The 64,933-nt window shown below is 33.4% G+C and overlaps 4 protein-coding genes across 6 annotated transcripts in view; 3 read left to right on the top strand and 1 right to left on the bottom strand.

Moving 5' to 3' along the window:
* The window catches only part of LOC114724381 (transcription factor VOZ1), a 5,059-nt gene extending 1,026 nt beyond the window's left edge, over positions 1–4,033 (top strand). For both annotated transcript variants that reach the window (XM_028910716.1, XM_028910717.1), the window contains exons 3-5: positions 83–232; positions 2,284–2,782; positions 2,923–4,033. In XM_028910716.1, the coding sequence (XP_028766549.1) occupies positions 83–232; positions 2,284–2,782; positions 2,923–3,476 (1,203 nt within the window). In that variant the 3' untranslated portion in view covers positions 3,477–4,033. The remainder of the gene's footprint in view (positions 1–82; positions 233–2,283; positions 2,783–2,922) is intronic.
* Positions 4,034–6,154: 2,121 nt separating this feature from the next.
* Positions 6,155–10,236, bottom strand: LOC114724335 (transcription elongation factor 1 homolog). The gene is made up of 5 exons (XM_028910675.1): positions 10,153–10,236; positions 7,599–7,721; positions 7,382–7,452; positions 6,609–6,630; positions 6,155–6,500 (listed from the first exon to the last, which is right to left on the bottom strand). The coding sequence occupies exons 2-5, from the start codon at positions 7,709–7,711 to the stop codon at positions 6,440–6,442; spliced, it is 267 nt and encodes an 88-aa protein (XP_028766508.1). The 5' UTR covers positions 7,712–7,721; positions 10,153–10,236; the 3' UTR covers positions 6,155–6,439.
* A 5,096-nt stretch (positions 10,237–15,332) lies between these two features.
* On the top strand, positions 15,333–17,037 carry LOC114724308 (anthocyanidin 3-O-glucoside 2''-O-glucosyltransferase). The gene has a single exon (XM_028910640.1). It carries the CDS (start codon positions 15,333–15,335, stop codon positions 16,716–16,718), a length of 1,386 nt encoding a protein of 461 aa, XP_028766473.1. The 3' UTR covers positions 16,719–17,037.
* A 21,298-nt stretch (positions 17,038–38,335) lies between these two features.
* Positions 38,336–49,223, top strand: LOC114724317 (28 kDa heat- and acid-stable phosphoprotein). 2 transcript variants are annotated; one of them, XM_028910648.1, is made up of 8 exons: positions 38,336–38,554; positions 47,599–47,636; positions 47,859–47,933; positions 48,042–48,128; positions 48,220–48,254; positions 48,458–48,543; positions 48,744–48,809; positions 48,898–49,223. In XM_028910648.1, the coding sequence occupies exons 1-8, from the start codon at positions 38,488–38,490 to the stop codon at positions 48,930–48,932; spliced, it is 489 nt and encodes a 162-aa protein (XP_028766481.1). In that variant the 5' UTR covers positions 38,336–38,487; the 3' UTR covers positions 48,933–49,223. The 2 variants fall into 2 exon arrangements, with proteins under 2 accessions (XP_028766481.1, XP_028766480.1); XM_028910647.1 differs by lacking the exon at positions 38,336–38,554 and adding an exon at positions 46,192–46,363.
* The last annotated feature ends 15,710 nt before the right edge of the window (positions 49,224–64,933 follow it).

The following is a 64,933-nucleotide window of genomic DNA, read 5'->3' as shown; positions in this document are numbered from 1 at the left end:
CTGAACTGCAATGCAAGGTGGCGATATTTTGGTAAAAAGTGGGAAACTGTGAATATGAATTGTAATTTTGATGTGACTGTAGGGTGGCAGTCTTGGATCATTCTCGACCGATATCTGTCGGTTATTGCAGCTGTGCGAGGAAGAAGATGATGCCACTAGTCCATTAGCTGCTCCGAAGGCTGAGCCTAATGATCAAAGTCTGCAAACTGGGGTTAATATGATATTCCAAGACGTAAGTGCCTTTTGTCCTTTTGATGGATTAATAATCTTCTTTTGCCATATATTTACTTTTTGTTTATGGATTGACATTAGTTTTTCCAACTCGGGATTTTGAAGGTCTCTATTTGTAATAATTTTATAACTGTAATTACATGTTTGTGCTCATTTTAGTTTAATGTGGTGGCATCATTGTTGGTGCCAAATTACTTAAGATTCTTATGTTTGCTGCAAGAATTGGAAATTCCAGAAGAAAGAACAGAATTGATATTTTATGAATTGAATCTTGGGGGAAGGGTAAATACCAGAACGTTGTTAAATGATATTGAGAATATTAGGACTCCCATTCTTAATGTAAAATGGTTATATGGATTATTATTATTATTATTATTATTATTATTATTATTATTATTATTATTAGTAGTAGTAGTAGTAGTAGTAGTAGTATTATATGCGTATATATTAGTAAGTTATGTGTCAGATATAGTTTAGGATTACATTATGATAAAGTTAGACTGAACTGTTTTTATAAATTGCTGCGTACTTTGTTTAGTTCGAGTTGAGTTGGGATATTGTTTTATGAACTTCTTGTTTTTCCTTTTCTCTCTAAGATCTTCCTTCATGCATTCTTTCACCCTGAAATCTCTCCTTTTCTTTAATTGTTGTACTCATCTTAGATGAGCTTGGTGTTAGAGACCCCGCATTTCTGCCACTTGGCTCCATTGATCCCTATTTTTACGTTTTGACTTGATGTTAAGAGCATGTCATGCTCATTTGGTTTCCTTCTATAGTTCCATCCATTTCAATCTTGCACTTCTTGTTTGTCCTGGTTTCTCTCGGAATTATGGGGAAAATTGCTGTAGCTTGTCCTGGAGCACCCAAGCCATTTCTATTATAGTTTTTAAATCATGATATGACTCATAAGTTAAATATGTAATTCTAAATTAATGATATGATTCACGAATGAGAATTTTATTTCTGAATTGTGAATTGTATCAAAGCAGAAGATATGATGGCAAATCATGAGAATCTTATGGAAAACATCTATAGAACAGGATCCAAGTTTTGTTCTTTTGTTATGGATGGCTGAAGAATCAGCAGGGGAGACTACTTCAATGGTGATGCGGCATGGCATCAACAGCAAAGGGGGTGAGGGAAAAACACAAATTTGAAGGATAGGAAGATTGAGAAACTTCTTGCCTTTTTGAATAAAAATGCGGGATATAAGAATAGCACCAAATTAAAGTGCTCCAAAAACCATGTATAAAAATAGTAATATAAATAATTTTCCGGGTCCTGCAAACTGCTATTGGTTTGCACTGTCACCGGCTTCATTACTGGTTCAGCTGTCCAATCTCGATCTTCAATGTAGGTTCTTAATTTTTGCTGATTTATCTGTATTCTTTTTTTTAGCAAGGCTTATTTATCGGTATCAAATACCCCTGCTTCCGTGTTTGGCTAAGTTGTTTCAAGTATTCATAAAATGGGTTAATACAGGTTGAAATGATTTTGTCCTGCTGCAAAATGCAGTGCATTCCACTTTGCAGATGTTTTGAAATTCTTTATTAAAAGGGCTATAAAACACGTAAAAATATAAGATATATCAAATGAATGCATCGAGCTCAATCAAATGAATGCATCAAGAATCCTGACTTTGCTGTGAAATCATCCCCTAGGGCTGGGGTTTAGAACATAGCATTTCTATGTATTTGGATAACATTTTGGGATCATTTATGGAACAAGACGTTTGAATATTTGATGTTAAAAGGTGGCTAAATGATTTATGGTTGCCCTATTTGGGAGGTACCATATATGTCAGATGACATTATTCCTCATAATTGAATAATGTCTTCTGATGTCAACATGGGTAGGCTAATGTCGTTTCTTTTCTTTCATCGTTTGAATGACATTGTCAATCCGTTTGTGTGTGCTTAGAATGTACGCTTGTTTTCTTTTCAGTAACATTTCCTATAAGTCCATTTCTGTTCATATGCACCACAGTTTAGTTCATTATTTCTACCATTAGCCTATAATTGTACTAAAATTATTGGTTTAATTGTAAACCAGGGCCAAAAGCAACATGATTTCCCATTGGTTGATGACACCAAATTCACCTCTGGAGCTCGTGATGTTGCAGCTACTGATATAGATGGAACTGCTCTAGAATACCATCAGTTTGACTTTCACCAAGACTTCAATGACAGTTTGTATACTGGTTTTTATGGGTCCACGTTTTGTGAGGAGAATGCCATTTCCCATATATCTAATTATCTCCCTAGCATCTGCCCTCCTCCTTCTGCTTTCCTAGGCCCAAAATGTGCGCTTTGGGACTGTCCAAGGCCTGCGCAAGGGCTGGACTGGTGTCAAGACTATTGCAGTAGCTTTCATGCCACTCTAGCATTGAATGAAGGGCCACCAGGAATGGCCCCGGTTCTACGACCAGGGGGCATTGGTTTGAAGGACAACTTACTCTTTGCTGCTCTTAGTGCAAAGGCACTGGGAAAAGATGTTGGCATCCCTGAATGTGAGGGAGCAGCAACTGCAAAGTCTCCATGGAATGCACCTGGTAATATAGTCATGCTTTGTTATTTCTCTGGTTTTTGCTTTATTTTGAAAAGTCACTAATAGGGAGGTTGACATTCAGGCGAAATAAAAAAGACGGACAAGATTGTTCATTTATATAATCAATGTCTTATTGAACTGCAGAGTTGTTCGATCTTTCTGTTCTCGAAGGTGAGACTATCAGGGAATGGCTTTTCTTTGATAAGCCTAGGAGAGCGTTTGAGAGTGGAAACAGAAAGCAGAGGTCTCTTCCAGATTATAGTGGGCGTGGTTGGCATGAATCTAGGAAGCAAGTGATGAATGAATTTGGAGGGCTGAAGCGGTCCTATTATATGGATCCACAACCATTGAACCATTTTGAGTGGCATCTTTATGAGTATGAGATTAGCAAGTGTGATGCATGTGCTTTGTATCGGCTGGAATTAAAGCTTGTTGATGGGAAGAAGAACTCCAAGGCAAAAGTAACTAATGACTCAGTCGCTGATTTGCAGAAGCAGATGGGGAGGCTCTCTGCTGAGTTCCCTCCTGATAACAAACAGTCTGTGAAAAGCAGGGCTAAACTGAATGCCAAGATTGGCATGGGTGGTGTCTATCCAGCATCTAACAGAGTGACTCCAGGACACGGAACATATGAATATGGTTTGGCTGCACCATACGATTATCTAATCGAGAATGCTGGTGACTATTACGTGACGTGATTAGTCATGGAAGGATGTACAACATGCTGCATTCAGCTTGGTTTAAAATTAAATAACGCGTCGCTTTGCCCCTCAACTCTCATTTGATCGTTTTGCTTTTTCTTCTTTAGCAACAAGAAGCCAAGGTCATTTTTTTGCCTTATCAGATATTGTGAATAGCTGATTCTCTCGCTGGACTGCTGCGTTATAGACTGCTGGATGGTGGATTCTAACTCTTGAAGATGATCTCATCACAGCAAAAAATTGATGTATGCCATTATTATAATTAGCAAATTGGTGAATGCTGGATGGAATTGAATCAGCACCACCAAAATGACTTGTAGTGTTAAGGCAGGGTTACTATGATACAGCAATTACTCTGTTATCCAGATTATGCTAATGTAAGTCACCTATACTGCCCTTTTGAAGCTATTAGCTTCAGGACAAACTTTCAAGGGGATGGATGGTACATATTATTGGCTATGTAATAATCGTTTCAGTCCTTTTTGAGTAATTTTTATGGCTCAAGAAGGGAATCTAACTTTGAAAGTTAGAATTTATGCATTTGATGCGGTCTACCTTGTGTTATAAGATCATCTGTCTTGGCAAGTTTCCTGTTTCATTGTTCGTCATCTGTAAAATTAGGCAGAGAAATCTATGCGTGATTTTATATTTTTTCTTACTTTTTTTTTTTTTGAAGTCATTGTTGTATAATAATAAAAGATTTTAGATTCTGGACAACTAAAATTATTTAATATAACAAACGAACTTATAGGTGTATGTTTTGTGTAAGGAAATATTTGAGAGTCGTGGTCCCAATGCTAGCGGCCTAGCGTTTTCTTCATTATAATGACCTTGTGAAGATATGCTTGTTTGGATTGATGGTCAGAAAAATAACTTATTTTTAATTTGACTTTTAATAGATTGGGTAAAAGTGAGTAATATGATTTATGTTTGGATTGATTTTTGTAAATAAGTTAATTTGTGAAAGTAAGTTGTTTGGATTATAATTGAATAAGTAATTTTAATTTATAAAATTACCAAAATGAGTATAAATTTTATTAAATAATAAAAATAAAAAATTATCAATTTCATAATATAATAATTTTAAATTATTTTTAAGCTCTAACTGATCTCATATATATTTTTTTATTTTTTATCAATTATTATAGGGGTATATTTAAAAATAAAAGTATGTTTCTAGTTTATTTATTACTTTCAACTAATTTCAACTAATTTTTTGTTTTCTGTAAATTAGTTATTTGAAATTTGTAACAAGAATCACAAGAAACAATAAATTTTTTAATTCTCTCTCTCTCTCCATGTTTCAAAAGTCATATGCCATAAGTCATAAGTAGCTAATTTTTACTTATAGTTTATTGTAGCTTTTTATGCAAAAATCAGGTTGCTCCCTCCAATCCAAACACCATAAATTTTTCAAACTTGCTTTTAGTTACAAAAAAAAAAAAAAAAAAAAAAAGTAACTTACGGACGTTTAACCTCTCAGCCAAACAAGTTAGCAACGGATACCATGATAACGATGAATGTTTCATACAATACATCATATCGACTTCTAGGCTTTTTGATTTCACACAGTTTTATTTTGGTTCTTTAGTTCTATAAAATATCTTTTTAGTCTTGTTAGAATTTTATATTGAATTAATATCATTATCTTCTTTTGGTGCAAATTAATATCATTATTTATTCTTTTAGTTTGATTGAATTTTGATTTTGATTCATTTAGTTTCAAATTGTGGTTTTCAGTTCTTATAATTTAAGAACTTGATTTGAGTTAACCACATTAGTTATTTAACGAAGGTGTTTGGATATCTTTAGAAGTGTTTTTTAAAAGTTTTTTTTTTTGTAAATTAAGACAAACTCTTTTACTTATTTACTTCATATATTATAAAATTATTTTTAAAATTATAATTTGGTTTTCATCAAAACCAAAACTCTTTCAATTCCTGTTGGTTTTGATCATGTAGTTTTGATGAGTTTTGGTTGTGGTCTTTATGCTTAATAATTTTAACTAAAAGTTAATGTCACTAAATTTAAACCAAGTCCTTATGAAAGTGCAGGGAATAAAATCAAAATCCAATTAAACACAGTTAATTAACGTTGATGATTGATGTAAATTCATGAACCCTCAAACCTTTATAATTTCACGCTACACCTAAAATGCTCTATGATGAGGCCTAAAAATCAAAAGCTTTAAATTCGGCAAGGCTTCACGTGGCGACATTCTTGTGGATCTTTTCTAATACTCTTCTGGTCCTTAATATATGATCTAATTGTTAAGTTAATTTTAATTCTAAATATAATATCTATTTCTAATATTTATCAATTTTTCTTAAATTATCTCTATAAATACTTTTTTAACTATAATAAAATAAAAAAAGAAAAAAAGATATTAAAAAAGATGATTATAGTATTTTAAAAAAAACATATCATATTTCTTATAATTAATTAACTTACCTAACTTACTTAATCTAATCAAATTAGTTAAATAAGTCTTATATTAAAAACCAGATGAGTATTTATAATAACTCGTATACTCTTGGATCTAGTGTTGATTGATTTTTATAATTTAAATAAGAGCACAAAAATATTTTCTATCTTCACTTCAACAGACATCGTCTTTTATTATACTTTCTCATTCTGTTTCATTTTAAATTCCGCGGACCCAATAACCTCTGTTTACATAAATACACTGCAATTTTATTTCAAGGCTTCAATATGAGCATGTGAAGGGGGCTTCATCTAAACAGGCAGCAAGCTGAATTATTCTCAGTCACGTTCTTGCACATTCTATTACACGAGGTATATGGCAGTCTGACACAGGAACCAAACTTGTGCCTGCACAAATGCTTAAAACAGGAACAGGCATAATTAGTAATTTACTTACATACAGGCAGAACAAAAGATAAAGATGGACAGTCCCTCCATCCACTTCCACCAAACACAGTGGTTAGTCAGCATCCAAGTTAAGCCCCATCATCTTCCAGGTTGTTGACCCGTTCGCATTCGTCAATCCATTCACTGTATCTGCATTATTGCAAATCAGACTCTTAAGTTGTAAGTTGTGGGTGTCGATGCACGTACGTGCATGTGTGCGTGAGAAAAGGAGGGTTTCCACAAATTGATGGAACTTACACGTCTATTGGCTCCGATAAAGCTGTGAATACAAAAGCAAAACTGGTTAATAACTCTATCAGCAATGCATACGATCTCAGCAGATGTAAGAGTCTAAGTATATGAAGTATTGAGTTAATCATCCCCACCGCCACAAAATTGTGTTGTGTTTCACAAAGATAGAGGAGGGAAATTTTAATATGCACCCATTTTCAAAATGTCATGTCACTAGTAGCAGCGGTTAAGTCGAGTGGCAGGCACTTGATACCCCTCAAGCAAAGTCTTGGATTTTATTTTTGCGAATGGAGAAAATCACACAACGTATTTTCCCGTTTCCACCCATTTAGAGCCTATCATAGTTCCAATTTGAATCATTCGGTAACATATTATTCTCGAAAAAATGTCGGGGGACTCATTAGGGCTAGTCTGGGGACCAAATAAACATTGTAAAACAAGGAAGGAAAGGAAATCTCTTCCTTCTCTTGGTGCCTAACACAAACAGGACTTCATGGATACAAGTACAACTTGGGAGAATAACCGATCACTTCCAAAAAGGTAAACAGATTCATAAGGAAAATCTAAGCATGTTCCAATATCAAGTGGGTTTCTTATGTATTTCTAAAGCCCTCCTTGATTCGATTTAGCCATTATTTCCTATAAACAGGGCCAGCCATGAAGGTAGAAAATCAAGGCCAGTCCTACACATACCTAGGAATTAGTTATTAAATATATCAATAAAATCAATGTCTTGGTTGCTAAAGAGTACAAATGTCAAATAAGGGCGTGAAACATACCTGTGATGGTAGTACTAAAGCTCTCTTGGCATATCCTGCAAGAAGCTTCCCCTATGAGGTTCTTCATATCTCTGTCAATGTATGCCAAACATGAGTATATAAGTGAATATTCATCCCCATCTTTAACAAGAAAAGCCAGAGAAGCTCAGAGACAAATATCTTTGGGGGGAAAATCTTGCACAGCCCGTAACAAATAGTTTAAAAAAAAAAAGCTTACATGCGGCATTCAACGCCAGAGCCATGATTGCAGAAGGGGCAGCTGAAGACAGTGTCAAGCTTATCCATTCGCTTCTTTGGAGGTGGCTTTGCTCTTGATTTCCTCTTTCCCATAGCTCAAATCCTGCATTTCATATATATGTATCAGAAGTTTAAATCAAAACCTCTTAGCAATCTACAAACTTGATGACAATAACAAAGGTTCGGTGACCGATGTAAACAATCAACATGGCCATTAAAGATATAACACACTCATCAAACTTTCATGCTTCTTTGCCAATTTTTATTTTATTTTGACAAAAAGCTACTTCTCACTCTATACATGGACGATCCTAATGATGGTCCTCTAGGATCAAAATTTCAAGATAAATGAATATGTCAAAATATAATATAAAATCCATACCGAGTTGTACAATTCAGTGTGTATTAATTTTCAAATTCCATGCAACACAGGACGCCCACATCATCATCAATATAACATTAAATACTCTTCCACCTTAGCCGATCAGTATATGCAGCTTAATATTGGCTTCTCACCTAAAATACTATTCATAAGCTGTCCAATTTACTCATCTTCCTTCCATGGGCTGCGTGCAAGCCATTCATTGAAGCTAAACAATAGCTCCTCAACAAGTACTGCCTATGCACCAACACAATATTTCCCTCTCTAAGCAGATAATTCAAAATCCTTCATTCCCTCCTTATCACACATTTCGAATTTCAAAATCCCTCGTTTCCTCCTCTTTCTCTCTCTCTTCATTTATGCTTTTGTCATCCGTTTCAAATTTCAAACCCCCCAATTCGCTCCGCTTTCACTTTTTATTTATATCTCTTCAATACCATCAATTCTCTCATTCAAAATTAGATCTTATTTTTATGCAGAATGGAACTTTGGGTATCCACCATCTCTATATCTCCTTCGTTTTTTTATCGAGATCCTTTTTATCTTCTTATTCCTTATCTCTCATGTAAAGTTGCTGTTTGTTTCTATTTTTTCTCCCAAACGTTCTCTTTTCATTTATATCTTTTCTACCCATCGGTTTCTCTCTCTCACTCAAAATTTAGAAATCAACCCCCAAGCAGTGCACTTGGGCTCTGTGTTGATATCGGTGCACTAGCATGCGGGCATATTATGAAGCTTCAGATTAAGTTAGATGAGGAGATCAGTAAGATTGTTGATACTCGCTTCAAGACCATGGCTTATCAGTAAGTAATGTCCCAAGTCTGAACCTAACATTCTTATTCATCTCTCTCTTAGATTCAAATCCTGAATGGATGAATGATTTTTTAGCCAAGTCTTCACACACGATGATAAAAAATTTGTGCACGTTTGATCAACTTCCTCTTCTTCAGCAAGAGGAGGAGGTTGATAAAAGGATTTTGGATTCTGTTTTGTTGTATTGTCTTCCTTTTCTGAATAGTTTTCTATTCAAAAAAAAAAGAAAAGAAAGTACACCATCAGAATAAGTAACCCCTATATATTAGATATCTAGGATTCAACCTGCTTCGTTATATGTAAGTAACCCCTCTATGTTTTGGAATCACGGAAACGAACATGCGCATTCTAAGAGGCAAATGGATGTGAGGTCAATCCAGGTAAGCTGATAGCCATATTAAATGAACATCAACAAATATCAAATGTTGTTTATAAGGAATTTTTTTAAAAAAATATAGATAGTGATGTAATGTAATAAACACATATCACACAATTTCTAATGTTTTGATGAGATTTAAATTTGTAACGAAAATAATTTTATATAATTGTAAGCTTCCCATGCAGCGCACAGGAGGGTAAAATCTAGTTTAGTTAATACAAGACAAAAACCTCCCAGGGCAATAGAAGCCTCATGAGCAAATACTGGCATGACCAAGGGCTCTTTTTCTTTTTACTCTTTTCAAGGCCAACTCATTGTTTCAAAACTATCCGACAGCCAAAAAAAGGGGTATTGTCTGCATATTACCCATTAATCCCGCCATAAATGTGATGAAAACATTTGAGAATCTGAGCTCAAACTAATTGGATAGATCAACCCAAGTGATTATGGAAGAGACTACATAGACTAAAGGGGCGAAGTCCAAACGTCCCCTTGCCCCCACCCTCTCTTTCCCACATAACAGCATCATTTCCCTGAATTCTTGAAGGCAAATCAGCAGATAACTAGTCTACCAAGATTTCAGAATAGCTTTGCTATGTTTTCAAACAAAGAGGGGGAAAAAAAAAAGTTCTGCAAACAAAGTTATCTCATTTTCCATTTGTTCCTCCAATTATCAAAATAGGAAACGGAAATCGAATCAAACCCTAATCAACAGGAAGTTCAAGCATCGGATGCAAAAAAGACTATGGTTAGACAAATAAATCACGGGTGATAATCCAAATGTTGAAACAAAACTCGGAAAGAGAAAATCGAAAGCAGCATTATTTCTGATTAAAGAATAATCTTTCTCCAAAACAATCACCAACTTAAAACACAATCTCACAACTCAGTGTTATAGCAGACAGATCGATTGTAAGACAATAACATTAAAAGACGAAAGGACGAGCTCAATCATCTTACCTTGTGGAATTCCCGGCCGTCTCTGCCCGAAAAAGGGGCTTCCTGTGTTGACGCTGGCTGTTCTTTGCAGGCACTAGCCCAGGGGCGTGAGAAGAATAGAGGAGCCGAAACGCCCAATGCACGCGCGTGTGAATAAATTTTTTTAATATTTGTTTGTATGCCAAATTAGAGGTGTGATTTTTTTTTTTTTTAATTCTAGTGAGTTTGTTCGATTAATTTTAATAAAAGATAACATAATTTCTTGATTATAATCTCTTCGCGCGTCGCACGGGGTAACAAAGCTAGTTGATTCATAAAATAAAGACCCAAAATTTTGAAAATATATTATAATTTGCCATAAATCATTCAATATTATATAGTACCTCCTACCCTAAATATAAAAACTCGTCAACTAGTTTGAGTAGATTAAAAAAATAAATTAAATTATTTATTTATAATAAATATATGTTATTTTTTTAAAATATTCTTGTTAATCAAATATATTGACTAGAACTACTATCATTAAAAAATTATCTTAGAAAAATATACATAAATATAAGAGATAAAGTGGATTGGATCTTATATTTAAAATCAAAATAAAAATCAAATAAAATTTTATATTAAGGATATGAAGTAATATATATAAAATTCTGCAATCAATCATAATTATAATCGAATAAGTATATAAATATATAGTAAAATTTGTGACTTGCGCTTTTTATCCTTAAATTTGCATCCTTTATTCTCGACTCAGCAATTTGTATTGTCGGTTAGTTCTTTAATCTCGCATTTCAGTTTGGTTTCTTCTTGGACCTCGCCCATATGAAATGCAGTTTGCAAATTTGAAATCAGTTTATTTATGCTCAGCTTATTTAAATAAGAGTCTCTCTCTCTGCCATCACAACCAAAAGGTCATTCTATATTACAATTGAACCAAGAGGTTGGGGACATTGCATGCTCCCTGCCCCGACCTCAGCTTCTTTAAGCTTACTAAGGGGGTGTTTGGGTTTTTTTTCCAAATCATGGTTTGGGGACTCAAACTATGGTTTGAAAAAAAATTTGCCAAACACCCCTTTTATTTGGAAAACCATGATTTTTGTATAAGCTGGCAAATTGTGGATTGTGGAGAAATATGTTTGTTGAAATAATAATTGCTCATGTCAAAGAGGCTTTAACAGTAGAAAACAAAATTCTCTCTTCTCCCATTCTGCCATTATTTGCAGTACTTTCACCTCCTCCCATTCTGAAATTTGTTGTCACCAGTGACAAATTATTTTACGAAAAACATATTTAGTTATTTTATTAATATATATACGTATTAATTTTAATTATTTTATTGCTATATATTATTTATTAATATATATACATATTTAATTACTTTATTAAATTATTTTGCAAAAAAAATATTTATTTATTTTATTAATATATATACGTAAGGTATATTTTATTAATATTATTTATTTACTTTAAATAAACATATATTATGAAATATATCTTATATGTAATTATCATTTAAACTTATGTCCTTTTTAGTAATTTCTACATATAAAAAAGCATTTCTGACAACAACTATCCAAACACTCTCACTTTATCAAAATCACTTTTTCAGAAAATCTAGTCTTTCAAAAATATATTCTCTCCAGAATCTATTCTCCAGAAGCTATTCTCCAAACAATGGTTTGGCTTCGTCCAAACATCCCCTAAATCTAGCATCACGCATTCAATTTGTGATGCTCACAAAAAGAATAAGGTGTCTATTGTAGGTAGACGTCGTGGCAAAATTATAATCAGTGCTAAGTATAAGCTGAAGGAGAGAATCCAATCTTAAAAAACTAGCCTATTAAAAAGGACAACTCCTTGAATTTATAAATCCCACAACATTTGTGAGATTTCTTAATGTGAGACTCATAACAGAACATCCCCCCTCAAGAGTCAATGTTCCCAGTGGCTCCACTCTATAGCACTTTACTAGGTTTTATTACCGATCAGAACCCTTCGTAAGTAATCCTTTTCAGTTGGTTGACTCTCGATGAAAGTACCAATGTGATGAGTATAAGTCTAAAGAGATAGTCTAATTCCAAAAGATTAGCCTATTAGGAGGAAGAACCTTTTGAATTTATAAAGAACCTTTTGAATTTATAAACTCCATAATACTTGTAAAATTTCCTAATATGGGACTCATAATGCAATCATCATATACGATTAACACTTTGAAAAATTATCTAAACCCTCTTAAGATGGGGAAAACAGCCAAACAAAAAAACAAAGTTGAAAAAAAACAAAAGCTAGAACATATATTGTTCCCAGCTATTCCTATTATTTGTAGCTCATTCCAATACTCTTGGCCGTCCTAGCTCATTCAAATTATTTGAGTCAATTAATCAACACTAATTCTTTTGTGGCTCAAGATACCACTTTAACCTAAGTGTGAACAAGATTAAGATATTTCTAAAATCATAGTCCTAGAAAAATCAAGCTCCGCGCTTCATAACAATGCTTAGTGAGCAAATGAACTTTCAATCACATATTGATATTAGTCAAACAATATAACCCAAACAAACGTCAGCTAACATGGATCATATAATTGAATTAACCAAGAAAAAAAAAAAGATAACGCATATAACATAATAAAATTAGTTAAGTTAATTGTTTATAATAAATATGTGTTGTCTTTTCTAAGATCTCCTTATTAATCAAGTGTATTAGTTAGAACTACTGTTTTTGATGAAATTTTTAATATATACAACTATTACAATAACTACGTTAAAAAATAACTAAATATAAAAAATAAAATATATTAAAATCTTATACTCCTCCGATCCTAATTATAAGACCCAATTGACTTATTTAAGGAGATTAAGGAAGTAAGTTAAGTTGGTTATTTATAATAAATAAGTGTTGTCATTCCTAAAATATCCTTGCTAATTAAGTATATTGGCTAAAACTATTATTATTAGAAGGATTATCTTGGAAAAAAATACATAAATATAAGAGACAAAATGGATTGGAGTCTTATAATTAGGACTAAATAAAAAGTCAAATGGAGTCTTATAATAAAGACCGGAGGAGTATTTAAGATTAAATTAAAAACAAATGGCCGTATATTAATAGCTTAGAGTGGTTGTACAAAAAGTCTTGCGTGACATGACAAGTGTTCTTTACACCGGACATGTAGGGGACCGGTATAGCACCAGTGATTGGCATGCTCCGACCCAAGGGGGTTTACCGGTTCCTTAATTGTTTGTGAGGCCCAATATATTTAATTCGTGTCCCCGTTTAACACGTACACTTTTAATTGTTTTGATCCAATACGATTCACGAAGAAGACACGTTTACAATTATGTCTTTTTCTCTGTGCTCGCCGATTGATTTGGTGACTTCTTTATTGCAATGAACTCATTATTTATGAGATTCACGTGAGTGTGCCTTCATAGTGGGGTCTACCAAATTTAATGAGCCAAAACTCAAAGTATAATTTATACATTTAATACACATTTTCTTCCATTTAGTTAATTAAAAATTACTACCTCGTGTCTGCCATAGAAAACCCGGTCATTTGACTAATTTGAAAATATTGAACAAATTATTAAATTATTTTAAAATATTTATCTGTATTGTTTTTCTTTAAACTAAGTTACCTTATCTATACATTAGTATATAATATAATGATATATATATAAGTATTTTAAAAAGATCATATAACATAGTCTATAATTATGTTAATTTAATAATTTTCTTAATCTTCCATAGCCAAATTAGCTAACTAGTCTTATATTAAAGACCGAAGCTAGTCTCTCATTAACAAAAAAAAGAAAAAGGGCCCGAAGCTAGTATTATTTCTGGTATTTAATATAAGAGTTTATTTAATTTTTATTTTAATCATAAATATAAGACCTCAATCTATTTTGTCTTTTATCTTTATTCATTTTTTTCCAAAGATAATCATTGTAATAATGATAGTTCAAACTAATACACTTGGTTAAAAAAAATATTTTTTTAAAAATAAAAACTATTTATTATAAATAATTAATTTAACTAATTTTTTTAATTTACTTAAATTAAATTAGTCAATTACTTGTTGCACTACATCAAGGGATAGTAACATTTTAATGGTCGACTGACTCCTTCTTGCCGACATCACTTTTGACTGACTTGATTTGTGCGAGAATGAGATAACGATAAGGAAGGGATTATGGGCCAGGGCAGGGTGAGTGTGATAACCTCGCTGGCGTATTCATTTTCATTTTTCATAATTCATCCGCTCATTCTCTTCACGGAAGTTCAAACTCAACTTTACATTTAAAAAAGTTTCAAAGGAGCGGTTGATGTCATTTAGATTATAAACGCCCAACATGTATTTTTATTTGTTTAAACATATGTTTTAATATTAAAGATATGGAAAATGAATACTGAAAAGAAAAAATTAAGAAAACTTACTCCAACTCTGACACAACACCTTATAACAATTGAAATCATCAAATCATCAAATCAATGTGGTATCATATGATCGTGATTGCAAATAAGTTTTGATATACATTCACCAAAATGCCCTTAATTAAAAAAGTAAAACAATTCCCTCCCCTATGGTTGCCTGAGCTGCCACCGCTGGCCAATCGCCAGCGCCAGAACCCCCTCCCCCCCACCTGTCAAATGCATCACCGCCGGTGTCAAGTTAAATATTGGCAAAGTGGAGGTTAAAACTTGAGTGTAGCAAATTAATAGCTTGACGGTATACTGGTCATTTGGATGTTGAGGCCTAGAGGAACATGGGGTTTGGCGTCGTCGCGTTGGAAATTTCTCAAGACTTGGAGCATTATCAGGCAAAACAGATTTTAAATGGTTGTGTGTGTTGTAAAATTAAAGGAAAAAAATTAATAAAATTTTTTAAAAATTGTATAATTAAAGTGATTTATTATAAAATAAAAGGAAAGTTTAATTTTACTTTTAAAATATTATTTTTGAACATATCTTTTCTCATTATATCTAGCTTTTTAGCGTGTTTTGTTTTGATTTGATCATTTATTGATTGGCTGCAAATTGCCAAACGTTGCCACTTTGACACTTCTCTACGAAGGAGCTTTTGCACGGCTCAAAATCATAAAGCAGCTAGCTTCACGGATTCTTCTTTGTTGGAAGAAGAAGGCCTGTGTTATCTCTCTCCCTCTCTCTCTCAGAGCCTAGCCTGGTCTCTTTCATCACCCATGGCGGACCAAACCCTTCACATAGCAATGAACCCATGGTTTGCTCTTGGCCATCTTACTGCGTTCCTTCATATGGCGAACAAGCTTGCAAAGAGAGGCCATAAGGTCTCATTCTTCGTACCAAAAAATGCATCACTCAAACTGGAACATCTCAATCTCCATCCACATCTCATCTCCTTCATTCCCATCAAGGTCCCCCACGTTAATGGCCTCCCTTCTGGGTCTGAAACCACCCATGATGTTCCATTTTCGTTACGGTTCCTTCTCGTGAAGGCAATGGACCTCACTGAGCCTTTCATTGAAGCTGCCCTGCGAGATCTCAAACCCCAGTTCATCTTCTTCGACTTTCAGCACTGGATGCCTCAGTTGGCACGTCGCTTAAGAACCAAGGCTTTTCATTTCTGCACAATAAGCCCTGCGTCTGTTGGTTATCTGTTAAGTCCTGAAAGGAAGGTCCTGGAAGAGCATGCTGCCACAGAAACTGATTTCATGGCCCCTCCACCTAGCTTTCCTCCTTCGGCCATTACGGTTCAACTATATGCAGCTAGAATGTTGGCCAAAGTTTCTGTGAAGGAACCTGATGAGGATAATGGAGTTTCGTTCATAGAGAGAAATGTGATCGCTTTCACTGACTGTGACGCCATTGTTTTCAAAACATGCAAGGAAATAGAAGGGCCCTACATTGATTACCTCGAACGGCAATTCAACAAGCCAATCTTTCTAGCAGGACCAGTTTTGCCCCATCCACCACCAAATTCAACCTTGGAAGAAAGATGGGTGAAATGGCTGGGAAGTTTCAGTCCAAGATCAGTAATCTTCTGTGCATTTGGAAGCGAATGCATTCTAAAGAAAGACCAGTTTCAGGAACTTCTCTTAGGTCTTGAACTCACAGGTATGCCTTTTCTAGCTGCACTAAAACCTCCCATGGGAACTGAAACAATTGAGTCAGCATTGCCTGAAGGGTTTGATGAGAGAGTAAAAGGAAGAGGGATTGTTTATGGAGGTTGGATTCAACAGGTTTTAATGTTAAATCATCCTTCTGTGGGTTGTTTTCTAAGTCATTGTGGATCTGGGTCCATGACAGAAGCATTATGCGGTGAAGCTCAACTGGTACTGTTACCTAATTTTGGAGATCAGTTCATAAATTCAAAAGTGATGAGTGAGGATCTGAAAGTTGGAGTGGAAGTTGAGAGAGAAGAAGAAGATGGAGTCTTCACGAGGGAAAGTGTGTGCAAGGCTGTGAAAGTGGTTATGGATGGTGACGGTGAAATAGGTCAAAAGATCAGAAGTAATCACAATAAATGGAGACAGTTGTTGCTTGCAACTGGACTTGAAGATGCTTATCTCGATGAATTTGTTCACAAGTTACGTTCTCTGATCTATTAATCTTGAATTGAGAAGATTCAAGCTGTTCATTGAGCCACGGTTTATCTTGAGATTGTGCTACACACACACACACATATATATGTGCAATAATTTTCTGAGCTCAAGTTATTTCATCATGCAGCTGGAAATTAGCTATAATATATCCTTTTATCTCTCAACTCGGTTTAATTTGGCTGCCAATATGAGTAACTGTCTTGTATCTAGTAATCTAGAGCTTTTATGTTTTGACCTGTAAACTTTTCTTTAAATTCGTATTTGGCAAGTGTATTGTTGTATTTGTACTTTTGCTTTTTCATATAATATAATTAGTTTTTTTTAATTGGAAAAATGTGTTCGATCTATATTTATCTATTGGGAACTAGACTATTGCTGTGTAATATAATTTCTTTTTGCCAACCTGTGTAATACTCCCTCCGGTCCTATAGATAATCTTCAAATAACTGAATCATATTTAACGAATTAGCAATTAAAATTAGTTAAAAATAATAAATTGGTCAAAAATGTATTTTTTTTAAAATCTGTCCTTATTTATTAGGAGAGTAAATTAGAGAGGCAATAATAAAAAAAATAAAACAAAATATATAAAGTAATACTCCCTCCGTTCCTTATTATAGAGACATTTGATGCTTATGGCATGTTCCTATATATAAGAGACACTTAAAAGTTATCTCTAATTTTTTACGTTGATTTTCCATTTTACTCATATTTGTTGTCTCCAACTCACACTCTCTCTTCCTTCCACTTCCCTCTCTTTTAATAATTTAATTGTTCTCTCTCATGCTCTCTCTCCTTATTAATGAGAGCATTCTTGGAAAAAAATTATACTTTTCACACATTGATTGTTCTTAACTAATTTTAACTGTTTTTTTATCAACGTAATTCGGTTATTCGTCTCTTATAATAAAGAACGGAGGGAGTATTAATGAGAGAGATGGAGTACTAAATACAGTCAACTAAGAGCAAAATAAGAAAAAAGTAATAAATACTCAGATAAACTCATTATATTTTAAATTAGACCCTTCTCCAAAAGTAAAACTTACATATAGCATCGGAGGGAGTAATATAATTAGAGTAAAATATTCTAAACTATGAGGCCTAGCATAGTTGGCAGTTAGCTAAGTTTTTTAAGCATCAAGTTAGGGGTTTGATCCCTAACAGTGTGTATAGAGAGGGTCTTGTGGTCAATGCTAAAGCTCCTTTAGGAAGTCTAGAATGCAAAGGAATTAGTTACTGGTTCACTGCTACTGGAGGCAAATAACTTGGACTCGACAAAAAGAAAAAAAAAGTAAAATATTCTAAATTTTGAGAACTCCTCTCAATTTTAAAAACACAAACTTTAGTTGAAACAATTAACTATATTAAGAATATTCTAAAAAATTTAAAATAAATTTTATTTACCAAGTTATATCCTTTATTGTCTCAAATCCCTAATTTATTTTGATGGTTTGCAAATATGAGTAAATAAAACGATGGCGCAGCAGTTACGAGAAGTGCAGGTGCAGCAATGAAAAATAGTGACGACAAAGAGGCAAGAGGCTTGCTTTTGCATTCAAATGCCGCAATAACACTAGGTTGCAGATCAACAGTTTATAAAACTAAAGCATCAACCCAATTTTTTTTTTACAAATATAAATGTTCAAATAATTCTTATATGAAAAAGGGATATGTTTGTCAAGAAAAAGTTTAAAATTCAAATTTAATACTCAGTTAATTATTAGATGGATGAAAATAGAATCTCAATCTTATATATATATATATAGGAGATTTGGGTAACATATAATTTAATTTTAAGGGAGGTTTATATGAGTTTTCAAAGTAGAGAGAATGTCTGTGTAATTAAGACAAATCTAAGAGGTGGTTAGAATATTTTACTCATATAATTAATGTGATCCCTAAGTCTGTCTCTCATCTCTTCTAAATTTATTTTCAAAATGTCTCTCTTACATAATTGTCATATCTTACTTTAAGACTTTTTTATACATCAAATAGAAGCAATTAAAACCACTTATTAAGTCATTAGCTTGAGAAAATCCAAGTTGTAAATTTCTTCTTCTCATGTTACTATTCACTTGTAACCCTAAAATAGATCAAATTTTGAAAAAATTATAACTAATTCTAGACAAATCAAAATAAACTGTAACAAGTATTTTTTTTTTTCAGATTAAATAAATCATTTTTATTTCAAATCCTATTTGAAGCTCTCTTGATTCTCTTTTGAGAAAAAATAATCACTGCCCAGTTTCAAGCCAAATAATTGCTGTTTATTTGGTCTTTTTAATTTTTTTTAATATTTTTTTCCTAACTTTAGATAGGCATAACTTTTTATTTAGATATTCAAATTAGACAAAATACCACTCCTTTTAAATCAAAAAATGAGCTCTAATTGCATGCCAAAACCCATGAACAAACTCAACCATTTGACTAGAATTCCATGCAGTACAAAATTGAGCATTGTAGCATTATTTTTATCCCCTAATTACTCTAACTTTACATATTAAGTTCACAGCTCTTCATACCACCTATTTACTCATGCAATTAGGCATCATAGCATGTTTTGATATACATGTACAACAAAATATCCAATATGGTCATTCATACAAGTCAATTTGCTTAACTTCACATATTCAAGAGAAAGGTTCAAGGCCATATAATAACACAAAATATGGCAATTCTTCATGTCATAGCTGCCTCCTTTCCTTTCTCCCTTGAAGTGGTAGGCCCTAAATGGTTTGTTTGAATATTGGGAGGGTAAGATTTTATAAAAATCTTAGTAGTAAAGCATCATAATTAACATGTCAATAAGAAAAGTATAACATGCTATATGTGACAAGCTATTTCATGCCCCTTCTAGATGCACATGCCATGGAAAGTTATCAACATGCCTTTTCACCTACCAAACTCAAGATTGCACATAGCCAAGGCATTTCATACATGGAGTTAAACATATTATTACATGATTATCTTAACCACATCATGGCATAGCAAAACATAGCACACACATAGCCAATATAAAATTAGAGCCGAGAATATGAATTGGGGCCCATGGGCCAACATGCTAACCCATCATAAAGAAGTGGGCTAGGGTTGGCATTTTCCCAGCCTGCCAAGGTGCAAGTTGCTCTAGCTCACACCGCATAACTTGCAGGTTATGGCAAGCAAGCACGCGAGTTGGCGAGCCTAACTGACCACTTTTTTTTTAAAAAAGAATTTCAAATAAATAATATGTTATTATATTTGAAAATTTTTCTTCTCCCATTTACATTTCAATTTTCATGTTGCATAGCTAAACCAAAAATATTAAAAATATATATGAGCATACCATATGTGTAACAAAACTTTAACAACTACAATAAAATATAAGACAATATTTATTACAAAAAAGTGTTTTAGAAAAACATGGCCAATGAACTTTAAGAAAAATTAGATAGATGCACTTCTAATTTATCAAGAGATAGTTTTTTATATCAAATATTGTACTTATATGAAAAGGTTGTAAAATTTATCAATTTATCACTTGATGAATTGATGTTGAATGTTAATCACATAAAATGTTTGTAATGTATTGTTTTATATTTGTATTAACTATTGAAATGTGATTAAACATAATTTATATTGCTTTTGAAATTTTAGATCACTATTTATTAATTTGAAAAATTAAATAAAAAATAATATTTTAAAATTGAGAATTAAAAAAAAAAAAAAGATGGTTTGCCAACCTGCTATGACGGGTTAGGGATGGCATTTTTTCAGCCTGCCAAAATGCGGTCCACTCCAACCCGCACCGTATAACCCACAGGTTGTGGTGGGTTGGCTTGTATTCCCAACTTTATATACAATGCAAGTTAACATAGAAATTGTAAACACTCGCTATCTCTTGATGAGTTTAACTTCTTGTCTCCAAGTTCCTTCCTTGCCAATTCTCCTCCTCCTTTCATGTAAAGCCTATTGATAAAACAATAGGGCATCATACATTACTAATTATCCAACTTAAATTATCAACATACCCTCAACTCTTTTTTTTTTTTGGGCTATTGTTTCTAACTTTGATTTATTGAATCCCTTGGTCTTTTCTTACATAATTTTCCATATAAATTCTATATTTCAACTTAGATTTATCAAAACTCATTTCCTTCCCATGTTTTCCATGTTGGTCGAATAGGGTAGGGTTTAAGTTCAAAATTCAATTTTCAATTTTTAATGCTTCCAAAGAAATGCTCTTAACTTAATCTTATATAATTTCACCTTCTAAACTCATTGTAAGCATCAAATTAACTTGAATCAAAGCGAAGCCTATTTTTCTTCCTTGCCGAATAGTATACATGAGCTTAGAGTCTTGGAGTTCTTCCTTAATTCATGCATAATCATGTATTCCCAATCAATCTTTAACCCCTAATCTTTAATCCAATATCTAATCATGCTTATCAAACCATATAATGATTAAGGCAACATAATCCTCCAAGTTTAAGTCATTTAATGTCATCAAGATTAAATCCGAATCATCCATTAATCAAGGTAATTAATTCTAATCAATGTAACTAAACTCTTAATGAAAGCTTAAACATATCTTGATTAGGTATTTAGGCTTAGATAATCACCTCTTGCTTTTTCTCTTTCCTCTTTCTTTCTTTCTCTCTCTAGAACCCAAGAGCAACAATCCCTTTCCAAAGTCTATATGTTGGCCACATTATAAAGGGGAGGGAGGGGTATTTATAGTTCTCCCATTAACTCTTAACTCTTGATATGTCATGAAATTACAAGGGTTATGTGGCTAAATCTCAACCCTCTATTTTTCTCTCCATAACACATGGACAAATCTTAAGCTAGGAGGCTTGTGATCTTTTCATGTAAGAGGTGATGTCATGGTGCTTATTGTATGAGGCTATGTCATCTAAGATTAATTAGCTTAATCCTCAGTTGACCTCCTTAATTCTCTTGATTAATCACCTTCTAGAAGCTTTATTTCTATTTCATTTTCTTTAATTCTTTTCCATATTCCATGGCCAAATTGGTGTGAAAGTGGCCACAAAAATTTGGAGAAAAATCCACTTCCCCAAGTATCCTGTCATTTCCCTGAGTTTTAGTGCTTAGTCAGATGAATTTTTCTTGTATCTCGTCTAAACCAGTGTCTCCAAAAATTCATCCTAATATCCCAATACACTACTTTTGATGTAAGGAAGTTATGTGATTTTTTCCAAAATTTATTTTACCCTCTATTTCTTTCAATTTCAATTCTTTCAGAATCGGTGTTCCACCAAAAAAAATTAAGCTTTAAATATTATTAAAACTAACTTCTTTACCTTTTGGGGTTGAAAACAATTTTATAAATTATAATAATCTTTCAAATAATTTTTTCTCATTTTTTTAAGAGTTAGTGAGGCCTCTAGATAATTTAAATAATTAATTTTGACTACCATTACCTAATACAGCCAAAAATTTCTAAAAATAAAGAAAATTTAATATTTAAATTATTTTCCTCCTATGAACACCTTTGGGGCCTCAAATACTATTCTAGACCCTTAATTCTATTTTTCAGGATTTTTGAAAATTTTTGGGGATTTCTGTCTTTGCTTTCCAACTAGTTCTTTATTTATTTAATATTTTAAAAATATCAGTTCAGACATTGCCCAGGTCTCAGTACAAACATTGTGTCATCTATGTCTCCTCTACACCAATTGGCTCTCAGTCTATTTTATTTTTCTCATTCTTAAAATTAAAGCTATCAAGATGTGACAATAATGGAGGACAACTAATACAGTAAGAGAAGCAAGATTATTACTTCTTCCATTCCTTTTTATAAGAAACATTTAAAATCTTAAATTTTAATTTTATTTTGGTTCAAGGGGATGGACTATAATTTTAAAATTTTTTGAGGGTTGGCTGATATTAATTTGCTATTGTGGGGGTTTACTAAAATTCTCCATAAAATTTAATTATGAGAATTCATTTTGAGCCCAATCAATCTTTATCATTAATCTTCAATTAGGCTCTAAAATGTGCAAAAATAAAATAATATTCAATAAACATGTGTACAAAAATTACATTAAATATATCTAAGTGTTTTTTAGTACTTAAAATTTTTTTAATAACAATCTTATATCTTCATATATTTTTTTTATTTGTTCAATACATCTGATTAAATGATTTTTAATACTTACAAATTTTTTTAATAATATATTAAATTTTATTTATATTTATTATTTTTATTAAATTTATCAAATTATATAGATAAAATATACTATTTCTAGTTCTAATTATAAGATCTCGTTTATAGTCTACCTCTGATAGTATGTTATCAAACTCGTGTTTTTTTTTATCATTTTATATTTAAATTTACTTTGTCATTACTTATTTAAACAAGTTTTTGTTTGTCAAACTAATTTTTTTATAAATATCAGTCCAAACATAAATTATAGGGAAAATGACAAGAAAATGACTGTTGAATTCTGAAATGACAAAATGGGCATGTAAATTACTGAAATGACAAAATGGGCATGGGGTATCAATCTGGAATTTGGATAATTCACCAAAAAGATTGAAATGCCCTCAATTTTTTCGGGAGAAAGAGGGCGGGATATTGTGCAACGGAACTGGAGTTTGGTTGGCGGTTCTCCACTCGGCGAAACTGCAGAGACCATAAGGTTCTCCGAAGTCTCACATTGCACTCGGCGTAACTGCATATGGTTGTCGCAAGTCTTACATTGCCATAGTTGAGGAACTGTGAACGAGGAATGTGAATAGTGTCCGGCTTCTTCGTCTTTTCCCTGGGTCGCAGTGAGAAGCAATAAACTAGTGACAAGCTTCAATCTTCAGCAGGGAGAGGGGGTGGCTAGAGAGAGAGATTCTGAGGGAGAGCACCTGTAAGGTCGTCACCGGTTGAGAAAGAAGTCGATATTCGTTCCGACCCCGGTAAGCCACCTAAATCTCTCCATCTTGTGCTTGTCTGATTGGAGTGTTTTGATTTGGGGAAAACGGTGAATGTTGGTTGTAAAGTGGGGGAAGCAATGGTAAAGGCTTAAAATGGAATGTAAAGGTAGATTAGATTAAAAGTCGGTGCTTCTGTGTGTGATGAAATTACAGAAGTTGTTTGCTTGCTCTGATTCATATAACTCGGTCCATGTTTGACAAGATATATCTCTGATTGTTGTTGTCTGATTGCTGTGTTGCTGTAATGTTGGAAGGCATAATATACGTGCGTGTTTATGATTGTTACACTACTTTTTAGAAGCCCATAAATTGAGACCACTGTCGCACATGAGCTAGTGGATGCTTCCTGTTTCCACCCCCTTGTTTGGTTTGTTTGTGTAATGGACATTGCACATTTTTAGCATTGTGTATGGGACTAAAATGAGTTCAACTATATCCCCATATTGGTTATGCAAATTTAACATTGTAAAATAAATTGAAAGGGGTGACTCTTCGTGGGTAGAACTGTTTTGAAGATATAGCTACCTAATGGGCATAACCTCAGTCATTTAGCGATGCAATTTACCTGGGGATGAACATGCATATTCATTTCAGTATGTACCAAGTGAGAATAACCTTTGTGGCCTTCTTATGTATTGCTATTATTTACTTGGTCATCTGTGGCACTGTGTAGTAGTAATTTCCATAATGTAAGTTACTTGAAGATGCAAATTTTGTAACATTTCATCGAGAAAGAATCACTTTTGATGCATATTCATTTATTTTTTAATCTGTTGGTCTGAGGATTGAAGAGGTAGAGATTAATCTGCTGGTTTGAGGATTGAAGAGGTAGAGGTTGCTGAAGTGCTGAGAAGAAGCATCGCATTGCTGTCATAGAGGAGGTTGGCAAGTAACTGTGACTGCGACAAACGGTAATATGCAGTTGTAATAGGAATTAAGTGGTTGAGTTATATAGGTTTGGTAAGATTAGATTGTTTTTAGTTTGTTGTTAAAGTGTATTATGTCATTAGTCTCTGTTTTCTTCTCTGTTCTGTGAAGTGAGAAAGAAGAAATAACATTCATTACGTGATCAGCAAATTTAGTTATCTGAGTAGTAAATAGTCGAGGTCCATTTTGTGGCTAAATAACAACACCTATAATGTGAATGACTACACTGGAAATGGTAATGACAACTTTTTTGAAATGCAAAGAAAGTTGAGCTGTTCAACTGACCAGATTTAGTTATTTATGCTTGTTGTAGAAGGAGGGCCAAGTGAAGAAGTGAAGAATGGCTACATGTTGTTTAGACGAGAATTTCTTAAGGGTGGGGAGAAGTTTAAGAATATGTCTGAACAAGTGAAAAAGGCATCAAAGGCATGGAAGCAGTTGACACCAGAGGAGCAGAAGAAATACAGTGATAGGGTGAAGTAATCAAGAAAGGAAGGGATGAAGAAGAAGAGGAAGAAAAAAGTGGCTTTTAGCACTCGTTGCTCGGTTCGACAATTTAAGTCATTAGTGAACTTCATAAAAGATTATAAAGATTTGAAAGTAAGGGTACAAAGTTTAGGCTTTGGCCATTTACTTGACATTGGATGTGAGAGACTCCCTCGTGACCTCATAGTATGTGTTCTCCGAGCATATGATCCGCCTACCCATCAATTTCTAATAAGAGGGATAATAACGGAAATAGAAGCAAATGATGTTGCAAACTTATTGGGTGTACCCCACACAGGGGAGAAGGTAAAAATGGACTATGTGATGATGATGAGACATACCAGAGGTTGAAGGAGGAATTTGGTAAAGTCCCTTATACGAAGATACTCAATGACATTAAATCTGGGCAGAAGAAAGATGAGTTTGAGTTCTTATTTATGCTGTATACACTTGGGAGTTTTTTAACTCCTACTTCACAAACAACTGTGAGTGACAAGCTAATAAGAGTCATGTGCTGTACCATAAAGGGATTTCACCAATTTGATTGGGCCACGTACATTGTGAAGCACTTGTGAAAAGAGATGGGAGATTATGTGAAAGTGTACACAAAAGCAAAGAAAGATGAAGATGAAGATGAAGGAAGCTGCAATGTGGGAGGATGCATCTACCACTTGTTGGTATGTATTTCTGACTTATGCTTCTAAGTTATTGTTTTCTTTATTTGTGGAATTGGTAAGTTAATGATTTACTGTTGTAGTTATATTTTGCTGAGCACTTCCCACTATCCAAAACTGTTGAGAGAGGGTCCCTAAATGCCATTCAATTCTGGACTGATGAGAGGATAAGGAAGCTGGAAAAGAAGGAGAGGGAAAGCAAGAGGGGTTTACTGTATAAGGGCAAGGAAGTATGGATAGAAGTGGGAAGGATGAAGGAAAACGCAGAAGTGTGGGTCATTTACACCCGGTATGTGCTTTTGTTACTAATTTTTATTCTCATTAGCAAATAATCTCATGAAAAAAGTGTTTGCTCATTTTAAATTGTTTGCTGCAAGAGTTACAGAAGTTGCACAGACGATTGATGGCTCAGATCGAATTAAGCACTAGGAGGCTTATAAGTGCAATGGAAGATGAGCTGGATAAGGTGCAGATAAGGATAGAGGAAAATAATGTGACCACAGATGAAGGACCCTATTGACGTCCCAGATGATGATAAGGGAGATGATGATGCATTTGGTGATGAGGACCCCCATGATCATGATGGACATGAGTCTGATCATGAAGGTGATGATAGAGATGAGTTCCACGGGGGAGATGATCAGGGAGACGATGATGCAACTGGCTCAGATAGGGGTGATGACATCGTGTTGCAGCAGAAGGTGCAGACAAAGAAATTATGGAGTCTCCCCTGCCCTTTTCCCCCATGGACAAGGGATGTCAACTCCAGAGGTCGCAAAGGGAGATGAAATCCGCTATCAATTCTCCATGGATTTTGACAAAGCCAATTAAGAGGCGAAAGAGGCCCATGGATGACAAGGACCGGTTTTATGACATAGTTTCCCATATGTGTTCAAGCAAGGAGGGTGACATGTATGTACACATCCACTACCCACGTAATCATATTCATTACAGTTTTGTGCTAATTGACTACATGCATAATGATATTGACAACATATTTTTAGGCCTTTGGTGAAAATATCTGATGAAGATATCACTCGGGATCAGCTAAGGACACTTGGTGGAATTGAGAAAATAGGTAATCGGGTAAGTAGAATATTTGTGATGAGGTCATTTAATTGTTTAGTAGATGTTGTGTTTTGGGTTCATCAAAACAATCATCTCTTTGCGTACAGCTGATGTTAACTGTGTGCAAGACTCTAATGGCTAATATGGAGAAGGAAGGGCAAGTGAAGCGGCACATTTTTGATGCTGACTTTATGGTAAGCTTGCTGAGATGTTAGTTTTTTGTCGATTGATGTTGATAAATGAATAAAATGTTCATATTTTAGGCAATAATGGCAGCTAACCCAAAGCTGTGGGATGCTACAAAACAGAAGAAGCAATTTTTACCTGAAAATGTAGGCTACAACATAGGAGAATGTGATTTGATTTTTGGACCCACACTTGTTGGCGCTCACTGGTTCTGTATTGTGCTTGAGCCTAGCACAATGAATTTCTATGTGCTGAACTCAATGAAGCCAAATTTAGAGGGTAAGAAGAAGAGCAAGAAGAAGGGTGTAATTATTGATGACATGACGACCGTGGTCACTGAATGTGTAAGGATAATGCAACCCATCTTCTATGATTGACATTTCATTTACCTTTTATTTACAATTGCGTAATGATATTGTGCAGAGGAATAGATTTTATGACATTATTGAAATAGTTAAGCCTAATGCCACTAGGAAGAAGAAAATGAGTGATATCATTTGGGCTCCTGTTCCATAACAAAACAATCTAAGAGTGGTTTATGTTCTTGATATTATTACGTCTCAAAGCAGCCCAATGTGTTATTTTCATTCTTTTACATCGTTGGGGTGTTTTCATGTGCAGGCGAGACTGCGGTGTTTATGTATTAATATGGTTGAGTAAATGGAAGCCCGATGAGATACTTCACTATACGGATGAACAAGTGGCTGAATTCCGACAAAACCTCATGTGGCGGCTAATGAATCATGAGCTTAATTCAAGACGTGATGAAGCATTAAGCTTGCTTTCATCAACCCAAGCCACCACACTGACCAAAAGACGGCATCTGTGATAGGAGGGGACATTATGTAGATTAGGCATATAGTACTTGTAAAAGCAGTGTTAGTTTGAAGTCTTAATATTTGACTTATGGTTGGAGGTACTAAGTGGCTGCCAGTTGTTGGCCTAATTGCAATCCTTTTTGGGATAATTTGAGTAAAAAAGTTATGGTATTTACAACATGCCATGTGACTTCCGTGATGATAATCACAAGTTGATTATTTGTTCCCCAAATTACATCCACTTGGACCCAGGTTCACTACACAAGTAATAGGATTAACAACTTTCAGATTGAGAATTGCAACCTCTGTAATGATAGTTACCACATCGCTGTTGCCATTTGCATCTGAAGTCTTTCAAGTCCAAATCACATTTTTTGAATCCATTTTTGCTACCCCAGTAATGATAATGACAACGTTCGTACTGATAATTGCAACCTGTGTAATGATAGTTACAATCTTCCTATTGCCTTTTTCAACTCTGCATGTTCATACCTAAGTAACACTTTTTTAACAGAAATCCACTACCCCGGTAATGATAATCACAATATTCGTAACAAACATTGCAACTTTTTTTAATGATTGTTACCAACTCGCTATTGCTTTTTGCAACTGCATTTTCGTCCCCACGTATAAATTGTCACAGAATTTCACAACCTGGGTAATGAAAATCACAACATTGTTAAGGGAAATTGCAACTATAGTAATGAGATTTACCACTATGGTTTCCCCATTTGCATCCCCATGTTCAGGAAATTGTCTCATTTCCGGTTCCTTTAAGTCAAACCCACGCATCAAATTGTTCAGGAAATTTTACTACCCCCGTAATGATAATGACAACATTGGAAATGTTAATTGCAACTTCAGTAACGAGATTTACTAGTTTGTTTTTTCCATTTCCGGTTCCTTTGATTCAAACCCACGCATCAAATTGTTCAAGAAATTTTACTACCCCCGTAATGATAATGACAACATTGGAAATCTTAAATGCAACTTTAGTGATGATATTTACCACTCTGCATTTTCCACTTCCACTTCCTTTATTTCAAAGTCAAGTAACATATTTTCAGGGAGTTTCACTAGCCCGAAAATGATAATAACAACATTGGTAATGTGAATAACAACATCTTTGATGACATTAACCACTCCAGTCATACCCATTGGCAACTTCCACCATCTCTCTCGAGGGCATTAAACAAAAGGTCATCTGTGTTGACAAAATAGCATAGAAGTACACCAGATGAGCATCAAAGGATGTCTACATTAACATTCAGACTTTACTACATGTGTAATGGAATTGACCACTGAAGTGACAATATTTACCAAAAACTAGTAGGCCCATCACAGAAGCTACATAACTTATATTCAAATGACAAGTTAACAGTAAGATTAACCCACCACCTAATGTTTCCTCGTCATTCACATTACAAAACATATCCTACCCAGTGAATATCATTTACAAAAAGGATAGCCTACCCATCATACGATTTTTACATTAACGTTCAGACTTTACTATATCTGTAAAGGAATTGACCACTGAAGTGATAATATTTACCAAAAACCAGTAGGCCCATGACAGAAGCTACATAACTGATATCTAAATGACAAGTTAACATTAGGATTAACCCACCGCCTAATGTTTTCTTGTCATTTAGATTACAGAACATCTCCTACCCAGTTAACATCATTAACAAAAAAGATAGCCTACCTATCAACCCTTCTCCCAAAAAAATTAAAAAGGGTTCAAGAGTCATTCCATTCCTATAAAAAAAAAATTACCCGTGTTGGTATTGATATGAAACCTTAAGTTGGGCTTGGATTCTTGCAAGTCCTTCTTGTGTGGCCAACTTGCTGGCATGCACTACAATGGTACACCTTTTTGTTTTGAAACTGCGACTCTTGCCTATTTATCCTAAGCCTTCCAAGCAGTCGACTAGTCAAAGGTGGTGCCAAAAACACTTGACTTGCTATATCTTGTAGCCGATAGTTATTAGGATTTGGCATGTCGATTGTCACCACTGGAGTCAATCTCCTACCATAAATCTTTTGTTGGGACGTAATCTTGTAGCATTCTTTAACAAAATCATACACATTGCAATTCAAGGCCTTGATAGCTGCACATGCATGTAGGCATGGGATGCCTGACATTTGCCAAGCTGCACAGCTATATTCACCTTTTTCAAGATCAACATTAATGGCTCCTTTTGTGGTATGGACACACACCCTACCCCTTCCATAAGGAACACTTAACATCTGTGCAGATCTCGCCACATTTTCCATCAATGTTGCATTTGTATTTGGGCCTACACCATTCTTCCATTTGCTCATTGCCATGCTTGCTGCATACATCTTCTTGGCTACTTTTTCACGATGCTCATGTATAAGTTGGGCAACATTATATCTTCTCTCCTTCAGCATCCACGCATTGAATGACTCTGCAAGGTTTGTTGTTATGTTGTCCCATCATTTAAAAGGGAACTTGCTTAAGGCCCACTTGTGAATATCACCGTGATTGACAAGCCATTCAAATAATTGGGAATTGAAGTGTCTCATGTTATCCATTGCTTGATTAAACTCTGTGTCAAGCCTTGCATATGCAATGGCATCTAGGAAATGCAGTCCATCCTCCCTTGTGTTGCCACTTGTCTTCCTTTTTCCTCTATTTAACTTGATCATTTGTGTATTGAAATTCTCCTTAACATGTCTGTAATAGTACGCATGTCACTCACCTTCGAATATTGCTTGCACAGCACCTATAATTGCATTGTTTCGGTCTGAAATGATTGTTAATTGCATTGACCCAACTATCTCCTTAATCATATATAAGAACCATGTCCAATCCTCAAGCGTCTCTCTCTTCACAATCGCAATGGCAAAAGGTAATAATTCGTTGTCCGCATCATAAGCTGACACTGAAAGTAGTGTCCTCTTATACGGTCCACTTAAATGACTTCCATCAGTATACAGTACATATTTAGCACCAGCAATAAAACCCTCTATACAGCACCCATAGGCTATGAATACATGCTCAAATCTGTTGTTCCTTGCAGCCACCCATTTTGCCACTGTTTTGTCATCAGTTTCCTTCAACTGGTCACATATCCATGGAATAAGAATGTAAGTTTGATCAGGTCTGCCATGTATGTCCTCCAACGCTTTTTCCTTGGCCCTGTATGCTTGCTTGTATGTCAACTTCACACCATAATCTCTTTCCAACCTCTTTTTTATATCATTTGGACGCATGTCTATATGATCCCTAACCTCTTCGATTATAATTGATGATGTCAAGCTAGCTAATCCACCATGTGTCATGTGAAGATTGTCTTGGGCATTATGAACATGCTCATTTTTTAATGTCGTTACACGTAAAAATGCTGGAGTACTCTTTCCAACTGCTCTCGCACTGATCCTCCATGGACAACCTTCAACATTGCATTTGACATACATATGGGCATTAGAATTCTTCACATATTTATACTCAAATTTGTTTGCAATGCTGAATTTGTGAAGTTTCTTCTTGAAATCATCCGCATCTGGAAAAGTCTGCCTCAATCCTAACAATACTGTCTTCCATTTCAGGGAATTCATTCCTGGCAAGGGAGTTGGTGCACTCTCTACTGCATATGGCAGGCTAAGAACATTTTCAGCTGCTATATAATTCACACATTCGACAGCATCCTCAATCATTGGCTCATCATTTTGCTGTGATAGTCCCGACAATTTTGACATGCTGCATGTATAATTACAACATTTGTTATGATATTAACAACAACATTATCGCAAGTAACAACTTCCATAATCAGAAACTTGAGACTTACCTGTTTCGATCAGCCACTTCTTCCTCCGTATTCTCATTACCTTTAGCTGCTACGTAAACATGTGCATTACTATCATTATACTCAAATAGGTTTTCAACTTCATCATCATCAATAAGATCTATTAATATCCTATCATTCAAGCCCAATGTGTATTTAATGTCGCAACCATTACTATCTACATCAAACCATTCTCCTATCATAACCCTCAAATCTTCAAGCCTTATACCCTCCTTGATCACTCTTACCCTGACAATTCCACCATAGTACTTAACTTCACCATCACCATTTTCTGCAAACTTCCCACCCATATGAAAGTAACAAGCAAGACGCTTTGAAGATGTTGACCCAATGTTAGATGTCATCAAAGCTACCTAACCTGCACCAGAGAAGCATAAATCAATATTTTAGTTCCCCAATAATCAATTTCATTTATCAGGATTTCGAAACACCCAAAAAACTTTTCTATAAGCAAGACGCTTTGCGATTTCACAAAAAATGCAACACCCAAAAAACGTGCACACACACTTGCTGCATTGACAACTTAAATATGGGATTTCACAATTCCAATAATGAATTTGACAACACTGACCACCTCATGCTTACTGTTAGCCCTCAAACTTCATGCCCACGTTATCAGTTCCCACCATTTTTCCATTTCCGATGTATCACTCTCTCATCCTGGTCAGATTCTTCATTTAAACCATCTACACTCATAAACCCATCCCCATTAGACCATGTACCAGTAAATCGACTTGAAAACCCAAACCCATCATTAAGCTCCACTTTCTTACGTAATACCCACATTCAACCCCTCTCTCACTACAAACCAGGTTGCCCACAAAGCAATTCCATCGTAATAAATCAGATTTGTAGAATGGTTAAAGTTGGAGGAGTAGATAAGAGCATTTTAGGAGAAATTTTCCTTATCTTTTTTGTCTTCTCAGCGTTCAACTCTGCTCCACCTCCATTTTCGGCTTCTGAGCTCTCCCTCTTGTTACGTGTCATGTCTTTGTTCTTTATGTGTTCAGATTGATTCAGGGGCATTTCAGTCTTTTTGGCGAATTATCCAAATTCCAGATTGATACCACATGCCCATTTTGTCATTTCAGTAATTTACATGCCCATTTTGTCATTTCAGAATTCAACAGTCATTTTCTTGTCATTTTTCCTAAATTATATTATATTAACTGATTTTTACAAAATTCATATTAAAAAAAAGTAATTTCTGTCACAGTTAATCCAAACACACCTAAAAAGAGTACGATGAAAACAATTTTTTATGTTCTGCAAGTGTTAAAGAATAATCAACTTGTACCATAACAGAAATTTGCTATTTTTTTAATAGTGCAAAAGTTGACGGTGGGAGAATTTAGGCCTGAAGGGGTTTAATTTATAGGCACGTCATATCCTTGGAGGCAGTGGCAATGGACCCAAGTGAAGTTGATGCGAAATTAAAATGGAATAGGCCTCGTTGATTCATAGTAAATCAAGTTAAATATGTGACACTAAAGCTGGTGGTAATGAGAGTTGGATCCGCAAGTCCAATCTGTCGATCCACCAAAAATAACAAGTCAAGGTTGGCTAAAAGTCAACCCACTAGTAAACAAAATTTTTCTAACCCACACTGCCTAATCCACAGCCTGCCAACTGGTGGGCTAACTCGCATTTTTTTGGTATTTTTTAAATTTTATTAATTATTATATGTATATTATTATATTTTATATCCTATCTGAAAAAAAAAACCTATATCATTTATTTGGTATTTTCAATTAAGTATTTGAAGGAAAGATAAAAATTTCATTATATTTTCTTTATATTGTATAAGGAAAAATATTTTTAAAATGAAAAAATAAAAAAAAAGAAGAAAATAATAGTTGGCGGGCAGTGGGTTAAAGTTGGCTAAAAGTCAACCCGTCATTATATGGGGCCTTTTTAACTCGCACCACTTAATCCTAACTCACTCCGGGCCAACCCGCAACCTACGGGTTAGCCTGTATTAACCACCCATATGTGAAAGAAATTTTATCTAATTTTTTAATCGTGATTTATAGATATGAGATAAGTATGTAAGAAAAATTTTATACATGAAAGTATTTATAAATGTTTATATTAAGCATCTCTAAAAACAAGCACCTAGAAAATTTAAAAGTGCTTTAAAGTTTCCAACTTATACAATAAACCAAGTAACAGAAAAGAAAATATAGAAATAAGGGAATGATTTCTCATATTTTCAATCTCCCAGTATAAATGAGATGCCCCAATTTTAAAGGTATAAATTTGTAATTCATATGGCTGGCAAAAAAAAAAACAAATTTGTAATTCATATGACTCACGTGGTAAATGTAATGTCCACAAATTTAAGTGGAAAAATAAATCCTGGGGGGTGAATGCCAAATAGACAATCTTGAGCCTTCGTATTCATCACAATATGGCTTTTTATGCACGGGGTAAGTTATTGATGATGTGAGACATATAGCTGGTCGCAAGATGATGGGAAACACGATCTTTCTCTTTTCCGCGTCGGCAGGTGCATGCATGATCTTGTTGGTTCATGTCATCATATTATAAACATTAATTTCCCTTAATATCATACTCCTCCAGTCCTATTCATCATAGGACAGAAAAAAGATATTTTTATTCTATTTATAAGGCACTAAAATTTTTTTTTGTATAAATATATAATTTTACCCTTTATTTATTATTGTGTTGAGTTTATTTACATGAGGTATAATATATATTAAATAGGGATTGTCATGCTTGGATACTGGTCATCTCGTAAAGAGGGAAAGAGAAAGAGGAGTCGTTATCAAAATTTTAAAAGGTTAATTTTGAAAACATAAAAAAATGTGATTTACAAAAACCGGATAGAGTTCGAGAGTCAATTGTGTATGGGGAAGGTGTTAGGCACCTCACAACACCTGTTCAAGAGAACATTTACTTTAAGTCAACTATTTAAAATTAATATGACCTTTTCATTATGTTTCAATTACCCTAAAAAAATAAAGATAGAAACAAAGAAAACTTTTTATTTACAAAAAGGAAAAAGAATTATTTACAAAGTTGGACTTGACCTAAGATAAAAACCTAAGGCTTATGTACCTTTTAGGAATCAAAACCCACATAATTCAGGGGTAAAAATGCATGTCACTTGGTTATTATCTTTTTAGAAAATATTTATTCAATTAAAAGGTATTTTTTAATAGATAAATAATTTTTATTTTTTATTTAGAAAATATTTTTTGAAAGAAATTTTGGATTACCCTTCTTACGGAAGTTCCCATAACCTCACAGGGAGAATAATCGTTTGAGCTTATGGAGATTCAAAAAACATCACACGGCTTTGAAAATCATTTTGAGGTTATATATACACATATTAAAAAATACTTTTTATTTTATTATTTATTTATAAATATGGGGCCAAAATTATTTTCTTTCTTTTTATTTCAAGAAGAAAATTTGCACAACCATATCGGTATTTCTGCAGAGACTCCCATAGTCTCATACGGTTTACCAATGAATCTAGATACTTGTAGAAGTTCTAAAAATCTCAAATGGTATGGATTTAAAAAAAGAAACGCTTTCAAAAAAAGAGAGAAAGAATACCCAAAAACACTTTATCATGAAATTCAAGTTAAACATAGTAGATAAGAGTGAAAGTCCATATGTGATGCTCCACTTATCAATTGGCTTGCCTCCTTTTTCACTAAAAAGTTTTGAGTGTCTTCCTCCACTCTCCTATTTATAGGCTCCACCTAGAGTTTTGCAATTTTTCTTTAAATTTCGTTTTTTTAATTTTTCTCATTATGACTCATAATATAACTTCTTATTTAAGCACCAAATCATCATCAAATAATGATTTTTTATTTTTATTTTTGTTTTTTTAAAATTTTCATAATTATGACTCCAAAAGAAATTTCTAAATTGAGAAGTTAATCATCTTAAATGAAAAATTTTGATTTTGATTTGTGAATTTTCTTATTTTTTTTAAGACTCCACCTCGTATTTCTTAATTTGGAAGTCAATTGGCTTTTAATTTTTATCTTTTACTTTATTGTCACCTATTATAAGAGGAATATTCTTATTTAATTTTTTTTTTTGATTTGACATACAGTGGATTTCTCAAGTTTAGCTTATAAGAAAGAATCAAGGAGGGCATCAATATTTTATTAATCTTTTATTTGTCTCATTTACATTTAATATTTCTTGTGGGGCCCAGATAAAATTGGGTGTTTACAGGGATAAGATTGGAAAGTTTTTGAATTTTAAATGAGTTAATGAAATTTATGATTTTTTTATCTATGTAAAACATGTTAAAAGTAATTTATAAATGGAACCAGAAAATAAACAGCTAAATCAGGCAAATTTGTTAGTTTCTAATTAGATGACTGGCTTGTTGCCTTTAGGAGGTGTTTGGCAATTGCTCCAAAAGTGTTTCTGGGCTAACAAAGATTTGAATTCAGTGGTTGCCAAACACTCTATTTTTTTAGAAAACTATGGTTTTAGCCAAAACCTTGGTTTTGGCCGGCCAAACCATGGTTTTCGGATAAGCTAATGCCCTTCGCTTCTGAGATGAAAAATTATAGTCGTTGGAGTAATAATTACTCCTATTAGAGGTGAAAAACAAAAAACACACTTTTCTTCCTCATTCCTTCACTGTCGGCCCTTCTGTGAAATTTCTCAAAACATATCCGAATCATTTTCTCAAAATAAAGATAGTACTCCCCTTAGTCCCCTCCCATGCCCACCATTAATAAACATCAACCATCTTACAAAATATGCCTCAGATGCTGGTGCTTATATATAACAATCTTTCAGGTTTTTGCTGCCTTTCCCATCCTTTTCCCCTCCAGTAACCTCAAAATATATATACACATGTTAATTACTTATTAATTATATTTTCTTATACATTACTCCCTATGTTCCTTATTATAAGAGACTATTGTAAAGTATATCATGTTCTTTATTATAAGAGACACTTATAGGTTGTCTCAAATTTTGTGTATTGATGTCCTATTTTATCCCTATTTAATTACTCATATTACTCATATAGTTGTATTTAATTCCCATTCATTCTCTCTCCCACACATTATCTTTCTTCCACATAAATGAGGGTATTGTTGGCAAAAATGTTACACTCTTTACATATTTATTGCACCTAACTAATTTTAACTAATTTTTTGAATAATGTGATTTAGTTAATTGTATCTTATAAAACGGAACGGAGGGAGTATTAATTATGTTAGTAAAAAATATATTATCAACAAATTTATTTCTTCAAATTCAAATATATTATAAAATCTATCTTTTATGTAATTATCATATTAACTTATGTCTTTTTTAGTAATTTGTACATATAAAAAGTGATTTTGATAAAAACTATCAAAACACTCTCATTTTATCAGAATCACTTTTTCACAAAATCTATTTTCTCAAGAATCTATTTTTCAAAACTATTCTCCAAACCATGATTTGGTTTTATTCAAACAGCCTTTTAATCCCATGTCAAGAAAAGCTAATCGTTTGCTGATTCTCCAGCTCATTAAAAGATTTCAGTCAAAGACTTGCGTTGGTTAGTCCGTTAGTGTGCGTTTCCACGCCCTTTTTGGTTAAACAAAAATTCTCTTAATATCATTTTGCTTTGTAATTAAGAAAAACAAAGAAAAGAATTTGCAGGTTGAGAGTTATGAGCTAGTGAGATATGCCATATTTGCTGCTTCTTGACATATTGGAAATAACCAAATCCGTTAATAAGTGGTTGACAAACCAACCTATTAATCAAGCATTTTTAAATATTTTTTAAAATTTGAATTAAATTATAAATTTTTATAAATTAAATTGTTTCTATATTTTTGTAACAGTATATAATTAAATTAATCTCAAAACTTACAAATATAAGCATATAATTTATTTTATATAATTTTTTTTGACCAGCATATTTTATATAATTATTCTATCAGTAAAAATATAATATATAAATAAAAAATCCTGACATAAAGTGGAGCTACATTTAAATTGTGTTGAAAATAATGACATTAGGCAAACCAACTTCCTGCCGAGCCTGCTACAATTCTGCAAACCAGATGCGTGGCAACTTGTGTTGAAACAAACTCTTACTTATTGAATTCAACTTATGGCTTGTTTGGGAGGGCTTAAAAAAATTCTCTATAAGCATATTTTATGTAAATCTAGATAAACTCTTCTCATATATTTATCTTGTATTCCGTAAATCACTATTGAAAAGCTACTTATAGACTACTTATAAGCTATTCAAAACGGGATTTTAAGCTTTACTAAGAATTTTACTTATAACTCACAAAATTGTAAGAATCTTACTGTTGATATGAAAACTTTATTAGTAAGCAATTTGTAAATATATTTATAAATATTTTTTAAATCTCGAGATATGCCGTGACTTTAAGGTCCCAATTTCAAGTCACCTTAACTTTTAATTATATATATAAAAAAGGAAAACCTACCACCGTTTGAAATGTTGGTTGGTTGGATCCATCTATATTATCACCTTAGTAAGGAATTGAGGTGCAAACCTTAGAAATTTTAGGGATTAACTGTACAAGAATTAAAAAATATGAGGAAAAACATATGAACTTTTTGAATTACAAGGACCCAAACTAATACAGATTTATAGATTTAATTATTATTGCAAGTGGTATGTATTTTAAAAGGAACTTAAAAATCCGATAACTGCTGCCTAGGGTTTTTGAAACCTCAGGAGATTGGAACAAAGGGAAATAAATCCCCTTCTCTCTTTTGACCCCTTGAACCTGAAAAAGCCAATTCCATTTCTCCGAAGTGCCGGAGCTTCTCCTACTTCCTGACCTCTGAGCGTTGGTGTTGCTTTGCTCTGTAGACGATGGGAAGGGGAAAATTCAAGAGCAAGCCCACTGGCCGCCGCCAGTTCTCTACGCCCGAAGACCTTGGTAAACATTACTAATCTGTCCTTTTGGTTTTGATTCCAACTCACATCGCATAACTCGCAGGTTGTGACAGGCTAGCCTATAACTCACGGGCTCACTTGTATTCCTAGCCCTATATACAATGCAAGTCAACATAGAAATTGCAAATGCTTGCTACCTCTTGATGAGTTTAACTTCTTGTTTTCAAGTTCCTTCCTTGCCAATTCTCCTCCTCCTTTGATGCAAAGCGTATTGGTAAAAACATTAAGGCATCATACATTACTAACCTATCCAATTTAAATTATCAACATACCCTTAACTCTTTTTCTTTGATTTTTGGGTTATTGTTTCTAACTTTGATTCATTGAATCCCTTGGTCTTTTCTTACATAATTTTCCATATAAATTATATATTTCAACTTAGATTTATCAAAATTTATTTCCTTCTCATGTTTTTGTATTCCTAGCTCTATATACAATGCAAGTCAACATAGAAATTGTAAATGCTTGCTACCTCTTGATGAGTTTAACTTCTTGTTTTCAAGTTCCTTTCTTGCCAATCTCCTCCTCCTTTGATGCAAAGCCTGTTGGTAAAACATTAAGGCATCATACATTACTAACCTATCCAATTTAAATTATCAATATACCCTTAACTCTTTTTCTTTGATTTTTGGGTTATTATTTCTAACTTTGATTCATTGAATCCCTTGGTCTTTTCTGACATAATTTTCTATATAGATTCTATATTTCAACTTAGATTTATCAAAATTCATTTCCTTCTCATGTTTTCCATGTTGGTCGAATAGGGTAGGGTTTAACTTCAAAATTCTATTTTCAATTTTTAATTCTTCCAAAGAAATGTTCTCAACTTAATCTTATATAATTTTACCTCCTAAACTCATTGGAAGCATCAAATCAACTTGAATCAAACCCTAGCATATTTTTCTATCTTGGGCGAATAGTATACATGAGCTTAATTATGGTCTTGGAGTTCTTCCTTAATTCATGCATAATCATATATTCCCAATCAATCTTTATCCGCTAATCTTTAACCTAATCTCTAATCATGCTTATCAAACCATATAGTGATTAAGGCAACATAGTAGTCTTAAGTTTAAGTCATTTAACCTCATCAAGATTAAATCCTAATCATTCATTAATCAAGGTAATTAATTCTAATCAATGTAATTATGCTTTTAATACCTTGATTAAATACTTGGGCTTGGATAATCACCTCTTGCTTTTTCTCTTTTCTCTTTCTTTCTTTCTCTCTCTAGAACCCAAGAGCAACAATCCCTCTCCAAAGTCCCTGTGTTGGCTGAATTATGAAAGGGAGGGACAGGTATTTATAATGCTTCTATTAACTCTTAAACCTTGAAGTTTCACCACTTCATGAAATTACAAGAGTTATGTGGCTAAATCTCAACACTCCATTTTTCTCTCCATAACACATGGACAAATCTTAAGCTAGGAGGCTTGTGATCTTTCCATGTAAGAGGGTGAATTCATGGTGCTTATATCATAAGGTTATGTCATCCAAGATTAATTAGATTAATCCTTAGTTAACCTCCTTAATCCTCTTGATTAATCACCTTCTAGAACCTTTATTTCTATTTTATTTTCTTTAATTCTCTTCCATATTCCATGGCCAAATTGGTGTGAAAATGGAAGGATTTGGGGAAAAATCCACTTTCCCAAGTACCCTTTCATTCTCCTGAGTTTCGATGCTTAGTCGGATGAATTTTTCCTGTACTTTATCTAAACCAGTATCTCTAAAAATTCATCTCAATATCCCAAGACTCTGCTTTTTATGTAAAAAAGTTATATGATTTTTTTAGAATTTATTTCACCCTATATTTTTTTAAATTCCAATTCTTTCAGAATCGGTGTTCTACCAACAAAAATTAAGCTTTAAATATTATTAAAGCTAACTTTTTTACCTTCTAATGTGGAAAACAATTTTATAAATTATGATAATCTTCCAAATAATTTTTCCTTATTTTTTTAGAATTATTGAGGCCTCTAAATAATTTAAATAATTAATTTTGACTACCATTACCTAGTAACCCAAAAAATCCTAAAAATAAAGAAAATTTAATATTTAAATTATTTTCCTCCTGTTAACAAATGTTCTAAGCCTTTAATTCTATTTTTATGATATTTTAGAAATTTTTGGAAATTTCTTTCCTAGCTTTCCAACTAGTTCTTTCTTTATCTGATATTTTAAAAATATTAGTCTAGACACTGCACAGGTCTTAGTACAAAAGTTGGGTCATCTATATCCTCTCTATCAACTGGCCCTCAATTTATTTTATTTTCCTCATTCTCAGGGTTAAAATTATCAAGATATGACAAAAATGGAGGACAACTAATGCAGTAAGAGAAGCAAAATTATTACTTCCTCCATCCTTTTTATAAGAAACATTTAAAATCTTAAATTTTAATTTTATTTTGGTTAAGGGGGTGGACTAAAATTTTAAAATTTTTTTAGGGTTGACTGATATTAATTTGCTGTTGTGAGGGTTTACTAAAATTCTGAGGATTCATTTTAAGCCCAATCAATCTTCATCATTAATCTTTAATTGGGCTCTAAGATGTGAAAAATAAAATAATATTCAATAAATATGTGCGCAAAAATCACATTAAATATATCTAACTAAGTGTTTCTTAGTACTTAAAATTTTTTAATAACAATTTTATATCTTCAATATTTTTATGTTTATTGCTGAATACATCTAATTAAATGATTTTTAATACTTACAAATTTTCCTAATAATATATTAACTTTGTATTTTAATTTATTATTTTTATTAAATTTATCAAATTATATAGATAAGATATACCACTTCTGGTACTAATTATAAGACCTCGTTTGTAATATACCTAATAGAATGTTATAAAACTCATTTTTTTTGTTATTTTTATATTTAAACTTACTTTTTTCATTACTTATTCAAACAAGTTTCAATTTGTTAAACTAATTTTTTTATAAAAATCAATTTAAACATAAATCATATTATATTAACTGATTTTTGTAAAAATTATATTGGAAAAAAATAACTTCTGCCATATCTAATCCAAACATATCTAAAAGGTAAAAAGAGCCAGATGAAAACCATGTTTTTGGTTCTGCAAGTGTTCAAGAATAATCAACTTGTACTTTAAAAGAAATTTGCTATTTTTTTAACAGTGCAAAAGTTGATTATGGGAGAATTTAGGCTTGAAGAAGTTTAGCATCCAGGCACGTCATATCATTGGAGGCAGTGGCAATGGTCCTAAGTGAAGTTGATGCGAAATTAAAAAGGGAAAGGCCTCGTTGATCCATAGTAAATTGAGATAAACGTGCAAGAAAAATTTTATCTTGACTTTTTAAACATGATTTATAGATACAAGGTAAGTATATGAAAAAAATTTTATACACGAAAGTATTTATAAATGTTTATATTAAGTAGCTCCAAAAACAAGCACCTAAAAAATTTAGAAGTGCTTTAAAGTTTCCAACTGATGTCTATACAATAAACCAAGTAACAGACTAAAAAAATATAGAAATGAGGGAATGATTTCTTATATTTTCAATCTCCCAGTATAAATGAGATGCCCCATTTTAAAGGTATAAATTTGCAATTCATATGACTCACGTGGTAAATAATGTCCATGAACGTGAGTGGAAAAATAAATCCGAGGGGGTGAATACCAAATAGACAATCTCGAGTCTCCATATTCGTCAAAACATGGCTTTTTATGTGGGGAGTAAATTATAGATGACGTGAGACATATGGCTGGTCAAAAGATGATGGGAGACATCATCATTCTACTTTCCGCGTCGGCAGGTTCATGACCTTGTTGGTTCATGTCTTCATATTATAAATATTAATTTCTCCTAATATTATCTTATCACGACGCAGAGAAAAAAGATATTTTTTAGTTTTATTTATAAGACATTAAAATTTTTTTGTATGGAAATATAATTTTACTTATTATTTATTACTGTGTTGATTTTGTTTGCATGATATATAATATATATTAAATAAGAATAAAACTAGAGAGTTGTTGAATTTTAAATGAGAGTTGCTGAAGTTTAAAATTTTTCATAATCTATATAAAACATATTGAAAGTAATTTATAAATAAGATCAGAGAAGTAAATAGCCAAATCAAACCAATTTGTTAGTTTCTAATGGGGTAACTGGTCTGTTGCATTTAATCTCAAATCAAGAAAAGCTAATCGTTTGCTGATTCTCTAGCCCATTAAAAGATTTCAGTCAAAGACTTCCGTTGGCTAGTGTGCGTTTTCACGCCCTTTTTTTGTTAAACAAAAATTCTCTTACACTGTGTTGGATTCGACATAGAGAAGGAGAGAGGAGAGATTTTAATAAAGAGGAGGAGAGGCAGAGAAAAAGGAGGGTAACTATGAAGGGAAGAGGGAGGGAGGGGAGATTTTTATGAAAAGAAGAGGAAAGAAGAAATTTTAATGATACCTTGTTTGGTTTGGAAGGGAAAGGGATGCGAGGGGAGGGGAGCTAATTAAAAATTAACTATTTTAACTTTATAAAATTAAAATAAATTTTCTCACTTTTTTGTGTGTCAAGATATAAATATGTATAATATAATTCACTAACTTTGACTTGTCATGATACAAATTATTTATGACTACTTATTATTCGAACAATAATTAAAAAATGACAAGAATTATAATATTTTTAATTGAACCAACCTTCTTAAAAAATAAATTAAAAAAAATAGATTGAACTTATCTACCAATATGTATTGCAATCAAAATAAACATCTATATTTTCAAAATAAAAAAATCCATGTGAAAAAAGATTCACGAGCGAATATATTATCCACATTAGAAAATAATTCAAATATGACAAACATGATATAAGACTACTCCTAATGAGAAAATGAAGAAGATCTAAATACCATATCCATGGTTGTTGCTTTATGTCGACTTTCACACATAATTATAGCAGATTAGGGCATTAAAAAAAATTAAGAGGGAAAGAGGAATTAAATTATCTCATTCAGATTAATTTTGGAATGTAAAATATTATCTCTTATTTCTCCTCCAAAAAACCCTATTTTTGGAGGGAAGGCTAAGAAGAAAAAAAGAGGGAAAGAGAACCCCTCCCCTCTTAAAAAAATATTTAACCAAACAAGGGGAATGGAGCAACTCCCTCTCTCATCTTAAAAAATTTTCCAACCAAACAAGTGGAGGGGATCAACTTTCCTCCCTTTCCATCCAAAAACCTTATACCAAACATAGTATTAATGTCATTGTGCTTTTTAATTGCGAAAAACAAAGAAAAGAATTTGCAGGTTGTGAGTAGGGGTGAGCAAAACCGAACCGTAACCGATAACCGAACCGAACCGAATTTAATTTCGGTTTTTCAGTTCGGTTATTTCGGTTTTCGGTTATATATTCGGTTTTTATTTTTTAAATAATTCGGTTTCGGTGTTCGGTTCGGTTAGTAGAAAAAAAATTCGGTTATAACCGAATAACCGAAATAAATATATTATATATTTATATTTAATAAATATTATTATAATAAATATATATGTGGGTATATGTGAACTTTTTAAATATATTTATATTCAATAAATATGATTATAATAAATATTATTATAATAAATCACATTGAATGATGAAATATTTATTAATTAATGGTTATAATTGTGTTTCATTATTTTTAATTTAAAATTATTTTTCATATTTATATATTTCGGTTAATCGGTTAACCGAACCGAAATTTTCGGTTAATTCGGTTTCGGTTAGTTTGGTTATTCGGTTTCGGTTCGGTGTTTAAAACTTACTCTATTCGGTTATTCGGTTAATTCGGTTATTACCGATAACCGAACCGAAAACTGAATGCTCACTCCTGACTTGTGAGTTATAAGCTACTGAGATATGCTATATTTGCTGCCTCTTGCCATGTTGGAAATAACCAAATCCGTTAATAAGTGGTTGACAAACCAACCTATTAATCAATCATTTTTTTTAATATTTTTTAAAATTTGAACTAAATTATAAATTTTTATAAATAAAATCGTTTCTATATTTTTGTAACAGTATATAATTAAATTAATCTTAAAACTTATAAATATAAGCATATAATTTATTTTATATAATTATTCTACCAGTATAACAATAATATATAAATACAAATATCCTAACATAAAGTAAAGCTATATTTAAATTATGTTTAAAATAATAATACCTCATATTCTTAATATAAGATCTAGTTGACTGATTTGAAGAGATTAAAAAAACTAGTTAAATTAATTATTTGTAATAAATAGGTGTTATCTTTCTTAGAATATCCTTGCTAATCATGTGTATTAGTTACAATGACTACTTTGAAAAATAGATAAATATGAAAGACAAAGTAGATTGGACTCTTATATTTAGAATCAAATTAAAAATCAAATGAATTCTTATATTAAGAACCGGATGTAGTGACATTTTTTTCTGACAAAATTTTTTTATTAAAAATTAAAAAAAGGTATTAAAAAAAGGCAAACGAGCTTATGGGCGAGCCCACTGCAGTTCTGCAAACTACAATGTAGAAACTTGTCCGGAAAAGACTTTCACTTTTTTAATTCAGCTTAGGGTGTGTTTGGATGAAACCAAACCGTGGTTTGGAAAAGTGATTCTGGAGAATAGATTCTGGGGAAAATAGATTCTGTGAAGAATAGATTTTGTAAAAAAGTGATTCTGAGAAGTGAGAGTGTTTGGATAGTTGTTATCAAAAGCACTTTTTATATATACAAATTACTAAAAAAAAGACATGAGTTAATATGATAATTACAGAAAAAATAGATTTTATGATATATTTTAATTTGAAGGAATAAAATTGTTAATAATATGTTTTTTACCAACATAATTAATAATACATAAGATAATATAATTAATAAATAATTAATGTGTATATATATTTATAAAATATAAGATTAAATATATTTATAAAAAATATGTTTATAAAAAAAATAACAAGATACATATCATATAGGCCCTCACACTCTCCCTTTTTTCTCCAAAAGCAAAAAAATTTTGCTTTTTCCAAAACCATGGTTTTGGTTTTTGGAGGGGGTGTTTGGGTGACTAAATCCCCAAACCATGGTTTGGGTCCCCAAACCATGGTTTGGGGTGTCACCCAGACCCTTAGACATGATTTGATTAGTAAGGAGTGGATTCATAAGTTATGAAATTATATAAATCTTATTATTGATATAAAGAAGATATTGGTGAGCAATTTATAAATATCTTTATAAAACTTTTTAAATATAAAGGCATGTCGTGAACCTAAGTCCAAAATCAATTCAACTAAACTTTTAATTACATCAAAAGAAAACCTTATCACTGTTTGGAGTGTTGGTTGGTTAGATCAATATATACTACAAAATGAGTCTTATATTTAGAATTGAAAGGAATATTATTTATCACCTTAGTAAGGAATTGAGACACAAACTTTAGAAAATTTTAGGGATTAGCTGTATAAGAATTTAAAAATATGAGGAAAAATATATGAACTTTTCGAATTACAAGGACCCAAACATGCATTTTAAAAGGAAATTCTAAAAATTCCGATAATTGCTGCCTAGGGTTTTTGAAACCTCAGGAGATTGGAACAAAAGGAAATAAATCCCCTCTTCCCCTTCTCTCTTTTGACCCATTGAACCTGCAAAAGCCAATTCCATTTCTCCGAAGCGCCGGAGCTTCTCCTACTTCCTGACCTCTGAGCGTTGGTGTTGCTTTGCTCTGTAGACGATGGGAAGGGGAAAATTCAAGAGCAAGCCCACTGGTCGCCGCCAGTTCTCGACGCCCGAAGACCTTGGTAAACATTACTAATCTGTCCGTTTGGTTTTGATTCCCTATAGAATTTTGAGTTTTGGCACTTCCGCATCATCAGTATAATCTAATGGCTTTGCGAAATGTGTAATTGTGATGAATACGTGTTATTATGATGTGAGTTGAATTCGCTTTACTCTGTTATCGCCTTATTCTTACATCTTGCTGCAGCAAACGAAATTGAGTTGACTGAAGGAATTTCGTGGTTCATCCAATAGAAGTAGTAAAGAAACATGATGGCACACGTTTTCTTATAGAGATATAAAATTTTATTTGGCTTTTTGTTTCTTAGATCTGAATTGATTGCAAACTCGAAATCTGTTTAAACATCGTTGGCTGATCCCCGCGCGCGCGTGTTGTATAGTTTAAGTTTCCTATGTATGCGGCAAAATATATTGCTTGAGTTTGGTTTGATTCTTTGACATGAAACTACAAGATGCACTAACTTCTCCCGATCTGGGCGAACCAAAAGGGGAAAAAAGATATTCTTAATAGAAGAAAAATAAACTAAATGATTGATTATTGTAGAGAAATTCTAAACCCCCAGCGTTTTCCTGAGATTGACACCCTCGGTCTGGGTCATTGAGTTCCTATTTTGGCTTATTCCATTATCTGGGCTAATACAGACTGGGAGAAGAGCATGAACAAGAAAATAAAAATCAACTGCATGCTTTATTATGTACTAGTATCTGAAAACATAAACTGTAGGAATAGATTGTTAATAATTTTGACAGTGGAAAATATTGGGGCGAAGCGGCTGGAAATTGGAATTTCTGATTTGGAACGGAGAAAAATAGCAGCTAAGATACTCAAAGCCAATTATTAACTGGCTGTCAAATGCTGTAAATGGGAACCAATAGCGGAAACTAGTACCAAAATTGCTTTTGCTTCCCCTTCTTAAATTTACTTTATTCAACTCTCTTTAAATCTATTTCAGTAGAAGAATGAAATTTGGGAAAAAATATTCCTTCGGCCCCGTTATTTTGTTCTTGTGATATGCTACTTGCCATAGTTCCTGTATCAAAATATTACGGGAAATTTTCGTTAACTTATGAGTTGATTCTTTGGTTTTGAAATTTACCTGAAGGGCAAAGGACATTTTCTTGTTGGTTGTAATTTTCTTTTTCACCCTTCCCCCTTAGTAGAAAAAGTGATAGAAAAGGTAGGATATGTCTCTGGCAGAATAATTAACTACTGTAACCACTTGTTTAAATATTGCAGCGGCTGGTACATCTAACCGTCCACGGACTTTTAGAAAGGTTTTCTTCTCCTCCCTCTCTCTCTCCCTCTCTCTTACAGGCACTTACACACAGTCACTTGCTTAAATGATTATTCTGTCTGTATGAAGTCCTAATAGCATTTTTTTATTAAGAAAATTGCATTTTTTTTATGCAAGGTTTGTCTTTACTTGATCCTCATTTTCTCCATATCTTTTACAATTCATTTTTATTTAATATGGTCATTTCCTTTTACTTTATTAGAAAGAGGAAGAGGAGGAGGAAGTTGAGGAAGCATCTGAGGAAGAATCTGAAGAAGAATCCGATGAGGGAAGTACGGTAAGTATTTTACAATTAATTACAAATACAGAGCGCTACATGTTTTCTGTTTCTGTGGTTTCCCCGACTTGATATGCAATTGACTGGCTGTTTGCTTTGTAATGTCAGCAAAAGACAAAAGGAACCCAAGGTATTATTGAGATTGAAAATCCTAATCTGGTAAAGCCAAAGAGCCTGAAAGCTAAAGACGTTGATGTGAGTTTGACGTCAGTTTTTGGTTCTTAGGGAGAAATCTTGTAGTAATTAATGTATATAGAAGAATAACATTACTTTCTTGCTGAAGCAGGTGGGGAAGACATCTGAGCTTTCAAGGCGAGAAAGGTTTGTTACTTCTGGTTTATATTGATGTTTAAAAAGGGTGTTTATCACACACTTTTGAAGATGACATTCCTCACTATCAAAGCAGAACAGATCCTTCATTTATTTAAATTCTTTTAGTTCTATATTTGGAAAAAGCTTGAAAGTGAAACATCTGTTTTAGGAGGTTTTCCTTATATATGTGATATTTTACCACCTGTTATCAGAGAGGAGCTGGAGAAACAGAGAGCTCATGAACGTTATATGAGGTTGCAAGAGCAAGGGAAAACTGAACAAGCAAGGAAAGATTTAGGTACTTGGAGTTATTGAAATAATCTCTAATAATTATGCCCCTTCTTTACATGTAATCTATTACTCGGGTAGACCTGTAGACTGCCTGTTGACTGTGAATGACAAAATGCTGTAGGGGCAATATATCCTAGGTGTTTAAGCATTTATGTGATGAGGGCTTTTCATTTTCATCTCAATACTATTTCTTTCTATTTCACACAGAGCGTTTGGCTCTTATACGTCAACAAAGGGCAGACGCTGCCAAAAAACGAGAGGAAGAAAAAGCTGGTAGGTTTTTGAACATTGTTCAGTATCAATGATTGTTTATCTCTTGATGTCAAAAACCTGAAACTGATAACGAAGTTGACTGTTTCAGCCAAAGAACAAAAGAAGGCTGAAGCGCGCAAGTGAATTTCATGGTGATGTGCTGGTGGCCATGTGGCCTAGTTTTACTACAAACCAGTGGGAAGAATATATGCTGTCTTTACATTGTTAGTTTTGATGGATGTCAGTATTCCAAGTTGTTATCATAGTATGCAATTATTTCTTCCTCTTGTTGGCTGAGAATCTTGATCATAATATCTTTCACTAACTACACCTGGCTAAGGGAGGGAATTCCATTTAACTTCTTTCGGTAGGCTTTTTACATTTTTAACTTCGTGAGTAACAGCCTTATTACCGATCAGTGCTTTTTGAATGGCCTGTCATGATGCTTAAATCTCTCTTAAGCTTTTCATTTAGACTTTGAGTTTGCAATGAAGAAAAATAGGAGAAAAAGGGTGGCGGGCCTTTTTTTTTTTTTGGTACTCCTTGTCTATAATTATATGAAAATAAGGTTCAAGTATAGGATCATTTTCTCTGGGTAACAAAATATATGGTAATTTTGGGTGGGCACAGCCTCGTGCGGAAAATATTAAGGACCTCACTGTGACTAAATTAAACTTCAACGATCTGACTTTCATTCGCTCTTTCCTTTTCCCGAGGACCTAAGTGTGACTAAATTAAACTTAAACGATTTAACTTTCATTCACCCTTTCCTTTTCCTAGTGATGACAACAAACGAGGCTGTGCCCACGCAGAATTACCATATATTTTGTTACCCAAAGAAAATAATCCTATACTTGATACTTACTTTTATATAACATATGGATTCAAACAATTATAAATACGGGAATTTTAGTTGTAAATCAGTGGAAGTGACTTATTTGATTTAAATATTTTATTTGCTATTGATATTCCCATAATAATTACTCAACTCATTTTTTCAAAACAATTTTTAAGACCTGATTGACATTACGTTGATTTGCCAAGTGCCAATGTGCCATTTCCCCCAAGAGGGTGCAGTAGGCATTTTCTATCCACAAAATTTCTCGTCACTAAGTTATGCAGAAATATCATTAGGAGCCAAGCCAGCAACATGATGCGAAGCAATGCTGGAATTTTTGACTCAACCAATCTTTAATACAAAGATGAGGTGGGCATGATGGTTTCACGGGGGCAAGCAAATACGATGACTAAGCAACTAGATGTTAACTTTCACATGTAAAAGATGGGGCCATCACAAGATTGTAATCCTTGCGTTGTAAAATCAAGTAATGTTAAAGAAGGGATGAGGCATAGAATGAAGTAAACTGCCTATGTAGCTAAACAAATGGCACCAACTTTAAAAATGGTAAGAAATAAAGCATGGACCGTATCATGTACATGGAATAAAAGCAATGTACGCGACATATGGATCATTAGTAGTTTGTTGTCTTTGCTTGGAGAAAGACAAAGTTCTGCAGGCCCACCGAAAAAAAGAAAGAAAGAAAATAAAAGAACAAAACTAAGGCCTAAAAAACTGGCCAACACCATTTCTATCTCAATAATATACTTCCAGTCTTAATTATAAGACCTTATTTGTAATTTTTTAGATCTTAGTCTTGTTCTGTTATTTTCTTTCTTTCTTTTTTTTAGTGGGTCTGCAGACAAATGGGGTCTTATAATTAGAATCGGAGATAGTAGTAGACATTAACATCAAACGATCAGAAGCAAAATAAATTTCACTTGGATTTTTGGCATCATCCTCAGTTCTTCTATTGCCATTGACTTCCAAGTCTGCAACCAGAAGGTTTTCCAGGAGTCGTAGAGCTTTCATTCCCCAAGGCAGTGGCAATACTGAGTGCATGATCAGAGTCAATCCTTTCCTCTTTAAAAACCCAATCACATCGTGTCTTCAAAATACCCAACAAATGGCAGCAACTAAAGGTCTTTGCTCCTAACCTGACCTGTTGTTATAAAAAACAGATCTTGAAACCATTCAATGATGGTGGAAACTTGAGCATTGTCAATTTGTTAATGGTAAAGCACAACCAAGCCGGCATTTTTTTCACCCAGGAACAGAGTAGTATTAGATGCTCAATTGTTTCAGATTACAAACCACAAATTGGACAAAGATCAGACGATGAGCAATTTCTCTTGAATAAAGAAAACTTAGTAGTCAAAGCCTTGTTAAGCACTTTCATTCAAAGGTTACAAGCACATGGTTGCAAATGTATTTATAGAAAAGGGAAAATTTTAGCCAAGTCCAACAATGGGGACTTAACAAATTTTCAGTCCCAAAAGATTCTGAAAATTCAATTCATCACTCTAACCTAAAATAAAATTAAATAAACAAGTAAAAAGACCATTTAGCCCTTAAAATTTGTAGAAAACATTTGATAGGCTTTATTCCATATGTAGAGTTATTATGTTTCTATTTTTTTGTTGTAAATTTTCATATTTATGATTGTTATTTTTCTTTTATTTGTTGTAAAAGATCATACATTTATGTTTTTTATACTGTTTGTTATAAATTTTCATATGTATAGTTGTTAATTTTCTATTTATGATTGTAAATGACCATATGCTTAGTTGTTATTTGTCCATTCTTTTTTATAAATTTTTTCATGTGGAGTTATACATCTTCCATTCCTAGTTGTAACTTTTTGTATAAAGAGTTGTTATTTTGTCTGTTGTTGTAAATATTTGTATGTGGAGTTATGCATTATCTATTTTACGGGCTAAATGGTTTTTTTACTTGTTTATTTAATTTCATTTTGTGTTAGAGAGACTGAATTGAATTTTCAGAATTTGTTGAGACTGAAAATAATTTATCAAGTCCACATTGTGGAACTTAACTGAAATTTTCCCTTTAGTTTTTACATCTTTGAGGCACACGTAGCTTCCATATCTTCCACCACACACCTTTGTTTGGGGCGGCCTCTCTTCTGCATAGGTTATAAGCCGATTGCACCGAGAATTCACCATTACTCGACTCGGCCCACCTAGGGGTGTCCTTCCAGCCATCTGATCCAAAGGGTAGATGCGCCTGATCACATTTAAAACAGTAAGGGGTAAAAAACCAGCGAACTTATCTCAATCCCAATCCCAATCACCCGAAGCCAACAAGTAGTCCGCCACTTTGGCGCTATGCATAAATTCATCAGGATGGTTTGTCACATATGAAGCAAGCAGATTATAGTTGGGAAGCCAAGCATCATCCCAAAAGTGTACTTTAGATCCATTACTTAATTTCCATCCAATATCGCTTTTAGTAGAGTCCCAGGTAGATTTGATACCCTTCCATGTTTGAGATTCGCTCTTCATTCCCTCGATTTTTGGCAATACATCGTTCCCCCATTTGTATTTTTTCCTCAAGAATTGCACCCATAAAGCATCTCTACGCACGTCAAATCCCACCCAAGTGTCCCTCCTCATCATCCCAGGCTGTTTGATGCATCTTTTTGGATGAGTTAGAACTACACCAAAGAAAGCTCTGGCATTTTTATCAATTTCCTTACAAATCCCGACAGGCCCTCCAAGAGTATGCCAGTTTTCAATTGCGTTTCCCTCCTGGTGGGCTGTTGTTGTGTGCGCGAGACCCTCCTTCTCCTCTAGCCCATTTACTAACCCAATAATGTGAGATAGTATTTATACACTTGAGTTCTCTCTCTCCTGGGCAATGTGGGACTTTGCTTTTGACACACCCACTCATGTACACAACAATGCCGGCCTGCCATTGATGGATTATTCGCTTTCCAACTCAAAAGGCTTCGATCCATTTCATCAAGGACATATTGATAGGATTGTTTGGTTACCCTTTTATGATGAATAGGAACCCCAAGATATTTGCCTAAATCAGCTATAGGAGTGAATCCAGAAATTTGCTAATTTCTTCCCTTTTGATATGATTAACATTTTAGAAAAGAAGATTCTCGATTTAGAATTGTTGACTTTCTCCCCGAGGCTAGACAAAAATCATCCAAACAAGCCTTAATAAGGCATGCTTATTCAAGATTCACCTTGCAAACAGAATAAGATCATTAGCAAAAAATAAATTTTTATATATATAGTTGTTACTTTTCTATTTATGATTGTAAATGACCATATGTTTAGTTGTTATTTGTCTATTCTTTGTTATAAATTTTTACATATGGAGTTTTATATCTTCTATTCCTAATTGTAATTTTTTGTGTAAAGAGTTGTTATTTTTCTATTTGTTGTTGTAAATTTTTGTATGTGGAGTTGTGCATTATCTATTTTACAAGTTAAATGGTCTTTTTATTTGTTTATTTAATTTCATTTTGTGTCAGAGAGACGAAATTGAATTTTCAGAATATCTTGAGACAAAATTGTGGGACTTAACTGAAATTGTTCCTTTAGAAAAACTAATATACATTTGTTATAAAGAACTAATTTAATTAATTTTCTTAATGTTTATAAATTTTTATATCTAACTTTTACATTAAAAATAGAAGCTAGTAATAATTCATCAGTTAGAACAACACAAATATATTAATATCAGGCTTGATTTTAATATCTCATCTAAGGGTTGGTTTGGTATGAGGGAAATGGAGGGAAGGGGAGGGGAGGCGAGGGAATTACTTATGTTTTAAATGAGTTAGAACAACACAAATATGAACAGATGGTATTACTACTTGATGTTAGCCATTATTTTTAACGATTGTCTCGTAACCAATTACTTATGTTTTTATACAAAATTTTTGTCATAAAATCTCCCAACAATGTGGGAATGATTTATTTTAAAACTTTCTTGCTACTTGGTTGTTAGTTTTTTTTAAGTAAGATTTATGTGTAAAAAATAAAAAAAAACCCTCTTCTTTTCAGTCTCGCTTCTTCAAATCCTCCAACCACTGTCTTTTCAATTCTTTGTAAGCTTGCGCCCACGCCCACCCGTGCATGTGCTTGGGTGAATCCGTCTCACCTTTGGTCATTATCCGCTTAGGTGAGCTTCCTTTCATTGCCCCATCTTCTCGGACAAAACTTAGCTCAGGTTAATTAGGTCCATTATATCCAAATAGCCACTCAAATTTTGCCACCTGCATTAATATTACACATCATCACCTAACTCATTTAAACCACCCTTAATAAGAGTAGGTTAATCGCATGTGAAAACACGAAGGCAAAACCAAAGAACTCAATCATGTAGAGAGAAGGAATTCCTCATCAGCAACCCTGTGAGCATCTTCACAATTCCAGAGTAAAATATAGGACAGAGACATTGCAAATTTAGCTGCAGAATCATTCCAAATATCTTTTGGAAATTAGGGGTCTTTTGGATCAAACTCTTGGCTTCAAGCTATCAAAATATAGATGCAGAAATTTATCTCAATCAAATTGAGGGTTTTGGAAATTGTGTGCACCTATCAATATATCATAACTTGTGCTAATGGACACTAAAAACAGCTCTCTACAGATGCTTGTTCACTTTTGGCTATTAGAAAGATAAAAGTGACTTGTAAAGCTTTATTTCCAATAAACTAATTTTAGATTTCGTATTTAGGAATCTAATTGCCTTGAGCCTCAAATTCCCCTCATAGTGATGACTTTCTCTACCTTCCTTACACTTTCTCAGAAACAAGGCTACTGGAGTTCTAGGAATTTAATCATTCAAACTAAAAATGAAACCTCTCTTATGAAAACTGCAGACACAATCGCTCTCTACTTAGATAACGATACCTTAATAATAGGTTAGGTGATGATGTGTAATTCTAGTACATGTGGCAAAATCTAAATGGTTCTTGGATATAATGGACCTAATTAACTTGACATAAGTACTATCCCATCTTCTCCTCCTAGCTATGTTGTCCTCAATATCTTGCACCGCGTCAATCCATCTCGTCATCCTCTATTATTACTGCTGAAGCAGTTATCATCTCCCCTTGTGAATTGTCTATTGGTTCATGTTTGTTTTATATTTTTGTGATATACACATAATTTTGCTAGTGTGAATCTAATGCAATTTCTAAAAGAAATGTCTTTTCAATGGCTTTTGCGGAATTTCACTTGCTAACTAAGGTGTATGTAGTTTATAATCATTTTCTCCTTATATCAGCTCCTTTGTGAGTCGATTGTATAACAGAGTAGTGTTGTGTTTTCTTTGTATTAGTATTATTAATATCAAGCTATTTCTTTTCCTCTAATTATTAATTTTGTCTTCTAGTCTTGTTATGTTCTGGTTCAGAGGAGGAAATATTTGTAGATTAATATTAGTTCAGTGTTTAATTATAATAATCTAGTTGGGTTCTAACAATCGGTATCAAATATTAGTTTTATGTTGTTTTATTTGTTTTTTAATTATGATATTATATCCTAGAATTAGTTTCTAACACTTGGTATTAGAACTGTTCTGTAAGAAAAATGAAAGAATGGGTACAATTTTTGCATAATAAGTTTGATGAGCTTGAAAAATGACAGGACACTCTTCTAAACCTGAAAATAATAAGATTAGAAAACTAAATTAACAAGAAGAGAGAAGGGAATAATTTGACAATACCAATACAAAGAAAACACAACACTATTATATTTTACAATAAACTCACCAAGAAAGTGATATAGGGAGAGAAAGATCACATACTATACATAAATGAATTAAACACAAGACATAAATAACACACACAGACATAGCTCTCGGACTACAATTCTGCCAATTTTTTGAGAGGTTCATACTCTCTTCCCTTGGGTCACGTTTGGTGAGTGGAATTGAGGGGGAGGGATTAAGATTGGACTAGGGATTGGATCAAATTGTGATGTTTAGTGTGAGGTATTGAGATTACCAAGGCTTGAACAATACCACGTATGTAGGATTATACAATCCCAAATGGCTTTTAAATCCTAGGATTAAAAAACTCAAAAGATAGAAATATCCCTGTTTACACTTCTGATTCAGAATATATAAGTTGAACTCTAGTTTATTGTTATTTTTGTTTTCTATTATTTACTGTTAAAGTTGCTTATATATTATTTAATTAATTTGTAATTTTTTTTTAAAAAAAGGATTTCAATTTTTCTCATTATATATATTGAGTATGATGAATTGATACAAATTTTTGTATTCGTATTTTGTAAGTTAATGATTTTACATTTACAACAACATTAATTATTATTCCTGACCAGCCATTTCTGATTTTTAAAATATTTTATCAATTTTTAATTTTAAAATATTCAAAATTTAATGTACTTTTTTGAAAATATATATGCACATACATATAATTCTACGATTTCACATTCACACGACTGTGTAAGGTTGGAGTACCAAAAATATAAAGGAGTATTATAGTCTTTTAATATTGTATATCTTATTATAAAATAAAATAAATGCATGTACTCCTTCATATATTACCTTATATCAAACATAAAACAATCCCATTTCCAGTTCCATTACCATTCCCAATTCCTTTATCATTTTATTCCATCAAAAATTAAAGGAAAATGACAATAAAATACCACCTGAATTCCAAAAAGACAAATAAGGGACCTGAATAAGCAAAATGACAAATAGGGCACTGGGTACCAATTTGGAATATAGATTTTCGGCCAAAAGACCGAATTGCCCTGATTGTCTCTGAACATTGAGCAGTGTATTCATGCGATAGAGAAAGGGAGAAACTGATTTCCTTCTACGAAACTAAATCCAAGTTCCTGCAGTCACCAAAAAGGATTTTTCGAAATCACGTTGCCGTCGTCGTAGGAGTAGATTGCCATCGCTGAATTTGGTTACCATCGCTGAAATACATTGCCCTGTCTGAAATAACTTGTACCCCTGAAATTGTCGTCGTCGAAGAGGTCGCTGAAGTATTTGAATTATTCATGAGTGAGTAGAAGTTGATGGCGGGATTTGGATTATTCATTTTTGTGGCTGTTTCATGGTGAAATAGGAACAGGATTATTGCATTTGAGGGTTCATATTCAGTATTTGGTGAATGATGAAGCAGAAATCAGAAAATAGTCGCAAGCAATTACGTAATGTAATTGCTGTCATATGTTTGCTGGTTTTTGGTAAATCCCATTCCGTGAATGGTAAATCCCATTCCGTGAATGGTAAATTTTAATATACATGTAGTTAATTATGAAACTTAATAGTTCAATGTTTATTGTGATGTACTTCAGGTGCACGTTCACTGAATGATTTATTTATGCTTACAAGTTGCTCTTCCGGTGAAAACAGGTTTACAAAACCCATTGAAGAAGTGGTCACTTTCACTATAAAAGTTGTAAATCCCATTATGTGTTTTGTAAAATTCAGCGTGAAATTTTATTGGTGGTGAAAAGTAAGTTACTCATCCCCCGAAAATATATTGCAAAATCTATTAACAAAGCGGTCACTTTTATCACAAAAGTTGTAAATCCCAGCATATGTTTTATAAAATTCAACGTGAAATTTTATTGGTTTTTAGAAACAAGTTACCTATCCCCTGAAAACAGGTTACAAAAGCCATTTAAGAAGTAGTCATTTTCACTATAAAAGTTGTAAATCTCACTGTGTGTTTTGTAAAATTCAATGTGAAATTTTATTGGTTTTTAGAAACAAGTTGCTCATTCCCTAAAAAGAGGTTGCAAAACCCATTTAAGAAGTGATCATTTTCACTAAGAAAGTTGTAAATCTCACTACATGTTTTGTAAAATTCAACATATAATTTTATTGGTTTTTATAAACAAGTTGCCAATCCCTTGAAAACATGTTGCAAAACCCATTGAAGAAGTGATCATTTTCATTATGAAAGTTGTAAATCTCACTATGTGTTTTGTCAAATTCAGCGTGAAATTTTATTGATTTTTAGAAACAAGTTGCTCATCCCCTGAAAAGAAGTTGCAAAATTCATTTAAGAAGTGGTAATTTTCACTACAAAAGTTGTAAATTACTCTATGTTTTGTAAAATTCAGCATAGAATTTTATTGGTTTTTAGAAACAAGTTGTCAATCCCTTGAAAACATGTTACAAAACCCATTGAAGAAGTGATCATTTTCACTACGAAAGTTGTAAATCTCACTATGTGTTTTGTCAAATTTAGTATGAAATTTTATTAGTTTTTAGAAACAAGCTGCCCATCTCCTGAAAACAAGTTACAAAACCCATTAAATAAGTGGTCATTTTTACTACGGAAGTTGTAAATCCCACTATACGTTTTGTCAAATTTAGCGTGAAATTTTATTAGTTTTTACAAACAAGTTATTTATCTCCTGAAAACAGGTTGCAAAACCCATTAACAAAGTAGTCACTTTCACTACAAAAGTTGTAAATCACAATATGTATTTTGTAAAATTCATAATTAACTACATGTATAGTAAAATTTACCATTCACATAGTGGGATTTACCATTCACGTAGTGGGATTTACCAAAAACCAGCAGGCATATGGCAGCAGTTACGTAACGTAATTGCTTGTCATTGTTTTCTGATTTCCACTTCATCTTCCCCGCAGGTTCACTCCCTCTCTCACTACAAATCCTCTTTCCCACAACCAAAACCCACCAAATCAACAATCTCTACAGAATGGTGATGCAAAGGAGTAAGATAATAGCATTTCCAACATTCTTCTTTCCTTCTTCCCACATTTCATCACCGTCGGTCTTCCTCTCTCCTTTCTCTCACTTTCAGACAGGGCATTTTGGTCTTTTGGCCAAAAATCTGAATTCTAGATTGGTATCCAGTCCCCTATATGTCATTTTGCTTATTCAGATCCCTTATTTGTCCTTTTGGAATTCAGGTGGTATTTTATTGTCATTTTTTCCAAAAATAATCTCACCTACCAAATGTGACTTTATTGTCGTTAGGAACAGGCTGGTTTGAAAAAATGAATGGAAAGGAGGAAAAATTTACCTTTTTTCTCTTCCCTCCCACCTTTTATGATTCGGAATGACATTGGGTGTTTATTAGTTTTGATGAGCACCTAATGCTAATCAAATTTGAACCATCCAGATCCGATCTGGACAGTCTAAATTTAGTTTCATTTTTATTTTTATTTGGTTAAAATAATTATTTTCTAGATAAAAATAAAAATAAAGATAATATATTAATTATTATTTTTTTAAAAAATATTTTTTATTTTAAAACAATTATTTAAAAATATTAAATTTACACTGTTCAACTCTAATTTGGAACGTTCAGGTTACTCACTAAGTACTCATCGGCCCCATCGATCCCTTCCAAAAGAATTGTCCGTAGCTTCTTTCTGATATTCCAGCATTGCCCTTTTAACTTGCAAACATTAAACCTTTCTTTCTTCTTGGGGTTCAGCAGCTCTTCTTCCCTCATCGGTGCCTGTCGCCCCTCCGCCTCCGGTTGTCGTCGGCGCTACCTCGTCCGGCAGCCGTAGACGACGCCGCCTTCTCTCTTCATCTATCCATCTTCATTGTCGTCAGGTGAGTATCTCTCTGAGGTTATATCGATTCTTATGTTCTTCATCCTTGTTCTTGCTCATACACGTCTCAACTATCTGGTTTCACGTTTTTATTCCTTTTCTTCTTTGATTCGGATTTCCCGTTTCTTCTTTGTTTTTAGTTTCTCTCACAACTAGTTGAACTTGAAATTTTTTTAGTATGTACCAAGAATGGTCGAAATTATTACATAAAAGTACACTGGAAGTCGAAGTCTGACTAAACAAAACCAAAAAGCTGAAGTTCATAATGCAGTACGTAAGTTGGGAATATCGATATGCACTTTAAAGAAGATTAAGTTGAAAATTGAAAGAGCTTGTTGGTTAATACATCCTTTTTTGAGTTCCAAATAACAGTATTCATTCCATAACGAGCCAACCCCAAAATCTTCGCCATGTGGCATGCAATATAGTATATATAATAAATGTGGATTCTGCCTATGTAGCTTCAGCCTCTTGTAAATATGACTTCCCTGTTCCCGGTGGACCACCCAAAGTGATTGCTTTTGCGTTGGAATCTTGTGGCTTTCTATTTGGTGTACTTTGTTTCTTGTCTAATTCGATATTTATACTCAATCATTTTTGGAAACGTACTGTGAAGCTGTATGGCATGTTTGAAGGTTCAAGTCAAGGATACTGTTGTATTATTAGTACTATTGAGGCCCCAATCTAATTGCTTGAGGCGCTGCATGTTTGACTCTTGCAATCAACTAATCTCGAACAATTGCTTTTTCTCTGTGTTTACTGTTTAGATGACTTCATGATCACATGGGACATCGATTGATTGATTTGTATTACCAGCCCTATGGTGATTTTCCTTTTCATTAAACTGATTGCATGTGACTTTTTCCTCTCAACCTTGGTGAAGTTTGATGTGCAACCTTGTGTACACAGTTTGTAGCCCTCATTCTTGTTTAAAGTATTAACTTAGAAGGGACTGGCCCATGGCTCTGAAGTTCGTATCATAGCATTCTCCTTGCAATTAAGGTTTTGAAGCAGTTTGTTTCTCCATCGATTATGTAAGTGTGGTTGCAGGAGATAGTTAGGAGACTCCTTGATAGGATGCTCAGTAAGAAGCTCTGCTAACGCATATTCCATGGTGTGCCTTAATGGATTATTATTATTATGCGTTTCTTGTTCCTGCATATAGTGGTTTCTTACCAGTACCAAATGTGAACAAAATTAAAATTATATTAATTTTATTGTAAACATTTCTACTAACGCTAAACTCTTGTCAAACCAGAACTAACGGATCAACTGGTTCACTGTACAGTTTTATAAACTTCGAACAAAACTCGTGTGCCATAAAGATTAATGTAAAAAAAAAAAAAATCAGTAACATTGCCACTGAATTGAACACTTTTTGTTCAGTATAGCATTTTTAGCTCATACCAGTTGAGTCAACTATTATTATTTTCTTTACTGTAAAATATTGATGCAGGAGCAGAATTTATATGACTTGGTTTTGAAGAACCTAGCCTGAGTCACTCTCTGCATTGTTCCTTTGAGGTAGAAGTTGGGTACCTTGGGCTTCACTCACATGAGGGTGACATTTAAATTATGGAGGCATGCTTGTAATGGAGCCACCAAGCTTCTCTCATTCTCCCTCGTGAATACTCTTTCATTTGCTATTAGTTCAAGGTAAGAATTTTGAGCCCTATGTGTTTTGTCAGCTTGATGCTTACCCGATCCTTCCCCTTTTACTTCTTTTGGTTTTGAAAGAATTAGCTTGGAAGTGTTGTCTTTTTGGTCATTTCTTCATACATGAGGATCCCGTTCTCACGGGAAAATTTAACAGTGGTGAACATAGTTTTGCTTGGATTCTCCTTTAAAGCTTGAATTGGAATTTGATTCGTGTGTATAGATTGATGTGCTCCCTCCTAAGAAAATTCTATGGACAGTGTTTTCTTTAAAATTGCGACATTGATCTATGTAATACTAGTGAAGGCGTTTCCATTGTGAATTACCCTGGCAAAGGGTGTAAAGAATAAACTTGCTGTCAGTAAATTACGATTTAGATAGGTAACCACCTAGCTTATTCTTTGTTCCATGCTAAAGTTGCTAAATGAATGATGGAGTTGCTGATTTAGGGTTTTTGATTTGAATTGTAAAGGTGCTGATTTGCTTAGCTGTGAATTGGCATATATTGGTTGAGCCTATTATCACATTTATGATATTTAATATGAGGTATGGGTATGTTTTTCAAAGTATTTTTTTGTTATATATATATAGAATTTATTTACTTATCAATTTAGTTGATAAAACTTAATCTCTTTTGCATGAACATTTTTCTTGGCCAAATATGAGAAAATATGTTCTTGCTGTTGTGCTAAATTAGTGACTTGTAAGCATGCAAAGTCCTAGGGTTCAGCCCCATGGTTTGTTACTATTCCTCTTTGCCTGTGCCTTCCTAAACTTTGGTAGATATTTATTTGGATTTTGTGTTCGGTTTGCCTAAGTCTCAATCAAGAAAGGATAACATCTTTGTTGTCATTGATAGATTTAGTAAACTGGCTCTTCTCATTGCTTTTTCTAAAACAAATGATGCTGGACATATTGCTGACCTGTTCTTTAAGTCAGAAGCTTTCCTCACTTGTTTCAAGTCATGTGCGATGTTATCATCCACATATGCAATCTTTCGTTTAATCAATCATGCAATCATCCATGTCATTCTCCATGTAAGCTGATAGAACCCTCTACTCTAATAAGCCTATGAGGAACAAAAATATTAGAAATAGACAACGAACAATATTGGACAGAAATTACAATCAAATAACAGCGACAGAAGTACAAGAAACAGAATGAAAAAACACATCAGCACATAAAATAGTCACACAAGAACAAAAAAGCAACACTGGCTGCCATCCCCCTCCTAAACCTTAGCCTCACTTCCAAAAGTCTGAACTTCACCTCCCTTGCTTAGAAACTAGAAAGGATGCTCTTATACTCAAGAAGTAGTCACTGCCCTTACCAACACTGCCCCTACCTCTCACTGCACCTCCCTTGTCCATCAGCATCACCTTTTTATCCTTATGTCTAAAAACCTTTGCATATAAAATCTGCTATAGGTCATAGGAAAATTTGTAAATCTTTTGTGGATCTTCCTCTCTATCATGCTTGATCATGTTTAGAGATTTTAGCACATATGAATCATATTGAGTTCCTTGGAGTTCGAGGGCGACTTGGACTTGGTTTTGGGTCACATGTTGGCTTGTTGCATGTGGAACTCTTGTAGGACTTGTAGGATGTACTGGCCTTGTGGGTCTTGTTGTACGAATTCTCTATCATATGATTGTTTTCTAGCATATTTTTTTTCTTTTAAGCAGACTTTTAAACTTTTTCCTAACCGTTTTGTGGTGTTATTTATCAAGTTATTTAATTTTCTATCAGCTTCTTAATGCCAGTATTGTCTTTGATAGGTTCAGTAGTTTGTGTACTATAGTCTTCGGATTTCTGTTTATGCAGACCATTTTTACTTATCAAACCATAATGGTGAATGTTTAAACTTTCCATGTCTCCTTGCTCTGTGGAAAGGTGATCTCCCCTGGAAATGTTATGGAGAAACAGATGGACTTTGTTGACAGTGTCAAACCAAATTATCAGACCACTGCCTTCTGCTTCATTTCACTATCATTCTTCGCCATTTCCAAGTGGAATTAGTCAAAATAAGAAGATTTCTTGCAACAATTCTGATCCAGAATTTCCTCAGAAAGGCAAGCAACTTCTGAATGGTCAGATCATATGTTCCACTTTATCAAGCTGCCCATCTGATTTAATTTCTTTGAGCTTCTTTATGTGGTGTGCCCAACAACCCGATTACTTTCATGATGTGGCAGCATTTGATTGCATGGTCAGTGTGGTTCGACGCCTCACTGAGCAGCATAAAACTGTCAAAGGAATTGTGCTGGAATTGGAGACTGTTGGATGTATTATGAAGGCAAAAGTTTTTTTGCTTTTATTGAGGATTTATTGGCACGGAGGAATGTATGACATGGTATTTGAGGTGTATGAGCAAATGATAAGTTGTGGGTTTGCAGCTAACACATTTGCAAGAAATGTAGTAATGGATGTTTTATTTAAGATTGGACAAGCTGATAAAGCATTGAAGGTTTTAAAAGAGACTCAGGCCCCAAACTTCTTGACCTTTAATATTGCACTACTTCATCTTTCTAAGTCAAATGATGTTGATCTCATTAGTCATGTCCTTAAAGTTATGCTAAGGATGCAGTATTATCCTAATGCTAGGTCATTTGAGATACTTCTCAATTGTTTTTGCAAGATGAATAGGTTTGCTGAAGCATATCAAGTTTTGGGTCTCATGATCTCTTTTGGGATTGCTATGTCCTCAAAAGTTTGGACTATACTTATCAACGGATTTTGTAAACAGCATAGACTTCTTGTTGCCAGCAATCTGTTGAAGAAGATGATTGAAACTGATTGTTCTCCTAATGTCGTGACATATACCACCTTGTTCAAGGCATTTATGGAATCCAAAATGATTGCTGATGCTTTTGGGCTTTTAGATACTATGGTTTCCAGAGGTCAAAATCCTGATATAATTCTTTATAATGTCTTAATTGATTGCCTTTCAAAGGCGGGAATGTACCAAGATGCTATTGATGTTTTTTTAAGTTTGTCGAAACAAAATATAGCACCTGATTCTTATACTCTTAGTTCATTGTTGTCTACAATATGCCTTTCTAAAAAGTTTAATCTTTTATCCAAACTAGTTTGCGGACATGTCGTAGATGCTGATCTAATGTTCTGCAATGCACTTCTAAGCTCTTTCTGTAAGGCTGGGTCTCCTTCTCTTGCTGTGGAATTATACAATTATATGGTTGATAGAGGTTTTTCACCAGATAAGTATACTTTTTCTGCATTACTTAGCGGACTTTGTGGTGCAAGAAGAATTGTTGAGGCATTAAATGTGTACCGTGGTATTGTTATGAGTTGTGATGATGTTGATGCTCACATCCATACCGTGTTAATAGATGGGCTTATCAAAATTGGTAAATATCACATTGCTACTAAAATGTTCAAAAATGCAATAAATGAGAAATACCCCCTTGACAGTGTATCATATACAGTTGGTATGTGTGGACTTCTTAAAGGTGGAAGAACGCAAGAGGCATGCATATTGTATGGCAAAATGAAGGGCATTGGTCTGACACCTAGTGTTCTTACATGTAATATGATGCTATCAGCTATTTGTAAAGAAAAAGATCGTGAAATGGTCAATTGGATGCTACAAGAGATGATTGATTCGAGGATAGAGCTTAGGGACAGAAGTTTCTCAAACTTGTGTAAATATTTAAGTGTGTCAAACACTTATATTTCATCTCTTAAGTTGTTGGCTGAGATGAAAGTCTTGGGCTTAATACCTGCCAAGGTATTGCATGATTCATGCTTTGTTGGACATGCTGAAGGTGCAATAGCAAATTACGAACGCTACAGAGAAGCATTTACAGACTGTAATACAGCCCTGTATCCATCCAGTTCTGAAGATCTCTGGGATATGAATGCTGCAGTTTGTTGAGCTCTTCTCCTTTCCATGTAGCCTATTTCTGGTTCAATGGTTTGTGAGACTTTGATCCTGTCATTCTCGACAATCTGATCCATCCATGCTTGGGAAAACGTGCGCTCTAAAGTTTTTGCTTTTTTATGTTACATTTTCTTTGACTTTTTTAAACTTTTTATCACTGACCTTTGATGTTAC

The sequence above is a fragment of the Neltuma alba genome, unplaced genomic scaffold (assembly GCF_004799145.2).
Source record: "Neltuma alba isolate B1F8T4 unplaced genomic scaffold, ASM479914v2 tig00012185_pilon, whole genome shotgun sequence".
NCBI lineage: Eukaryota > Viridiplantae > Streptophyta > Magnoliopsida > Fabales > Fabaceae > Neltuma > Neltuma alba.
This window is presented reverse-complemented; position numbering and strand designations above follow the sequence as displayed.

Coding starts and splice junctions, on each gene's coding strand:
- LOC114724335 (XM_028910675.1), bottom strand. CDS start 7,711: ATGGGAAAGAGGAAATCAAGAGCAAAGCCACCTCCAAAGAAGCGAATG. Junction 7,453..7,598: donor TCTGGCGTTGAATGCCGCAT/GTAAGCTTTTTT, acceptor ATACATTGACAG/AGATATGAAGAACCTCATAG. Junction 6,631..7,381: donor CTTTAGTACTACCATCACAG/GTATGTTTCACG, acceptor TTGTATTCACAG/CTTTATCGGAGCCAATAGAC.
- LOC114724308 (XM_028910640.1), top strand. CDS start 15,333: ATGGCGGACCAAACCCTTCACATAGCAATGAACCCATGGTTTGCTCTT.
- LOC114724317 (XM_028910648.1), top strand. CDS start 38,488: ATGGGAAGGGGAAAATTCAAGAGCAAGCCCACTGGCCGCCGCCAGTTC. Junction 38,555..47,598: donor CTCTACGCCCGAAGACCTTG/GTAAACATTACT, acceptor TAAATATTGCAG/CGGCTGGTACATCTAACCGT. Junction 47,637..47,858: donor GTCCACGGACTTTTAGAAAG/GTTTTCTTCTCC, acceptor TTACTTTATTAG/AAAGAGGAAGAGGAGGAGGA.